Source organism: Sylvia atricapilla, chromosome 3 (assembly GCF_009819655.1).
Source record: "Sylvia atricapilla isolate bSylAtr1 chromosome 3, bSylAtr1.pri, whole genome shotgun sequence".
Classification (NCBI taxonomy): domain Eukaryota; kingdom Metazoa; phylum Chordata; class Aves; order Passeriformes; family Sylviidae; genus Sylvia; species Sylvia atricapilla.
In genome coordinates, this window is record NC_089142.1 from 91,436,910 (window position 1) to 91,508,834 (window position 71,925).

The window sequence follows — 71,925 nt, forward strand, 5'->3', positions numbered from 1 at the left end:
TCTTCTGCATGGTACCTATACACCCATGGCAGAGGTCTATCCTACACAGAGAGGCTGTGCTATTCCATCACATTGCCCACTCACCTGTTTTATAAGTTGGGGGATTTTTTCCCAGGAAGGAAAATGGAATTATTTTTTCAGGTTTTCTTTCTGTTTTGTTTCAGCTTGGTTTGGTTTTAAATTATCTTAATATTACTTGCAGAAAAAGGACTTGCGCTTTGGAATTATATAAGTGGCCATGGGTGAAAGGATACTCCCATTCAAATATTGTACTGAGGTCACACAGTGCAAGGAAGTCAATTAAAATATTTCTATCACTGTTATGGGAAAGACTCCTGAAAAAAACCTCAGTATTTTGCAACTTTGCATTTTCTGACACATGAAGATGAATCCAAGTCTCAGCACTGGGAGTGAAGACCTTTGTTTATTTGCTCATATGGAAAAAGTAGGAAAGCACTTCAAAAGTGCAATACTGCTTGTTTTGTTGCCCTCTGGTAAGATGGTGGGAAGATGCTCCAACAAAAACAATTGAGCAAAGGCCTGCGGTGGACTTCAGAGCCATAACAAAGTTAGGAAACCCACCAATTTCGGTCAGAAAGAAAGGAAAAGCCTTTGGTTGCAGCTGAAGAAGTGCTCTTGATGTTTAATGAAATTGACCCTCATAGTTCCCAAAAAAATCTGAGGTGGACTCTGGCTGTTTCTCTAGAGAAAATAATGCCAGAGCTATACTGAAAACTGGAAAATGAAGGTTAGATACAGGGTGGTTCCCTAATGATAAATCACATGACAGTCTTCTTTGCAGAGAAACCAAGAAGTTTCTCTGCTCAGGTGTACCAAGGTCTTCAGGAGGAAATGATTGCGTACACAGCTGCTGAGTCTGTTACTGATAATTATAAACTGTTTTTCCCTGAAGTGAACTCCCTCATTCTTTTGCAGTTCAACTCAGGTGATAGTTTTCAACACTTACATCATTGTCATAAAAAAGGAGTGTCCAAAGTCCTGCAGGGATTGGGAGGGGCAAGCAGCGGACATTGGCTCTGCTCCCTGCCCAGAAGCATCAACAGCACCTGGCAGGTGATAAGCAGCATTCAGCCATTCAGCATTGGGGCAATATCCAAGCAGGCAATATCAATAGTTCCTAAAGGAAACTAAATCTGCTGAGTCTTGAATAGATTTCTACTTGAAAGAGAAAAGCTAGCATGGAGGAGAAGCTGGGAGAATCAAAAGGGCTGCCAATGTGGGCTGCCCTTGTAGAGTGAAGAGGGAAACATTATCCCATCCCAAGCTATCCCATCGTTGCTGCCGTTTGGGGGAACCCAGGGACACTTATCCCTGGAGCAGATCCAAAGGAGGGGAGTGACTGGCCCAGGCACCACAAGGATTGAGGGATCCCCAGCGAGGAAGCGTGGGGAGCTCACCCTGTTCCCTGCACCCTCACACACAGCCCTCTGGGTCAGATCAGTACAAGCATTTAGCTGCCTACAAATGCAAATCAGGCACAACGTGGTGTTTCCCAAAGCATTTGCATCGCAGACACCCACATATTCCTAAAACTCTCCCCTTCCGCCTATGCACTCTGCGTTCGTTTCTCCATTTCTAAAATGGATATGGTAATTACCCGCCTCTCCCGCAGCAGCAGCAGAAGAGGAGATACCTGCTCTGCTGCCGTTACCTCGCTGGTGGCAGTACCACATCCCCTTCCCATTCCCCCTCTGCACCATGTGCCAGGCAGTGCTGGCTACTCCATAGCACCTGCAATTGCATCTGGAGACTTTGGGAGAGGAGAGAAACACCAGCTCTGCGTCTAGCCCTGTTTAAGATGGCTTTTGGGGATGATGGTTCCTAACCATTACCTCAGTATCTTCAAGCTTCTGCCTCAGGAAACCTTCAGGCTCCCCAGACTGGCAGCACATCTGATCGTTGTGTTTCACACACGCAGCTGCTGGCAGGCACGTGATGGGCACTTGCCAGAAATACCACGGGGTCATGAGCATGCACTGCAGGGAAACGAAATCTGTGTGGGTGCCTTTTAAGGAAACCACAAATCTTTGGGTGCCTCAGCAGTCACACAACTGAGGAGAATCTGTCCTCTGTGTGAATTTTTTGCAGCATGTTTTTCCTGGATTTCCAGCCTTTTGTACTTCCCCTTCATAGCTAAGCCATGTCTCCATCTCCTCTTGGCAGTGCTAATTTCTCACAGTAAGAGAATATCATCAAAACCTAAGAATAACAAACAGAAGTGTATCCTTGTCAATCAGCATAAAGCAATCTCACATTAAATTGACCTTCTGGATAGCGCTTTATGTTCTACCTACTCAAACACAAAATCCTATTTTCTTTTCTATAGGAAAGAGAGAGGTGTACAGACAAAGGGGTTTCGCTTCAGGAACAGAGAATACCAAAGACAGTTCACCAATTCAGTTTGCAGGCTGAACTCAGCAATTAAAATATCACAACACAAGTAGGAACCTATATGCTCAAACAAACACCTCAGCTGATCATCCACCTACTTCAGGCAGGCAATCCATCAGGTCTGGCCACTCTGACACTTTTGAAAACTTGTGCAAATAAAAAGCAGTAGGCAGTGCTGTGATTTAGACCTTGAGGCAGGTGCACCAGCCATGGGCAGAGCAACATACCTGATCTAAAAGCTTCCAGGCCAAAGAGGGAGCCATCAAGACTGAACTCACAGAGTAACACATATGGTGGGATCACAGCGCTAAATTCCAGGTGCTCAGGTGCTTCTGAACCTCTCAGACACAAAAGGTGCCATGAAGCAAGAGGATGCAGCTCCCCTTGGCTGCAGTAGACACAGTTCATTCTATACAGGCTCTCAGGGAGGTGCTGAGTGTAGTACACTAAATTAGCAGGAATGCTGCAGCATGCTTATTAACACATCCTATGAGCTGCTAGATTCACAGAAACTCTACAGAGTGTGGTGGAAACAGATTTTCCTCAGCTGCAGACATGTTTGCTCAGCCATTTCAGCTCTTTTTTTTCATCCATGTCAGGCTAATCCTGAAATAGGGAGCACCATATGGTGACGGTGCAGTGGTCCTGAGTTTGTTACAAGTGTAACAAAGAACAGCCCTGGAGTTCTAACTCAGCCCAGGGTGCTGCCTCCTGGGTGTCTGCTACCAGTGGTTTTTTCTCATCTGAGAAATTCTGAGCACTCAAAAAATTGTTTGGTTATCTAACCATGCCAAGATACACAAAACCATGGGAAGATACTAACAGAGGAGAGCTGAGCTGTAGTGATTAATAAAGACACCAGATCCTTCAGACTTTCATTAGGAAATACAGCACAGACCTGAGTCACTGTCTGCTCATAGTGTTTGCTGCAGCAGTGGCACTCAGCAGCACCTTGCAACACCTCTGCTGGCTCAGCCACCTTAGTCTGCCTGGGCGTTTCACTACAGCCCATGAGAATTATGCTCCAAATTGTGCTGGAGGATTGAAAAATTGCCCAAACCACTGTTTCTTGACTAGACTGGCTTGTGGAGTATGTGCTTCAAATCTCAGGCCATGTGGAGGAATGTCAGGGTATCCAGACCCAGGAGTCACAAGAAGAAATCCACAGGAGCCCTGGCCATTAAAAGGTCTCAGGGCTTGGCTGCTAGGCAGGATCTTTTTTCTACTTGCACAGTGTCTGAAGCATTCCATGTTCATAAGCTCTTAAATCACTTAAATGTAGTTTTGTCATAGGGACTGCCATCCTGGGTCTGATAGGTCTTTCCTTCTGTAGCCTGCCCCCAAAAGGACTCAGCAGTGGGTGCTGATGCAAAGAGAGTGAGAAGCAAGGTATGCACTGCCCAGCCACTCTCTTGGCACGTCCTCCTTTTCAGAAATACTTCTTTATCCTATCAGGTGTGCAAGGCTAGACAGGCATTTATGTTCACAGATAGCTTATCTCTCCAGCTCAGTCCTCAGTCCTGGGCCCCCAGCTGCATGCGCTGCCTGGTCAGCAGCAAACCCACAGGCTCCCTTGGGCAAAACACAAGGGGAAAGAAAAAAAAAAAAAAAAAAAAAAAAAAAAAAAAAAAAAAAAAAAAAAAAAAAAAAAAAGCACGTCAGCCCTTAGGACTTCAGGGAGACTCAGAACAAAGGGTCTCCCAGCAGGCAGCTGCCCACTACCAGCCAACTCCCATGGCAAAAATACCCTTCCAGCAGAACCCGTTCTTCCTTAGCCAGCCACAAGAACAGAGTTGGGCCAGAGAAGCAAGTGACAAATTCCTGCTGATTTCAATGAGAAGCAGCAGGCCAAGCTCCAGTGCTCCAGATATTCCCACCAGACTCCAGTGCATATTTTTTTCAGAGCTGCTTCCTGTTGCAGCAGAAGACACAAAGCATTTATCTGGCTTCTTCTGGCATCCAGAGAACTCTCCTTAGAGAGCAAGGATAAGTAAAGACTTAGGTAGTTATTTGTGCAGCTTGGTCTTATGCTGCTCTCTCCTCCCACAAATGACAACCACAAGCATGGTGGAGGTGGGCTAGGACAGAGGCAGAGCCCTGAGATGGGTCTGTCTCAGCAAATGCTGCCTAAGACTTACCGTGGACCAGGGCTCAAACTTCTTCAACACTCACCCCTCCACAGTGTTAGCTCCTGGTTTGCTGACAGTTGCAGCTGTGGAGATCCTTTTGCTGATTCACAGGCTTTGCAAGGGTTATTATTAGCTTATTGAGATGAAATGGCTGTTGATTTGAAGAGATTTGGTACAAAACCAGTGCAGGGTGACCTGAAAATGGGAAGATTTCATTTTCTTGATGGGAAATGTCAAGCCCATCATGCTTTGCCTGTACGCGCATACAAGCTGATGAGGATTAATGCACAAGTAACAAAGTATTTCCACTGTTAAAACAGCAGCACCCTCCCCCTGAAGAAAAAAGGAGGAAAGAGAGAAATCCTTTTACATGGATCCCCATCCCCCTAATAAACAGGGAGCTAGGACCTGGGGTGACATTTCTGGGGCATAAGGATGTAGGACTGATGGTCACAGACATGAGGTGTCCACCTGCTCTGGCTGGCTGTGTTGTATTATGCAATACTGTCTCCTAGCAAAAATGCTCAGTGCCTTTGCCCTCCATCTTCCACAGTCATCTTAATCCTTCAGAGGAAGAGCTCTTGTAGAAGTAGGTGGGAAATGGAGTCAGATGTTTCCTGAACTGTCCTATAAAGTTTCTCTGCTGAAGGGTTCAAGCAGCTCTGATGCCATGGGAGAAGCACAGCAGGAGTGGTTATGCAATCCCTCTGCCACCTCAGCAAAACAGTATAGGAAACCAAAGAGAATATGTCCTGTAACAATTTATTTGCACGAATCATCCAACTCCACTTCAGAAGCAAATCAGATCACTTCCTTGGTCCCTAATTACGCTGATTTGCTCTCCCTCAGACTCATGGGAATGGGGTTGATTTCTGTCACAGCCTTGATTGACTTTTCAGGGCTCCAAATATGTTCCCACCTGGCTCCCTGTGTGGGTATCAGAAGGGAAGGATGGCTTTTAGTACCAGGTCCTTGAGGAACACTCCTTGACCAGCCACTTCACCAAGAGGTCAGAGCTGAAGTCCCTGCTGGTGTGGCACCCCACCATCAGCATTTGGGCCGGTGCTGTTCAGCTTGGGCTGTGCTTGACACACCAATCCAGCTCTGCAGCCTCCTGCCGAGGGAAACAAGGACGCTGCAGTGCTCCAGGCAGGCTCATGCTCAGCTGCATGCATCTGCCTGATGGATTCAGCCTGCAGAGCTACTCACACAGCTCTCCTGGATTTCTGCTCATCTCAGTGAAAGAAGAGAGATCAGCAACAGAGCTGACAGCTGAAGCCAGACCGGTTCAGATCTGCTGCCACCAGTGAGCCTGGTTCAGGAATCTCTTTCTGAATTTCCATTTGGACCCACAGAATTAGTTTGAGTACAAGAGGGCAGCAATAACGCACCTAATTTGTTTCACCCCGGAATACATCATCATTTAAGAGCCTGGAATATTTATCGTTGGCAAAGGGATATTGATTGCTTAGCCACAGGCAGAGTAAAAATCATTGAGGGGAAAAAAAAAGAACAAGCAACAAAACAAACCAGAAAAATTGCTCCGGTGGCTTCCTGCCACGCTAGCCTGTGATGCGCTGCCTCAGTTTTCACTGCCTTCCAGCATCCCTCAGCCCTCACAAGCTTCCAAGGCACAAAAAATGGCCTTTCCCTTTGAATTTATTGGAGAACGGCTTCCAGCAGCTCCCGGGCACTTTATCACCTTCCTGCAGGGGAACATAAAACAGGGCCCTTGTCTCTGCCTGTGCCGTAGGAACAAATAAATAAGGGCAGCTCCCTGCAGCTCCGCCACCGGCTCATCCACGCGCAGGAGCTGCTGCATTGTAGCAGCGAGCTCAAGCTGCGGAGTTCAGAGCGAGCCCGGCTCTGAACTCCCCGCCGCCCCTGGATGTTTGGAGCCAGTTATTTCCTTCTTAGGGTTTGCCCAACAGGAAGGCTGCTCCCCACCCCTAAAACCTGGTTAAAAGCTAATGGTCCATTGTGGCTCTTGTAAAAGATGAATTTCCCTGCTAATGGGGGCTGCCTGCTTTCTCGTGGCGGCGGCGATTCCAGCGCTGCTTGGACGCTGCAGTTGGGTCCATGCGGCCGGAGTGGTTTCCTTTCAGCAAATTGCTTTTTAATAGCGTGAGGGCAGTCGCTCTCCTCACTGGGGTGCTGCAGTGGCCCTGTGGCAAGCCTCGCTGTCGCCCCATTTACCACAAAACCCTTCGCACTGGCTTCCTCTGTGGCCTGCGCTCGGGCACGGCGACACCGGCACCCTCTGGGGCAGCGCCAGGCAGGGGCTCACCGGCAGGAGAACGTGAGGCTGATTCCACGGGCGGTGGCCTGGCCATTCCCTGCCATGGGGCTGGGATGAAGCCTCCCGGGTAGTGAGCAGTGGTGGAGGGCTCGGGGAACCGCAGGCAGTGCTGCTGGCCAGGGCCTGCCGCAGCCCCGGCCCAGGGCTGGCCGTGCTGCCTCGGGCCCCGGGAGGGGCAGGGTGGTGCCGGGCCGCGGCCTGAGATAAGCGTGGGGCTGTCCCCCTGCACCGGCCGCCAGGCCTCTGTAATCTGGCCCCTGGCCCCTGTGCGGGGCACAAGGACTGCAGCCATGCACAAAGATCGGGGCCAAGCAGGGGGATTGCATCGGCGCAGCCCCTCCAGAGGCAGCGGCTCCCACAGGCGCAGGCATGGCGGAGCAGGAGACTGAAGTGTCAACGAGGCCGTGTGGTGGCAAAGGCAGAGCGACATCCCGGCACCGCCACGCTCCCCGACACGCGGCCGCCCTCCGCTCCTCCCAGCGCCGTCTTTGCTGGCTGAGAGGGACAGGAATTAGCGCCTCCGCGGGTTTCTGCCACCCGCCTCTGGAGATGGGGTAGGCTTTCCTCAAGGTTTTGATTATTCTGATTTTTGCCCGGTTTTAAAGGGGAAAAAACCCCCATAAGGTGCCACCCATATTTCAAAAACAAGAAATGTGGACTAACCTGTCAGCTCATTCACAGGGAACAATTTGTTGTGTTCTCATCAAGCCATACGACTGTTTAAAAAAAAAAAAAAAAAAAAAGTAATTTCTCAGCCTAACCTTATTGATTATTTCTTCCCAAAAGCTTCAGATAATTATTTGGTTCAACATTTATCACTTTAAGAGTAATTCATGTGCTAATATGCATAACCCAACAGCACAGTTTAATTGCGAGACCTTAGCACTACAGTTGAACTGCATTGTTGGGTTTAATTTCTCTTATTCTTTTACGGCCTCTAATTAGCCCCATGCAAATAACAGACTTTCTAGATGTTAGCAGCTCTGAAAGACTTAAGCAAAAGCTACTGGGGTCCAAATGTTTTGTTCTATTAAAAACACTGAGAGAACTTGAACATGTAATTACTTACACAAGTATTTCAAAATGCGAAGTGGTTTGGAGTCAGGTTTTTTTAAACAACTATTTCAGGAAGTTAAAGCGTTTTGCAAAACAAAAAGTCATCATCCCTCAAGTCTGTCATTGCAGTGAAACCACCACCAGCTACTGAAATGTTTGTGCTGGTATTTTCAAAATTTGGGGGGAAGGGTATGGATTTCTCTTCTTGCCTTACCATCACTAAAAGGAATAGAAATGGAAAGTACACAACTGCTGTTGTGTAAAGCATCTCCTTATTAAAACCTGAGCAAGGGCTTTGGGTGCCCGAGTGCCCACATCATGTCTGAGCTTTCCAGTGAGATGGCATCTCTGCTGTAGATATAAGATTTTTTTCCCCAAACAGAATAGTAGCATTGTCAAGACAATCTCAGTCCTGTCTAAAGCAAACAAACCTGCTTTAAGGATCCTATTGAATTCTATGCAAGATCACTTATCTAAAGTACAGGCTTGGAAGCACTTGGGAGTGCTACTGATGCCTCTGGGCTTTTTAGAAGCATGTAAGCAGCGTGAGAACGTGGTGGTTTGTCCTGTGAGACAATGAGATCCACAATACTTTTGTGATACTTCTGTAGACTGACAGCAATCCTGGAGGTGGCTGTGACTTGGATGTGGTGCTTTCTTGCCTTGAGAGAGAACAATGAGGGAGGACAACTGAGCGTCTGGGACAAGATGGATTTACTCCCCTCTGAACTCCACAGCTCCTCATAAGCACCAAGACAACTTCTCTCTTTCAGCCCCTCTGCTTCTGCCTGCGTGAGAAGCTGTTTACCAGGGAAGCACTGGCTGCATGCAGATAGTGGAGGGCTCTCATTTCACCACCTGACACATAAAAGCAAAAAATAAAGAAGTCAGAAACATTATCACAATGGAACGGTTCTGGATGAACTTTGTCTGAGATTAAAACCAAACTAGGAGCATTTTCAGCATGGCAGACATTTTCTTTAGCTTCCAGAAAAGAAAAACATGAGTCAACAGGCTAAAGAAATCTCAGAAACAGGTGGTGAGAGACGCTGTGTGGAGTTCAGTATTTGTGCAGTTGCTCTGATTCTTACATAGGCCTGTTTTAAATGAACCAAAATATCACTCTGTGTTTGTGGTCGACTTACATATACAAGCAATGGGCATCTACCACAGCTTTGCTGCGGTGATGTTTATTCATTTAATAAGACAGTATTTTAAATCTCCTCTCTATAACCATAAAGAAAATCAAGGTGTGATCAAATTAATCTCCTCTCTACGACTTTTAAGAAAATCAAAGTGGGACCAAATTAAGAAAAAAACACAAAAAACCCACCACATTCTTTTGGGCTTGGTTGGGGTTTTCTTGCTGGTTCTTCTGGACATCAAAGAGAACAAAATTAGGAAAATCTTGAGTCCAACTGCTTCTGTATCCCTCCTAATTGACCTGCACAGGAGTCTGTCTCTATATCACTTTCAAGCTGCTTTAGCTAAATTGCTTCAGGATACAAGAGGTTAAAGCACCCTGCCGGGCAGAAATCTTTTACTTTAAAGGTCTAACAGCCTTTCCCTTAATCTGCAGAGTGGAGCTGTGATCATACAACAAAGTCATGAGCTTGTTAATGCTAAAATGACAGATGTTATAACAACAGGATATTTATTAAGTTTCCCATTACCCTGCTGGGTTGTCAGACCTCTATTTGTTTCTAAGACTGCTTTTTGGGTTTTAATAACCAAAAGTTATCGAAGTCTGTTTCCAGCCTTCTAACAAGAAGTCACACCAAAGGAAAAAAAAAACAAAAAGAAGACATTTATAAACTTTCTATCTCTGGCTGGGCTTGACTCCTGTTAAAGTAGGAAGCAGTACTACTAATTCTGTCTGTCTTACTGCCTCCAAGTTACAGTATAGATTTGGTTTAGAGTAGGTATTGTTTTAACCTTTTACTTAAACACTATATAGCATTGCATGAAAAGTCAGAGTCCATGTGATTCTGAAGTTCTGTAGACTTCAATATCTATTAATTATTTAGTGAAGCTCCGCAAACTTCTCATGGTGGGTGTTTTTCCTCATTGCCAGATTAGAAAGTATCCAGAAGCCCTGCCTGGAGGATACCTACCTCTATGATCAGTGCTATGCTGGGAGGCAACAACCCCTGCCCAAGCAGGGCTTAGAAGTTACTATGGAAAAAGCAGACAGCCTAGAAAAGCCACATGCACAAGGAAACAAGAAATAACCAGGTTTAAGCAGATTTATTTCTGCATAAATTGAGTTTCAAGATTCATTCATCAGTTCTAAACCCAGTAACAGTGTTAACCCCAGAACAACTGGAGTGGCAGCCCAGTATCAGGGTTGTTATACCACTGGTGGTGCCATTTCCATCAGCCCATTGCTCCCTTTATACCCATGCCACACACGCTCTGGATGTAGAGGCCTTTCCTATAGGGACAGGGGAAATTCAAGCATTAAGGGGCAGTGTTGTGCATGCATTTGTTGGTAGATGGCTGTTCTGAGCCAAGAGCTGCTCAGAGCAAGGATTATCTGGCCTGCACATCCCACCTCATGGCAGTCATGCCCTCACTTCTCCCATGTGCTGTGGCCCTAAAATTGGTGCAACACAGCTGGGATTAGCCAGGAGCAATTCAGACCTCTCCGAGAAAGACTGTTGGTTTTCCATCCCTCAGGTTGGCTCAGCTTTCAGTCCAGTCCAAGAGAGGGTGGCTTTTTTCCTTGGCACAGCTGTAGTCCTGCTGGGTGCTTCTTGAGATTTCTACAAGCCCATCCCCCACCTCTATTTCCAAGGTCATCCTTAAACTAAAATTTCAGCTTTTGGGGGAAACTGAAGTCCATATGGAGATAAATGAGACCCCTCAGAGAACCACAGCTTCTACCGTGGTTACATTTTCAAGTCTTAGCAAGTACTTTGTATTTCTTTAAGCACTATCTAGCAGAGTTCAAGGGGTGAAGAGCATGACAGAGGTCAGAGCCCTGCATGTGCTATGAACAGAAAGCACTTTTCACCTGTCAGTCAGAGTTCCCAATCCAAGGCAAGCTCTTATATTCATAATCTACTTATCAGAGATGAAAAGTAAGATGGAAAACATGCTCTAAGGGGTCCTGTAATAATCATTACCATCCTATTCAATTTACTTAGTAAACACTTTGGACTTAGCAAAAAGCACCTCAGTGAAATTTCAATTAATATTAACTTTTCCTCCTCTACACATGAGTGGCTCTGTTTGGGGTTAGTCACAGATGCAGAAGGTTTAAAAAAAAAATAATCTAACCAACCAAAAAATCACCAAAACCCAAGAGTCCAACTTTTCTTAACAAAGACTTAAAGTGTTGTAGCCTTATCTTCAGCACATTCTTCTATCTTTTCAGGTCTTTAATATCCTCCATCCAGCTCAACTCGGTTCAGAGTCTTGCACTCCTACTGAGCACAGGAAAAGACAGTGTCACTGGCTCAGCCGTCAGCACGTGGCCCCTGGAGGTACTGTCACAGGAAGGTGACCTGTGACAGATGTCACCCTGAAGCCAATTCAGTTAAGACATCCCCCTTCAAAAAGAATCCATCAGAACAAAGTTCCTGTCAGAACCAAGTTGTCTGAAAAGTAGGGTGGTCATATTTGGGTAAAACCCCCAACAAGCACTCACATTATTTAAAAAAAGGATCACATGTACTGGAAGGAGTAGCTGAATGATGTATAGTCCTGAATTGCATATCATGCTCTCCACTCCTTCCCTACCATACTTTAACTGGCTGAGTAAATCAGTGCATAGGACAGGATCTAATCTGGTTTTTATGGAATAAAGTCAGCATCACATCACCAGAATCTTGAAGGATTAATTTTCCAGAATGCTACGGATAGTACAAGTCAAGATGCAACTTAGGAACAGATACATTTTCTTATGTATCACTAAAGCAGTTTTTCCTTCGTGAAGTTCAACCAAACATATTTCCACCCTAATTTATTGCTGTGGTCCCCGTTTCCACAGTACCTTCTACAGCAACTCAGAGCTCTGCAAAGTGCTGAAGTACTTGTTAGTGGCAAGTGACCTCCTACCAAAATTGTGTGGTTAGCTCCACTTTTTATGAACTGACACTTCCTCTCTTTTTAGCTGATATTAAAGAAAAACAATATGTTAGCAAAAATTGGACAGATTTTGAAAATAAAATTTATTTCCCTGTTCTGTGGATTAGAAACAAAGGCACAGAATAAGTAAATAATTAATTAACTGCTTTATCAGGAGAAATAATTACTTAATTTGAAAATATTCTCAGTAGTATTAAAAAATACTTGCATTTGAACTTAAAACCATAGAAATATTTCCATTACCTAGAGGAACTTTCAAACCTTCATCATCATCGAAATAAGTAAGATCTATTAAAACATAGCTGGTTTCAGCAGTTGCAGACACCCTGCACTGCAGTAACCTCAGATTTGCAGTTTAAGGTTAAGGTTTAGAGATAAAGGGGAAGGGGAAGATGGCAGCAGTCCATCCTTGTTTATCTTGTTTAATTTTTGTCCTAGCCCAGACCAATGACATTTTCTCTCCAAACCACTGTTTCGAAAGGGGAACTCTCATGTTGCATAAGAACCCTCCATATCTGACTTTACCTTAAGTCATTTGGAGAAATACTGCTCTATCAGGATTTTCCCACTGCCAGCAACAAATCCCCATGCAAAGACATTATTTTTGCCAAGCTGCAGTCTCTTGCAGAGAGAGGCTACTCCTCATATGCTCGGGTGTGAAACTACACTGCTGTTACCTGATTTTCTACACCATTTCTCTAGCAGTGAGTTAAGCTTGGCACTTCACACTAACCTTTCCTGATGGAACAGCTGAGGCTGTGCTGGCTACCTTCTGTCTCCGAAAGATTAAGGTCTCAGCTTCAGCTGTGATCTGTTTAAACATGTTTTTCCATATCTTTCACTAACTTGGATTTCCATGGGCTCCAAGTGTAGGTCCCTCAGTAACAACCTGTTAAGCACTGCAGTCCTATAGATGAAAACCAAAGAAAACCATTACCGTCATCAAAGCAGCTGCAGGAGGGGCAAAATCTAACCACTCCAAAATCAAAGCCCAAACACACTCCATTGCTCATCTTTCTCCACTGATGCCATAATTTCATTTGCTTCCTACTAACCAGAGTGACCACCACGGGGGAAGTGACCTGCCCTTTTGATATTATCAGAGATGAAAGAGGTTTTGGCAAAAATCTTTTAGATCAGATTTTCTATTCTTAAAGAATAAATCTAAAGAACCCCAGTGGCTGCCCTACTGTTTTTCCATGCACATTAATTATTGCGTGCAGATGCGGTGATAGTAACTCAGGTAACTCTCTGGGAAGAGGACAGCAAATAAGAGCATCACAGAAAGCTACTGCAGAAGCTGTAAACCTGAGTTTCTCACCAGCTTTCAGTAGAGAAACACTGTTTTGACATTACCTTGCTTTTGTAGATACTTTCAGAAAGGGCACACCAAGTGCAGTGGCCTTCAAACTCTGGGTTCAAAGGCAACTTTTTTTTTTCAGGGCAGCACAGAGTGTTGCAAGGCAGTTGAGATACTCTCCCTTTAGCTGTGTGGCTAAACTTCTCAGCATTAAGGGAACAGGGAAAGGGGAAAAAAGACCTCATGTAAGTTTCCAATATATGTTACTGAGGTTTTCAATAACACAGAGAGCTTGGGTGATGCTCTGGGCTTTTCACATACTGCCCCTGATGTCACACTGTGGCTGTGACGTCAGCGCAGCTCTGACACAGGAGCTCTGCCCACGCAGCTTGACTCAATATTTAGTTCTGCAGTTTTCCTACTCCTTCAGAAAAAGATAACTGGGACATTGTGGTGCCAAGTGTCATTCCTCTTCCAAGCTCAAGCATATGTACCAAACACCTCCTTTTTAGCAATAACTTGCCGACTAACTCATCAGTGTCTCTACTGTGCTGCTGCTGCATGCAGGGAGGTTTTCAACAAACTGGAAACACACCTACCAAGGCTGGGTAATGATTCTTGTGATAATTAAACACAGGTCTTTCCTTTTTTTCTCTTTGAACAGCAATGTGAAGAGAAAATCACCTCAAACTAGCATGACACAGAAGTCTAAGACCTCTGCCAGTATGGATATTTAGGATGAACTACTTGAGCCTAGATTTTACCCAGTACTTAAGCCCAACCCCTCCTAACACTCAGCTGGAAGCATGCAGAATCAAGCCATCCATTTGGATCAGAACCTTCCAAAATGCCCACAAAAATACAAGTTAAAATCATCACCAACATTTTGCTAATTTGCATAATCCCTTTCTCAAGGAAAAACGTGCTTGTCTGCAACTGACTGGAAGAAGACCCAAGGCAGCACAGGATAAAACAATGGATTGAGTCTCCTAATGAAAAATTAGTGCTGCCTAATGAAAAATCTTGAGGGTATAGCAATATGTGCAGTATTTATCTGTGGGAGTGTTATTCATTCCTGAACTAGGGTATGAGCACCCAGCTCAGGTAAGCAGCAGTGACCCAGTTACCTGCAGACTCCCTGTGCTGTACTCGCTGCACCCTCAGCTACAGGGATCACATGGTAACATCAAACCAGGCAGCGAAGCTTGAATCCAGGTCTGCAGCAGGCCAGCAGCATCCACTTACACTCAGCACTGTGAAGCACAGAAGACTGGCAGCAAATAAATATCTCCCTCAGCTGAGGTCTTGCCTATACTGCAGAATGCAGTTGCCTATAGCACAGATTGCAACTGGAGCAAGTGTGGGCCAACTCACAGCAACCTAATCCAAGAAATTAAATTTAACAAATTCACCCCAGTGAGTCCAGGGGAAGATGAGGACAGGCTTCATCCCAGGCCAGCAACACAAGCACAAATGCAGGAAGCCCAGCAGGTTGCACATCCTGTTCCACAGCATCACCAGGGCTATTCTTAGCTGCAGGAGCTGGTGCAGGAGGGAAACACTGGGAAGCCGACCAATGCTGTAACTAGAAACAGAGCTTGGGTGATGGGGGCTGGGGATTGCCATTTGGTCTCAGCAATACTTTAAGGTTTGTGTTGGTTGTCAAAAACCAAACCAAATGAACAAACACACAAACAAAACAAACAAGTGATAAACCAAACCACCAATATATATAAATGCTAAGTTTCAGTGGCAAGGCTTTCATGCCAGATTTGGGATGCTAGCACAGACCAGCCTGAGAAGGTGCCTTCTGGAAGTGCTTGTCTGCCTGAAGTCAGACACTCATCCCACCCTTCTTCTCCAGTGGAAAAGCAGCAAAGAGTTAAACTGGGAGTTGGATCTGGTCATTGTGGTCAGGCAGATATCTGGGGTAGGAGGTCTAGGAATGACGTGGAGGAAGGTACATGTAGAAAAAGTAAGCTACATAGACCTGAAGCTTCCCTTCCTGCTAATTTAAAATTCCCACACCAGCATGTCTCAAATATGATGTTGATAGTAAGCTCAAATCCCATCTTTTCATGAAGAGGTAGAAGCAGCTTTGGAAAATGGCAGAACTCAAGCACATGCAGTGCAAACATAGCCACCTGCACATATAACTAATAATGTGGAATCACTTTTCCCTCTTGAAGCAGAAAAAGGACTGCTGAAGGGCTCCAAAATGAACTCATCACTGCAAGCTTATTAACAGCTCGAGGCAGGCATTGGTCACCATCCTGCCCTCCTCAGTGCTAGTGCTGGCAGCTGCAGTCAATCCTTTTCTCCCAAAAAATTGTGCAAATTGCAGTGTTTCTGAATTGAAACAAATGAAGCTGAAAAACACCAAAGCATCTTCTGCTCTAAAGCAGCTTTCTTCCAAAGACATTGAAAGAACAGTATAGAGTCCTATTAGGAAGCCTACCATATTGACCTTATGTCAGATTTAACCACGGCAAATTGACAGGTCAAGATGATTTTATTCTTTTCAAAAGCTGTTTTCCTTTGAGATAAAAAAACATCTTTTGCATAATTAACTCTTCATGATACTAGAACTGAGCAACTGTTCTTTTAATTGCACCTGGAACCGAGACAGTTGGAGATCAGGACTTTAAAACCCATTTACTAACCTCCACCTCCTCTATTTGTGCTCTTTTCATTTCTTTTTGATGTTCTGGGAGATGGTGAATGTGCATTTCTACTAGTTAGATTCCTTCCTGGGAGTCGATCTGAGAAAGAAATTCCAACTATTTAGTATTTGATAGTCAAGAGCTCCATTTATTTTCTCAGCACTTTAATACTTCAAAACAAAAACAAAAAACCACCAAAAAAAAAAAAAAAAAAACAAAAACAAAAAAACCCCCACATTATTCTTTATTTTAGGAGAAGGCCAAAAGAAATATCATCAATGAACAAGCTATGCCAATTATATTTTAACATTGTTCAGAAACAGGATCCAGGACATGAATAAAAAAGAAACCAAATTAATCCCATGTGCTTTCTGGAGACATACAGATGAAAGATCGTTTTCAGCTTTGTGGTTTTGCTTTTCAAGTAGTTAGACAACATGGTGAGTGCAAAATATAAACGTGAGCCTGCTAAAACATGGTGCTGTACCTCACAGGCAGCTAACCACACAAAGCAAAGGTCACAAGGAATGATCAGACCTTCTGTTATCAGCAAAGCTACGTTTGATTTGGAAAATTGTCAACTCTGGCTTTAGCTCAGGCAAATGGGAGCATCCACCTTGTTCTGTCTAGCAGAGAAAGGAAAAGCCAAAGATACTGTGGACCTGAACCACTTAAACGCATACCTAAAAAGGGTGTAACTGATGCTATGCTATGGAACTAAAATAGTCAGAGCATATTTATATGCTTTTAAATATAGTTAGCAGTATTTCCCATTCCCTCTATGTGGAACTTGGAACATCTAGTTACAAAATTCACCCTCTCCATCCCCCCTGGTCTCTCCATAGCTGAAGAGATTAGAAAGTACAGTCAAAGCAGGGGGCAGGGGAAGGAAAATGGCAAGAATCTTCATTCCTCCTCCCCAAACTCCATCAGGCAGTGTTTAATAAATTCAGATGGCCTGATTTCAGAAGCTAACAGCAATGTCAGTTTAGCTAAACTTGTTAACAAATCTTAGGACACTCAGTGGGCTTTTTTCTCTTTCGTTTTAGAGAATGGAGAAAAGGAATAAATTCTGGAATTATACCAAACTGACAGTATTTTTGCAGCAAATTTAGATACACCATAGCAGTCCTGATTTTAATACATCCATAAAATCCAGGTACTTTTTTCTTTAAAAGCCAGGCTAACACTGGCAGAAGCTTTGGACTCACTCCCACAAGTAATTCCTGGCGTACAAGTAAGTACTCGTCAGCCTGATGAAACTATTTAAGAATACAGAAATTTTCAGGACTGAGCCCTTGCCATGACTTTTGGGGAGTCACAAGTTGGGGCTGGTTCTTTTACATAACTCTGTATATGTCCATACTGCACCACTGCAATGTGGCAACTACAGATATTACCAAAGCCCAATACCGGGTGTTGAAAGCAATTGAGCTACAATTATTAGGGGTCCCACAGAAACAATTTACTCTGCTAAAAAGGAAGACTGATTGTACTGTGGCTAGCTCACTGAATTAGTTCTGCACTGCAACTTAGGTGCAGATATAATCTAGGAAGTGATTCTGAAATAGCATGTTCCTGGATGAGACATGTAGCAAGGGTAAAATTTTTCATCCACTGATGTTTGGTACATTTCTGACACATTTAATCAGAAGCCTAAACAATCTAGACACTGAAGCACAAACTTATTTTTCCTTAAAATCAGTGTTCCATAATTGTTTTTATTTTAAAAATTCAGGAATGTGATACACAATACAATTAGCTCCCCACCATTGCAGTGTTCACTTACATGAGAATCACTAGTTTCATGCTTTGTGGAAAAATAAAAATACAGACTGTGCAGTGCTTTTGAAAGCTCTCAGTATTCTTAAACTGTGATCTTCAGAACAAATCCAGTCTGTATAACTCCAGACAGAACAAGTTAAAAAAATTTGTGCTATTTCACAAGCTAGCCGGCTACAGTCAGGTCTCCTACAGTCAGAACGGAGAAATTGTGTTCCTGCTGCTGCACAGCCACCACCTTGACCTCACTCTGCTTGCAGGGGGTTACCATCAAGAGCTGAGGAGAGGAGAGGGCCCTGGTAACACCAGCTCGTGCTGCACGTGCAACAGGGCACGTGACAGAGAGGTCACACAACTCCCCCTCCTGCCCTCATCATCATCACCATCATCACTGTCACCTCTGCATCCTGTCCTGATACTTAAAATAACGAGGAGGAGAGCTTTTTGTCATTTTAGCTAGCCATTGCCTGCAATGGACACAGAAATAGAAAAATATGACTTCTGGCACAGGGGAAAAAATTAAATCGTTTAGAATGTAATTAGTGACTACAACTCCCTCTATTCAGATGCATTTACTGAGACTATTAACCAATGATAGTAAGTGTTATGACTTACTAGTTGCCCTCTTTTTATAAGAGCAACAGGAGAAAAGGGAATCAGACTTCTCAGTGCTACCATGGTTTGATTTGTTGGTATTTTTTTAAATAAACTAAAGAACAGTAGTTATATGCTGCATTAGTGATATAGGGCAGAACCTCAACAATTCATACTAATGACTGAGATGAATTTTAAACTAGTGATGAAAATAATTAGTGAAAGTTTACCACAGAAAGCAAGGATACACATTTAAAAAAAAATATTACTTTGTTCATTTCAAAATTTACTTGGTTAATACTCTGCAGTATAGTAGCAGGGGTAGCATACTCGGCAAACGTAGTCTCATACAAGATCTCATTTAACAGTCAACTCTAGATCATATACAGGTAACAGAAAAAAGAGTTAAGATAATTCAGAAAAAACAAAAACATATATAAATACTATATTAACACATTTAAGTTAGTTTGTGAGACTATACAACAAGCATAAACACAGAAAAAAGTGAGCAGTGCTGGTGGCTGCGAAGCACCAACATCCCAAGCCAGCACAAAGCCAAGCCCACCCATCCACAGCCCAGAGCTTCCTGCGGGTGCAGCCAAGGGAGAAACCCGCTGGCAGTGCTGTGCTGCAGCCCAGCAATGCAGCCTGCGATGGGGCTCCCTGGAGGCAGAGCCAGCACCTCCACCTTCCCCGTGCTCTGGCACACGGCGCTTGGCCGGAGCATGGTGGGAGCCGGGGGCTGGTCTCGGCTCCGCAGAGCGCGCGGTTAATGCACAGCGCTGGTAATCCACCCATGGATAATCGAGAGTTGACTGCAATGCTCTGCTGAGAGCTTGGGTAAGACCACTGATGTGACTTGGGCCAATCCAGGCCCAATGAGCAGCAGGACTATTTTCTGTACTATTTAGGAGCAATTATGATGCAAGACACAAATTAGAAATGCAAACTAGGGAGGTGTTCTGTATCTGGAGGCACAGCTACATTCCCTTCACTAACAAAACATTCTTTTCAAAAACAAAATCTATATTTAAATACTGTTAAAACCCTGAAAACCACAGCATCAAAGAACTTTGTAAGGCCAAAACTATCCTCAGTTCCCTCTGGTTGTGCCTAGGTATTGCAATACATTTGTAGAAGTAGTAAATGCTAGGTAATCTAGTATTTTATCCTCTTCCCAGTGCCTTGCAGTAACAGATCTCAGAGCTCTTCACACAATAGTTAAGCCTCACAACACCCCTGTGAGGTAGGTATTATCCCCATTTGAAGACAGGGAAACTGAGGCAAAGTGTTTATCATGTCCAGAGTCATAGAGCAAAGAATGGAAGATCTGAGTTGTTTTCCAGTTTTGCACACAGGAGCAATCCATTAATCACAAGACATTAGTTCCCATACATAATGTGAGAGTGGATCAAAAGGGCCAGGGTTTTAGATTAGATTTCTTGTATGTTTTATCTTTCAACTCTCATCTCGTCTCTGCCAAATTCACAGAGTCCACAGAGCAGTTTCCTTTCCTAAGGTGTAAGTTGGCAGCGCACTGTAACAGCTACTTCAGAGCCAGTTTTCAACTAACTGAATCAAGATTTTAAACCATCAATTCAGATACTGAGTAAGTGAAATTAAGTGATACATAAACATCTCAAAGTGTGAAACACAGTGAATGAAATCTTACTCCTTGTACCACTTCCTCAAAAGTCAGTGGAGGGCTCCTGAGGACACGGTGGGGGACCAGGACTGAAGTCACTGCAAGTGTTTACAGACACACTCAGCTAGAAGCAAAATGCACCATTATGTTACTTGTTGGGGAGCTGCTGTCTGTGCCTGGAAGAAGGAGTTACACTGTTGGTGCTTGGTAGACCTTCCCCAACAGACCACTTATAGACAGAACTAATTATTTTGTCTTAATAAACTCAGCATCACCTAAATATTTATTCATAGCACTGTTGAGTGAAGGGTTCTTTGAACTTCGAAGACTTTCATGACCAGACACAATTTGGAAGTAACAGAAAACAGCAGAAAATCTGTAAAATGTAAAAGTCTGTGTTACTTTATCGACCACCCTCATGTCTTGACCACAGAGTAGTATACGGTAGGTTGAACTGACATTCTGACAGAAAAAAAAACTCTTTCACATCTGTTGTTTTCAATTACGTTGCTACCTTACCAGAAGAGGGAAAAATTTCTGACAATCACATGATGTTGTCTTTAAATTATGCTGGGTGATAAATTCCTTAGAAAAATCTTACATTTTTAATTATTATTACATAGCTTTAAGAAAAATACTTTACTGCAAAGTGGTTTCCAGTTTTTAGTAGTTATATCTTTTAAAATGTTCTATGAACTTTGGTTTTCTTAGGGCTTCTAAATAAACAATATATTAAGATATCTACAAATCAAATATTAAAGGAAAAAGTAGGTCCAAGAAATCTGTAACACAAATTGAGTTCCTACATGCTTATTTCTCAAATACCTTTTCACTGGAAAAAAGGTATCTTAATTTGAAGCACAGCAAAAAGTGTCTGCTGAAATGTTGAAACTGGTTTTCTGAAGTGTTACAGCATGGGTACACTTTCTGTCTGTCTCAGTCAAACAAAGTCAACACAAACACATTGTATCATGACAGTGACATTATATTCTTTAAAACAAGCATTCTATATTTAGCAATATGACAAGAACAAGGACTTCAGCAATTACACTATTTGGCAAAATTGCATCTCAAACGTCTGTCTCTTCCTCTTGCAACACAGCTGTTGACAAAGTCTCCACAACTCAGGTAGCACCCTTCAGGGAGTTACAAAGACGACTCAAACTGCTCGTTTTGATCGGTGTTTGCCTCCAGCTTCACTGAAGGGATGCTCTCTGACTTAGTCCTCCTCGTTTTTGGAAATTCAATGACAACTTCTGAACAAGAAATACTAAGTGACGAGGATTTTTCTGTCTTCTTTGTGGTACAATCTTCTCTTGTTCCACAACACTGCTTCAAAGCACACTGAGTCCTGCAAGGCAACTCGCATTTCCCTCTCCCTGACTCAGAGCCAACGCTGGCAAACTCGGGCTGAATGGTAGTTGCATGAATCCCTTCGTCGTGAAAGATCTCTTTGATGCGCTTGGCCACCATCATGTACGTGGAAGGGTCAGGACACTTGATGTGAGCAGTGCCAATGATCCTACTGCCTGCTAGCTGCCAAATGTGTAATTCATGGATCGCTTCGACTCCTTCCAGGGTACGTAACTTTGAGTTCAAAGAATGGACATCTATTTGTTTAGGAACAGTCTGCAGAAGGATGAGGGCTGACTCCCTAAGTAACGGGTAAGTTGTGTAAAGGAGTATACAGACCATAATCAAACAGAGGACAGGATCTAAATACAACAACCAGCAAGGACCAGCCACCGTAATGCTCCCTTGCTCGGACTTGTTAGCTCTGCCAAGTGCTTGGGATAAAGTAGCGTTTTCCATGCAGTGATTATTGACACATGGATTAATGCAAGGCCCATCTTCAGGGCATGGATTCCACAAGCCATAAAAGAGCAAGGCATTCACTACCACAATTACTGAACCTAAGGCATCTCCAAAAACATGCAGAAAAACTCCACGCATGTTAAGTTGTGCACTAGAGTCTTCTTCAACTTCCTCTTCGTCCAGAGGATAATGGCCAGCATTCCCATTCACTTGTACATCACTCATGTCATCTTTCGCATCACCTGAGAAGAAAACAATGAAACAATTAGGCATGAGCTATAATATGACATGTTACTGTAATGCCTTATAAAATTATGTCCTATGGTAAGCATGGCACACTGAGTATGAAACCAAAAAGCAACTCAACCCACACACTTAGCAACATCTTCTCTGGCTGAGGAAAATTCACTTTTCCCAATAAGTGATCTAAATAATCTAGAAGGCAACTGTTTCTACATGGAGATTAAAGATAAAATGTGGCAAAGAATGAAGATGACTACATTTTAACTTACTCTGCTGAAAAACTACTTTCACCTTTTCCAGCTGTTTAACTATTTGCTTAATTCATGGCTTGTTTCTTAAACAAAATGCAGAACCAGAGAAGATATGTAAAAAAGCTGGTTTAAGTAGCTCAGTTACAATTTGGTCCTTCTTTTGAAACATGGATAGATGGATCACATTGTTAAAATCTCTCTTTAACCATAGAACTGCATTGCTATTTAGTATTAAAATTTGAAGCTAGAAGCTCAAAAGCTGTTATACAGCTGTCTAGTAGCTTCTTTTCAGGTTTACCAATGCCTTTCCAAGAGGCTTCTGAATTCAAGGAAAAGGAAGTTCTTCCAAGATGGTACATGGAGTTAGCAGGACAGTGAATTACAATCAGCTGAAATTTTAGGTCTAAAAAGCAGAATTTACCAGCCGAATTGACTATACGGCAGTGTAACTGTGTAACTTATCATTGAAACTCTCTGAGGATATGAACTACTGTTATTTATATTTCAGAATAAATAAATAATAGTAAAATTACATTTTTTATGCAAGTGGCATATAGCTGTTGAGTGACATACAGCTTCTGATGTCCAAAGTTATATGTCATGGACTGTGCATAAGTTAACATTTTAGTGCTCTCCTTTGTCAACACTGTCTGCAATATTTACCACTCCAACACAGCTAACCAGCTACATGGGAATAAATACACACATCATTACAAATAAGAATCCTTTCTGAAAGAAAATCATCTTCCAGTGTTCAAACTGTAGAGAACTGTACATGGTAAACCTCCTGCTTTTCATAAGAAGTTCTTCTTCGGATACTTCCAGTGCGAAAGAAATGCAACAGGCACTGGCCCCTGGCCTGACAAAATGAAACAAGGAGCTCTTACTGCTTCTGAGGTTATTGAGTTCAGACCTTTGTAAACATTAACACGTTAATAAGACGTGCAGCTTCTGCTGTTCTGCCCTCATGGCTGCAATTCTGCAATTGCAGAGTGTGCACAAGTCCTCTCCTCTCTGAAGAAGGAGTGGGCTCCTACCAAGGCTGAGTTCCAAGCCCCAGTTCATTACCTCATCCAGTACACTTCTGCCCTGAAGCTCCAGCTACATTTTCCACACTACCTCTAGGAGTTATGGAACATGGGACCTGTAACTTTCCAGAGAAGTACAAACATTAGAGGAAATATGTCAGGTTACAGAGTTCAGACCTCAAGGTCCATGATGACAGATAGGAAAGAAGAATGCTCGCTCTACTTTGCACCAAATACAAAGAATAATGGAGAATCTGGAATAATGGAATAATGGAGATCTGAAAAGTCAGTACAGCTATCTATAAGGGTGAGTAACAGGAAACAAAGTTTCCAGAAAGCTCTTAAACTTTTTTTTTTAATGGCAAATGGTTAAAACATGTCCATTTGAAATATATTCATTGAAATACCAAAAAACAAAATAACAGTACCAAAAAACTGATTATTTTACTTAAAGTGCATGCACAGAAATGCCTGTGAAGGACTGGCCCTTAAGGCTATGCCTACTTTTCACTTCCACCTTAGGAAATCAGGACTAACCCTACTCTGCCATTTCTAATGAAGGCACAGGACCAGCTTTGTCTTCATCTCTACATCTTACATCTTCTCCCAAGCCTCCAATCACCTTTACTTGTAACTTTTCCATAGGCAAACTATGAATAGCTCCATCCATTATATAATCATGACAGGGCACAGAAGGAAATACAAACTTATTTCAGAGTTTCACTGTGACCAAAATTATGCCCTATTACCACCTAAATACCCACAACAAATTATTTGTTGTTGCCAGAAGGACATCCATGAGACATTCCAGACAAGTTAGCTCACAACAATATACATTTTAATCCATGCTATAACCTTTTGGTCTAACTAGTCCAAAACTTGGCTAAAAGCCCAACTTTTCACCATTAAAGAATAATTCTCAAGACAAGGTATGTATGAGATCAAGGATTCAGAGAATTTGACATTGCTTGAAACTAATTATTAGGATACCTTTGTTGGAATTGAACCAGCATTAGGAGCTTATTACATGGTCTTATTACAAGAAAATGCTCATTATGTAGAAAATAGCTTAAATGGTGTAGTGTATTCAGAGGAACTTTCCTATCCTCCTGAAAAACCTATCAAAGCCAACATGGAGTATGAGAAGCAGAAACCAAGCTTCTCAAAGGTGTATTGGAACCTCTGACCACAGAAAACCTGAAACTGTAGCAAAGTTCACTCCTATCAATTAAAGTTCCCTTTAAACTGCAACAATGGTCTGATGATGTCACCCTGAAACTGAAGGAGAGAAATTGGTTCCAAAGCCTGAAGTCCATTCCTTCTGGTGACAAGGATGTCCTAGGAACAGAGAAGTGGCAATCACAAACACCTTTCCCTCCAATATTTGCACACAATACTCGGCTTGGACCAAGCAGCTTTGAAATGAACTGTGCCGGCTTCTGGATCCATTAAAAAATAACCCAAAAATTCCTACCCATGAAACTGTTTAACCACAACTGGGAAGGGAAGATTTTAACGTATGTCTGTGTGCAGATGAGTGGGAAAGCACATGCTTTGGAAAGCTAAAGAAAAAATATTCCAAGACACCACATATGTGCCCTGACACCAGCATGGTGCCACATTCTGGCTTCCACAGTTCCGACTGGCGATTTCCAAGACTTCTTCCTATAAACACCGATGCTATGAAGAAGCACAAGGTTATTGCAGTGGAGTAGACTTCAGTATGTTTGGTTTAGTTTAGATGAAGAGTAGCTTCCCAGGTAGCTGATAACTGACCCAATGGAGCAATCCAGCTGCCGGGACCGAGGCACTGAGCCGCGCTCCATTTGATGTGCAGCCAGTTCGGATGGCATTAGGAGAGCGTCTTGTGACAGCTCGTGTCGCTAGGCAAGAAACGCTTGTCATGTGCCTTCCCTTGCAGAACCAACTTTTTTTCCCAGGGCAAACTGCTTTATCCTAAGACTCTTTTACACTCTGACTTGTCTGCAAGACAAACATGCAGCTTAGAGCATCCGAAGGAAAGGCGTGAAGAAAAGGTGCGACAGCCATGTGCCCAAAGAGCCGCTAAGAAAGTTTCTCGCCTCTTTCCCAGGAGTGGGGACAGATGGTCCTCACAGAGCCCTGACAGACCCCGCCGACCAGGTGGGGCCAGCACGGCCACGGTCCTACTCGGGGAAAGGATCCCTCCCGCTTTTCTACGCGTGGATGGGGCAGCGGCGCTTGCCCGCGGGGCTTACCCAGCTTCTCCTGGCCGACTCCGTTGGAGCTGCTGCAGTTCTCCACCAAGGTGCTGGTCTCCTCGCGGTGCAGCGCAGCCTCCCCGTCCCCGGGCGGCTGCTCGGCCTTGGGGCCGCCGCGGGGGTGCTGCTGCCGGCCGCCGTGCGAGTGCCCGTGGCCGTGGGCGTGCCCGTGGCCCCCGACGCCGTGGTGGTTGAAGAGGCAGAGGCCCAGCAGGTTGATGATGAGCCCCGCCACCCCCACAGCGATGACCACCAGAGGCTGCTGGATCTCGTGGGGCTCCGTGAAGCGCTCGATGGCCTCCAGCAGGATGGTGAAGCAGAGGGCGGTGAGGAACACGGCGTTGACGAGGGCGCCCATCACCTCGGCCCGCACCCACCCGAACGTGTTCTTTTTGGTGGCGCGGGTGCGCTGGGCGAAGCGCACGGCCACCAGCGCCACGACCAGGGCCATCACGTCGGAGAGCATGTGGAAGGAGTCGGAGAGCATGGCCAGCGACGACGTGACGCGGCTCACCGCCACCTCCACCACGAAGAACAGGAAGGTGAGCGCCAGCATGCACAGCAGCCGCGCCCGCCGGTTCTGCCAGCACCGCGGCCCGCCCGGACCCTGCGCCGCCATCCCCCCGCACATCACGGCTGCCCCGGCGGGGGCGCGAGGAGCGCGGCGGCGGTCGGAGCCCCGAGGCTTAGGGCGGCCGCTCCGCTCCGCTCCCCCCGCGCCGCCGCCGCTCCCTCCGCAGGCGCCGGGCGAGCAAACTTTGCACCCGAGCCCCCTCACTCTTTTCACACGGAACCCGAGCGCCGCCTCGGCCACGCCCCCGCCGTCGCCCCATTGGCCGGCCCGCCCCGCCCGCCCGGCCGTGCCCTCCCGCCCCCGCGCCCGGCTCCGCTCGCCATTGGCTCGCGCGCCCTCGCGACAGCGGGGCCCCGCCCCCGCCCGGTAACGCCCCGCGAGCCGCGGCCGCCCCGTTCCGCCCGCCCGCGCCTGAAACTGGGAATGGGCGGGGCCACGCGTGACGCGCCGAGGAACGACGGGCTCCCATTGGCTCACCCCGCCGGCTTTCCCCTCCCTCCCCGCCCCCGCAGGCCCCGCCCGCAGCGAGCGGGACTCGTGCAAAAGGTGCGCTTCACACGGCCCCGGCCCGGCGCGCGCCCGGGGGCGGGGCTCCCCCTGCGGGCCGCGGGGGCGGGGCCCCGCGTGAGGGGCGCTGTGACGTCACGCGTCCTGAGCGGGGTTTTCGGGTGGGGTTTGCGCTTTTTCTGACTTTTGAAGGCGGGGGAGAGTTTCTGTTTAGTTCTTTTCCTGTTCGTGATAATGAGGGCGGTAAGATAAGTGCGGGCGCGATCAATAGTAACTGATGAGCGGCTAAAAAATATTGGAAGAGAAGAAGGAACAAGTTTTGCTTGGCGTTTTGAAAGGCTGTATAATACAATAAAATATATAATTGCTATAATATTAAATACTAGTTATTTAAAATTATAATAATTGTTTTATAATAGTAAAGCGGAAAATATGTAAATACTTAAAGATCAGTCCCTGGACACTGGTTTGTTATGCTTGTAGATAGGAAAGGGAAACAAGTGTTTTGAGACATCCAGAAAAATCACAGAAGCATAACCACAACATTTTAGAAAAAAAGAAAAATCGCCAAAGTTACAAAAAGGCAGAGCTGGCCTCTTACTTTGCCCACTGTGTTCCAGGGCACCAACAGACACGGCAGCAAGAGAAAGAGTGTGAAAGAATATTCCACGAGCAGGACATGGAGAGGAGAGAGCGGCCCTGGCTCTTTGCAGCCGTAGAGGTGTTGCTCTGTGTGTGGGCCCTTAGAGGCAGGAACGGAACTGGTGCCCTGAGAAGGAAGACCTAGCCAGAATGCTAAATGTTGTTCATATACTTGAAGATTTCAAAGGGGTTGTGATTCAGGGTCCATGCAAAGGCTCCTGACTTCATTTCGGCAGCGTGCCCATGAGCCCACACCTGGATATCACACTGTTATTCATGTGTGCCATCCCCTCACCTTCGCTTCACCTTCCTCACGTGGCAGAGCTGGCTTGGGCACCACAGGCACTGCTGTGCTGACCCGTGACCCTGAACCCTGTTTTCTGAGTGTCCTTGTGTCAAAATCTAGGTGTGCTATGCGCTGGATGTAGCGGTAGCAGCCCACACAGAATTCTTTAATGACCATTGTAAAAAGAATCAGCAATTAGATTGCTATAACGTTCTCCTCACCTGCCTGGCTTCCCATATGCCTAGCGTCACTTACTAAGAAGTAAATAACCAGGAAGCTGAACGGCAATTAACATGGAAACTGAACATGCCCATTTTGTGCCATCCTCACTCCCACACAAGGCCATTAGTTAACAAGGAAGGATTGCCCAAATTTAGGATATATGGGTCAAAGAAACTGGTACAGCTCAAACCTCTTTTAATTCCTGTAGATGAAGTGGGTCATCATTTTACAGGGATTGCTATTAATGCAGTGGAATTTAGCTAGGAAGGGAGGACAACAGGTTTGGCGTCTCTCATTGGCTCGGCTTCAGGAATTAGTGAAACATTAGTTTTAGTTGATTGCCACTGGGGTGTCATCATAGTTTTCTTGATTAAAAGTACTCAATCCTCTCCTGGGAGAAATAAACAGGATATCAATATCAGTGGAACCTTGATGAATAAAACTTCATTATAAACTGTGTCAAGAGCTTTGTCTGATTTAAGGAGGGAAATTTGGGCTTTTTGGGCTTCTTTCTTGGCATGCAAACTATGTCCAGATCAATTTGTGATCCTTCTAAGATCTCTTCACTGTGAGACTTCCTGATCTGCTCAAGGATACCCGCACCACTGATCAGTGTGCTGCAGCCTTCCCCTTACAGGATGGCATCTTGTTGATCTTTAGCCATGTTTAGGGACAGGTTTTTGTCCTGCTATACCAGGCTGGATGCTGAATTCCACTTGGGGCCAAAAGCCACAAGGCATGGACCCCAGAAGAATGGGAGGGAGTGGTTTCTTCCCAGGCAGGGAGGAAAAATGGTTCCTGAGGCCTTCCACTGCTCCCTGACGAATAGGGCTGGGTATGTAGTTTTGACCCAGCCACTGTTGTCTCCGTGGGCTTCAAACACAGGGACTTTGATGAATGATCCCCTGTGGCAGCCCAGTTCCACTGCTGGATGTGCCAGGCACGGACCAGCAGCCAGACCACACAGGAGTTCACATTGCTACCTCTTCCCCACATTCTTTCTTGTAAACCAGTGGGCTGTATGTTACTGTTTCCAGGCTTTCTTATTGTATTACAATACACCAGCAGCCAAGAGGAACAGGGATAGTTCCTAAACTTAGGGCTGTCCATCTGGCAACACCATCAATTTTAAGATTAATGGGAAAGTGACTGATACAGGTACCTAATGAAACCATAAATGGTGTTTTAGAGGAGACACAATGTTCCTGCTTATGCCTTTAGGGAGAATACTTTATCTTCAGAGGAGGGAGGACTCTGAATTTTTTGTTGGGTTTTTTTTTGTGGGTTTTTTTTTGGGCTTCCAGGCATTGTTCATGGTTCAAAGAATTCTTTCTCAGCTCAGCTTCCGGCCCACAGATGTGGAAAGACCCATCTAAAATCTGTTTACTTACCATAAATTCTCAATGTTCTGAGGGGAGAAGTAAGTAGCTGTGGATGTCTGGCACACAGCTCCCTCCCCCTCAGAGCCAGGTGGCAGGTCTGAACAGAGAGCTGCTGCTTGTCACCTGTCCTGCAGCGAAACGTTTTGTACCGGCTCCTGCTGGGCTCTCCTGAGCCAGCCCAGCGCTGACTGAAGAGCAGGACTTTGGCTGGGACTTTTGCTATTACTCAGCATATTTGCTTGAGTAAATAAAGTCACGGCGTTTCGCCTTTGAATTTCTGCTCAGGGTTGCAAGTGGAGAGATCTCCACCACGGAGGGCTCTTCATCACTCTGTGCCTTTCCACTCGGAAAAGGTGAAACCCTGCCTATAAACTCCCTGTGCAGTCACATATTACAGAGCACCCTGCCTCTTTTTGAACACCTAAGTCTTCCCCTTTCTGTGCAGTCATCAGACCTGTCAGCTTTTAATGAGGGCTCGTGGGACTGTGGCAAACATGACTCCATCTGTCTGTTCCACTTCAAGGCTGTCAGTGTTCATTTTAGGCTGCGTTTCTCGCAGGCAGTGTCTCTCTCTCTCTGGTAGCTGTCCTTACAAGGTTTCTTTAAATTAGATGCAGTCGGCAACACCAAAGCCAACAGAAGCACTCACTGTCCAGTTACCTGCATAAAAAAGGTTGTTCCTTGTAATGAAAAACAGCACAAATGAAAAGTGAGTATTGCTGTTCATGTAGCTCTAGGTTGGATTCACTGTTACGCACTGATTCCGGAAAACAGCTTTATCAAGGAAAGGACTTGGACATGAGTTTGCAGTTAATTAAAAGGCCTTCTTTGAACAGAGGCAAGTTCAGCATGTGCTTACATGCTTTTGTTTGTGACATGTTAAGAAAGACTACAGCAGTATTTGGCACTGAGATAGGAAATGAAGGACACCTTGCTCTATAGATTTCTTCTTTTACCTCGTTACTGTGTGAAATCTGGGCTCTTTGGAAGTCGGTGGCAGAACTCCAGGCAAGTTGAGGGGATCAGTAGATCATCCACTCTACTTCTGAACCTTGCAAAGCAGATTAAAAACCCTTTTTTTTCCGTTCTGAAACATTTTCTTCCTAGTGAAGAAACAGATGATTTTAAAAATATGCCTCTCTTATGTCCGGTTTTGATCTTTCATTTATTTTGTATTTTTACTTTTAAGCTGCTCACTTGATTCAATGGCATTCGGTATCCTGTAACTGCTCCAGAGCTTTGGGCACAATTAACTGTATGGCCAATCTGTAATTGTTTCTAATGAACAGGCATGCCCTTTTTGGTGGACTAAAGAGCATTTCCTGGTTGCTTTGATTACAAATTTATCTGCTTATGATATAAATAATATTTTTTCCTAAAATCCACAAGTAGCCAGGCAAAATAGTTGCTCTAATCAGCTGTAAAATTAATACTGATAAGGTATTAGTTAGAGCTAATGCCTTATTCAGACAATGCTTGAGTAGATCCAACTGGAAAAATCACTACCATATTAATCATTAAAGGAAAAAAGGAAGGAAAACTTCTGCTGTTACTCACTTTTGCACACAGTGTGGCTCTCTGGTGGAAAGAGTAACAATGATTCAATGGGAATGGGAAAATTCTGTAAATATGGAATTCTGGAATGAAAAAAAGTCTTTCCATCTGATTGGTTTGTAACATTTTTAATTATTACCGAAATTGATTATTATCCTTCATATGACATTTTTAATAATCATACTGTTAAGCTCTGTCTTTTATTATCTTTAGAAAGAACATGATAACAAGACAATTATCTTGGAGCCATGGTAATGAGTATCAACAAATCAGTGAGTAATTGCTGGGGACAGACACTGATATGTGCTAATCACTGTGGTGTCTGCTACACCTGATATTTATAGTATCAGCTTCTTTCAGAGAGCTCACAGTACTTTCTGGTGCCCGAGCTGGTTAATTTGGGGCAGAGATTTCCTCTGTCACAGTAGGATACTGGATTTCATTGGGGAAGGATCTCTAGATGGTCTCTTGTTGGAAGAAGATCATTCAAGTCCTTTGAGGTAAGTCCCTGCAGGAACAGTTAATACTGTAGGAACTCATAAACATGCATGCACTGGTATTGGAAAAGGCAGTTCAAAACTAGTTCAACAAGTGCAGCTCTGAGTTGTGAGAGGCTGCAGAGCACCTCCACGTAGTGCTGCTCAGAAGCAATGCCCTTTGGTGGCACATTTTGCCCTGAGGAATGGAGCCATGCTGGTTTATCTCCATGTCTCCTGGGAGCTCAGGGACATCAAGGACACACTGTGCAGAGACCTCAGTCCCAGTGACTGAGCTAGGCTATGTAAGAGCATGGTACCAGAGGAGGAAGATCCCCAGGCAGATTGGAAAGGAAGCCTTCCCCTTGGCTGTGTGTATGCAGAGTTTACAGGCTGCTTCCTGGAACAGCCATGAGCACAGGATACGGCACATCCTATCATTCCAGCCATGAGGGCAGGCCTGCCTGCAGCATGGAAAAGAGCCTGGTGGCACAGGATGTGCAGGGCATGCCCAGGCTCTGTGCAGCACACCTCAACAGGCTCCTGCTCTGACCTGGCGCCAGCAGGTCTGATCCAGAGGGCAGCCCCAGGCTCACCTTCCCTGGCAACCCAGGTACTCCTGGTGTTTCCAGCCAGCTCACCTACCCACACTCTGCTCCTGCTGCCACAACACACACCAGGCAAGAGCTGTAGCCTTCTGTCCTGGCACAAAGTATGTGAAGTCATTCAAGTGGCTGAAAAATAGCATACTCTTCATTTTACCATTTACGTATTAGATATTTACTGTGTCAGCTTGAGGTGGATGGATTTGCCTTTATTACACAATAAACACTGATGCTTTGACTTGAAATGTACTGCAGTCCCAACTCTGAGACCTGCTGGACACTGCTGCTTTTCCCAGACACCACATGTGGCCTTCACAAAAGGATGGAGACATGAACACCTCTTTTTAAGAATCAATTATATTTGATGTTTGTCAAATCATATCCCAAAGCAGTACAGATAGATAAACATAAACATGTTATATTCTGTAGCTGCATCTATTAATTTTCAGAACTGCCTTCTACAGAGGCCATTTTATTCTCAGCTTAAGCTGGTCTGGCTAAAAGCTGGTGCCAAAAGGGGCCACTGCAAGTCCCTTTCAGAAATTATATTCCTGCTCCCAACCAGGCCTCAGATCTAGCAATTATGGCATGTGATGCCATGAGGGGCATCAGATTTGCCTACCAGTGTGACCAAAACCCAACTCTTTTTGATCTTCATTGCTTTTCAGCCAGTTCAGCAAGCTAATCCTATTTACCTAGGGCAACAGCATTGCTAGAACTGACACACAGGACCATGTGATCATGGCAGGGGAAAGTGTGTGACCATACACTGGCACCCACTGATGCTGGTCATGAAACCACAGCCCCAACTGGACAATAAGGGAGGGATTCATGTTTGGGAATTGGTAGCTGATACACAAACATCTTGTGACCACGAGTCTCCCTTTAGAGTCAGCAGAGATCTAATCAGCTTTGTCATTGGAGTCTGCAACATGGTTTATCTCCTCCTACAGTGCTATGTACTTGATTAGATGAATTCCATCTTTAGAGTGCGCATTTCTGTCCCGGATTATAAAGAAAGCCTGATGTAAATTGCTTGGAGATTAGGTCAATGAATGGGTAATGAAGTGAGTCCTGCCCCCACTGTTGGTTTTGCCCACTATAAGACAGGGATTTGCCTTATTCTTACATTAAAGAGCATGAGGTAAGTGATTTCTTTAACATCACAAACTGAGTAATGCCAACAGGAAGAGCAGAATCCAGTGGCCTGTCCTGACAAGACCAGTGGTTATACAGATATGCTAGAAAAGTGATGTTCAAGGCTGTGTATCCAAACTAAAATTCACAGGCACAGAGGAGGTGTTGTGATTTAATCAGCCCTGGGCAGTTGACAGTTCCCTCAGAAGCAGACATAAAGGGTGGCTGCTTTTGGAAATCAGGTCATTTATGTAGGTGATTAAGCATAGAGGAGCCTCACCTGGGGCATGAGTTTTCAAAACACCTTCATTCAAATCTTACAAGCTAATTCTATACAATTTATTATCAGTGGTTATTTGCATAGCAAAATAGTGACTGTGGACATTGCTTCTTTAAGCTTTATTTGTGTTAACCTGCTTTATATCTAGCCAGATGTTTCTGCCTTAATGTTTGGGGAAACAAGAGTTCAGATCATGGTGGATCATGGCATGGGTGGATTAAATGATGTTCTACAGTAACTGCAGAGCCAATGGAGGGAATCCATTTCTATCTCCACTAAGATGACAAAGCAGTTATTAAATCCAGTGGCTGTCCTAGGAAGGACTTGTCAGTCAAGTTTCCAAGTAATCTGTTTGTGAAATATGTGTTCCATCTCCCTTATTGACTAACAATGTATATTATCTGGTTAGTTAACTGTGGGGATAAAGGTCGTTTTTCCTGTCATTTGTCAAGCTCTTGTACAAAAAGCTGCAGTTAAACTGTTTATAACCTTAGGATCCTGAACAGTGCCAACTACAGTTCTAGGAATATGCTTAATCAGCTTTTTATTAGCCATATAAAATAGACAAACTTTGTGCCTTTGCCAATTAAGTAAACCAGGACTTATCTCTTTCTTGGAAATTCCGTTATGGAAAGATATTGTCCTTGTAAAAAGGGAAATATATAAATAAGCAAAATATGTATTTGAGGACCAGTAGCATAGCATGCCAGTGTTTTTGAAGTTCCAGTATATACATTTTATAGCATTGTAGGGATATAAAATCACCATAGACATTATCAAAACAGTTACAGACACTAATTGTGAAAAATCAATGAATTAGGAGATATTTTTCAAACTGGTCTTCAAAGCTTCTGTGTTGTTGATAATTATATCCAACACCTTTTATCTAATCCTAAGTAGGAAAAATGTTTCATGGAGAATGATTCATAGAGACTTGGTTACAGCCTATCAGCTCACAGAAAATCAGCCAATAGTGTTTGTGTTCTCACATATCCCCAAAGAGTTGTAACAGGCTGGGCTGACACAGTCCTACATGGAGACAATCATTCCAGCGGATTGCCCTCTAGGACACTGAGTGGGTGAGCAACGATTTGGGTGTGCATCTGTGGCCATTACTGAGATCTTCTGTATGGCAACATGCAGGCACTGTGTGGGCTGGAAGGTGTTACAGGAGGGAGAGGAGGAGCTGCTTGTTCCCTGTCATTATAATTCATCATACATGATGGATTCCTGGCATTGACTCTGGCCTGATCCAGCAGTCAGGGCAGCAAGAACCCAGCACATCCTACCAGGTAGCATGAGTGAGCCTGCTGAGGTGATTCATCCTAGCCCCACATACCACAGCGTCCTCCTGACCTTCTCAGTCCTCCTGGCCTCCTTAGTCTCTCTCTGACCTGCTGTAACTGTGTCACAGAGCCTGCTTGTGCTGGTCGGGATGGTGACACAGATCCCAGCCTGTGGATGTGCTCAGCCTGCCCACGGCAGGGAACAAGCAGTTGCAGGAGCCCAGTGCTGTACCCTCTGAGTGACAGGCCCCAGTGGAACCCCAAACTTGGAGGCAGCCCAGTTTCTTATTTCTGTCTTATCTGCTTCAGCCAGCGAGGGAACGCTCTGGGCCAGCAGGATAGCACATGTGCCTGGGGACCCTCCCACCTGCAGCACTGCCACCAGCTCCCCTTCCTCACTCCTGCACAGCTGTTTATCTGGGACAGCTGGAGCCTTTCAAGGGCAATGGTCACCTCCAGCTCTTCCTTTCAAGACTGCCTGCACAGCCCCTGGGTGTGCCTGAGTGCCATGATCTGCGAGGTCTCCACACAGCCTTTTGAAGCCGCCAAGGTGCAAACCAGCTAATGATTAAACCTGCTTTCTCAGTTTTACTGCTGGGGAAGTGCATCTGTGGCAAGGCACCGAGGAGAGTACAATACTCCTTTCACATCAAAAGAATATGCAGACACTCAAGGTAAACACTGGCCTGCATTGAGCACGCTTATTTCTTGTGCTGCTATCTATTGATCCTGATGGTTTCAGTGAACTCAGCTCCTCAGCCCTCTAAAGAGTTCTCAGCACAGTGGTCAAACAAACAATGTAATTTTCTGGGTTTTGTTTGTTTCAGTAAAAAAACTAACAGTGTGACTGAAAAATACAAAGGAAATGGAGCAGACAGTCAAGAAGGAACAAAGACAGCAAGAGGGAAAAGAAAATAAAAAGCAAGTAATTGGCAGAGTTAGAATTAGTTATTTCAATTAATTCCAAAGTTCTTGCTTCCTTCTGCTAGCCTCATTTGATTGCTGGGCAACAGGGGCATTTTCTATGGGTTTCTCTTTAGTAAAAATGATTTGTATATAACACATATTATTTGTAATAAACATAAGGGTATCACTTCGTAAAAACATTCTTCTTCAGGAAGTAATAAAACATTTGCTCAGTTTAAAGTGTGTCCTCAAGTGTTTTTGCTGGATGGGTGTTATACTCATGTGGCTTTACTCCTCTGATTCATCCCCAGAGAGAGTAGAAATGAGGGATGGTGGGGAAAGAGATTTGGAAACAAATAAACACTCTAAATCAAAAGGACAGGACTTTGTGCACAACCCAGGCCACAATAGCATCAATGGCTCCCACAGGGCCAGAATGCCTCCTGCATTTACCATCCAAGGACAAAACCTAATAATCTTGCCCTCGCATTTCCTGCTGCAGCAACTTTCCTTGGTTTGCAAACCTCAGTTCATCAGTGTCTGACGCATGGCAGATGTCTCCCAGAGCTCTGGAGCCACCACAGTCATTCTTCTGATGTCACTCATGCTTCAAACTTAAAGGACTTACCAGCAGGGAATGGGGAAATGCATTTGTCAACAGCTTTTACTACAATAGTTCTTAGTGGGATTTATATTTTGTGAAAGAGGGCAGGTTTTCTTAGGAGTTCCCCATCCCTTGCAGATGCTCTAAGGGAGATGAAAGAAAATTTACAGAAAATCTCGAGGGCAGGTTCTGAAATTATTGTTCAAAGGCTGATCATTATGAGCTGTGGCTTTGATATAACTTTAAACCCTGACTCAGAGATTCTCACATCAGGAACTCCTGCCTAAATTGTGTGCTGTTTTCTTGAAATCTCTCCTGGTTTCAGGTTGTGGGGAAGCCATCTCACTCCTCAGTATCTCAGGCCAGCAGTCTGGCTATCCACTGGCTGCCAGCGTCTTCTGGCAGGAGCAGCCCCAATCACTCAGATCCACACACTGGAAATGCTTAAGAAGTAGATAAATAAAACATTAATGAGGACCAATATAAGAGAAAATCCAGAAATAATATACTGGAAAGAGATGATCGTAATTAACATCTGAAGATCAACGGACTTTTCATTATGATGTTAAGCCCAAATTTTTACAAAAAAGTTTCTCCATAACTCACAGAGCAAAATGTGATCATGAAATGGGTACTAAATTAGAACTCCAAATTATAACGCATGCCTTGAAAAGGCAGTTACATGGAAATCCTTTGCTTTCAATGATGCTGAATTAGGGTTAATATTCCTACCACTGCAGGGAAATTACAGTGAAACTTTAGGCACCTGTAAATAAACTACTGTTGTTTTAACAACCATTCTCTCTCCCATACCAAGGGAAAATTAGCTTAAGCAAAATTTTAAAAATGGAAAGCATATAAAATATAGTCTTTTGATACCTCCTCAGTAATCTATGTTAAATTACCTAAAATTATCATTCCTCTTTCTTGAAGAAGTAACCACTTCATAAAACACATAGGCAAGAGTGACACTACTTTGAACAACCTACATGAGGAAGTAGAGCACTGAGTGCACACACAGACAGGGTCACCCTGTCAATTCAGAGTGAACTTCCTCTTATCAGTCACTGGGCTTAATTTAAGTAATAAAATTAGAAGGTTGGATGTTGCCACAGAGATATTTCAGTTTACCTTGTGGCCTATGTTGCTGTATTGAGAGGGACCCGATAGCTGTGCAAGGACAACATATCAGCATGGGGTTGTTTCATCTAGGTACATGCTTAAAACTGACCAAAAACTCACTGCCAGGTAATGCAAATCCTAAACAGGAATTTCCTTGGAATAACACTCAGGCTGAGAAAAGTCTAGTACATGCATTTATTTAATTCTTTATTATATTATATATTTACATTACATACAATTACCTATTTGTACCTATTAAATATTATATTTTGTATTTTAATATTTGCATGCATTTGTTATAGATTTATACAGAAAATATAACATTATGTATTATATATTATGTTCATGCTTGTTTCATTCATTTATTATTACTTATTACTTGCCAAGGACAGGAAGGGACCTCACTGCTAATCGTGGGTCTTAATGCGGTTGGGGACATGTGTGAGGTTGGGTTGATGTCCCGTTCCCCAGCACTGCTGGGGCTGGAGGAGGATTTGTAGCATGGTAAGGAGTCCTCTTGGCATTAAAGAAGTGAGCAACTACTATTCTTCCAGGCTGAGTCACTAGGGAGAATGAGGGGAGGACGATCTGTAAATGGGGGAAGACGATCATTGTTCTGTGTTAGGTTGCTAACAAGGACAGTAGGAGACAATTCTGTGTTTGCATATACTGAAAGCTGTCCTCGCCACTGCAAAGACTCCATTTTATTCAGTGCTTTCCTTGTCGATGCTTCTGATTTTCTGGAAGAGAACAATTGGTGATTCTACTGTAAGATCTCTTAAAAATATTCATTCACAGCCTGATATTGTGGGATACCGGATTAGAGCTGCAGTTGGCAGCATATTTGGTAGTACACGTTTTTATAATAATAACAATAATAAATCCATGCAAAACATGCACAGTTTTTCTCCAGCTTTGTACCAATTGTTTTGCATACAGTGTATCTTATCTACTCCTAACTAGGAACAGTTACATAGCATTATTCAATATGTACAGATCTCAAAGTACTTCACTACAGCATAGTAATTTCTTCAATCCCACTTTCTAAAGGTGAGCGGTTTGAGGGGGGAAGGGAAGTGGCTCTTTTTTGGTTGGTTGGGGTTTTTGTTTTGGGTTTGGGTAGGTTTTATTTGGTCGGTTGGTTTTGAGGTTTTTGGTTGGGAGGTTTTGGGGTTTCTTTGAGAAAGTTGTGAGTTTTCCCAAGCTGAAGATGTGGAGGAACAGCTTGGTAAGGGATGCAGGGGCAGGACGTGCAGAAAGGCTTTAGAATCAACTTGCATTTCTGACAGCGAGCCTTGCACGCAGCTGAGGCAATGCAAATATGGCAGGCCACATGCAAACGCTGCAAATCTCAGCAGTGATGCAGAGCTTAGAACTGACCTCGGCAGCAAGTGCTACTTCACTTCCAGGGAAGTGACTTTGAAGCTGGAATATAAACTGAAAAGAAAAAAAAAAATTAAAAAAGCAAGTGACCAGTCCGGACCCCGGGGCAGCATCAGCCCCGCTGACATCGCGGTCCCCCCTCCCCGGCACTGGAGCTGCTCCTCTCCTCACGGTGTCCTCCTGCAGATTCCGCTGCCGTCGTGAGGCTCCTGGGATGGCTGGAACTGCCCGACGGCTTTGTGCTTGTGATGGAGCATCCAGAGCGAACTCAAGAGTTCTGGGTTGTCCTGGGGCAGCGGGGATTCCGTTTTTGTTTTCAGTCGCAGGATTTGGGCTGTTCTACTCCCCTTTTCAGCTTTGGCCTATGATATTTTTCTTGGCCAATACAGGTGTAGGGGGTAAGGGGATAAAGGCAGGGTTTTCCCTACTCAGTTGTCCTCTTCCAGCACCAGAGGTTTTCTATCACAACCCAAAGTTTGTAAACAGGAGTCCGGTGCTGGTGAGAAGGCAGTGGGTGTGCTTTGTGCCACCAGTGCAGCTCTCACATCCCCAGGGATGCCTGAATAAATGAGGGTCTGAGCGGGAGCAGCATCCACCTGATGAGCTCTGCCTGTGTCCTGCAGGAATGCCAAAGTACAACCCTCCAGAGAGGATCTGCTTCTGCTGCTACTGTGGCCATTTGGGGATGATCCAGTCCCTTCATATCCTGCTCTACAACACGGTCTGTGGGGACCTTCCTGTGGACAGCAATGAGGACATCGTCCAGGGCTGGCTGATCTTCTCCCACAGGAGTCTCAGGGTGGGTACCTGGCTTCATGGCACAGAGCAAATAACTGTGTTGGGAGGGTGCAAGGTGACACACAAGCATCCCATTCTTCCACCTCTGGAGAAAGTGGCACATATGCCTCCCCTGATCTTCTCCAAAATATAGAATCCATTAGGATGCTTGGGTGCAGCTCTGAGCTGCCCCAGTGTGGCCTGAGCACTGGGGGCACTGGGGACACTGGGAGAGGGTGGACAGGAGTTTTCTCTCACCAAGAGTTTCTGTCTTCTCTCCCCGGAGTGCCAGCACCTCACCATATCAAAACATTCTCAGTCAGACTATGAGTTTGAAGAAAGGGAGTTAGGAGAAAACGCTTTTTATGAGGACAAAACACTTTATTCACGGATAAAAATAAACTTTATGCTTTTGGTCCCCTTCCTCCAAGGGGACAATCTTTTTGTGTCCTTTCTCAGCAGCTTTATTGCAGTTAGGGGGGTTAGGCAACCCAAAGAATGAAACAACAGCCCCTCTTTCAGACTGCAGCAGCCGCTTCAGTGACCCTGAACTGCCACGCAGGCACACGTGTGAATGTGAAAAGCACATGGGTTGCAGGGACAGAGGTCTCACCCCCCGCGAAACCTGGGAGGAAATAAGATGTAGCAAAATGCCATTTCAGCTCAACCCCTGCCCAAATTGTTCATCTTCCACCTGTAGAACCCTGCAAAATGGTCAGGCAGCACTGGACTCTAGCAGCTTTGGAATGCTTTGTGCCCCCTGGCATGAAAGTGATCAAAAAACTAGAGTGTATTGATCAGAGAATGGATACTGAAGGAAGAAGGGGATTGTGGAACATAGGGAAGTATCTTATTGCCTCTCATTTCTATCCCCAGGAGCTCCTTATGAAGAGATATTCCTACCCTGGGTTTACACCTGACACCTCCCCTCCATCCACCCCTTCCCTCACTCGTGTCTGATCCATTCTCTGGACTTCATTTGCTAAACTAAGAGGATCCCAGCATCAATCAACACAGACCACAGAGAGATGAACCCTGTACAGTGAAGAAAGAAGATTACAAATCTTACTTCAAGGGTAGAAATTGAGAATTGTATCTCTCAGGAGTTTATAATTTACTCTAGCAAACCACAAAGCACTAAACATCAGCTATGAATTTTAAACGAAGAAAGCAGGAGGTGTGAGTGCACAGGGATCAATAAACTGTAGGCCCTGGACCACAGGGATACCCTGTAAGCCATACACTCTTGGCAATCTATGGCAAACACTGAAGGCTAAACCATCAACCCTAAGCAATAACCACTAAAGCTGGGTGAAAACCTGGAAATGTTGCTGCTGGTGTTTTACAACTTTTCTTGGAGGTGGAGAACATGACAGAGAACCATGGGTTCTGGCTGTCAGATGGTGGTTTTGACAAGTTCTTTGTACTATTACACCTAGACTCTATTAACACCCCATGTGGGGGTACTGGATCTCCAGCACAGCATCAGCTCCACTGATGGCATCGTGCCCCTCCCATATATTTTCCACATCCCTTTGTTGGAATGAGTGATCAGCATCAGCCAAAGGTCTGGCACAGGTGGAGGAATGCAGATTTACCTTCTGGGGTGTAGGGCCCACATTTGCATAGGGACCCAGGGAGATGGAAACTCAGAAGTGACATCTCCCACTTTTGTGAAGAAACTTGATGGTCCTCTATATTTATCTCTGATTTTCATTAAGTTTTTTATTTGTCCAGCCTTCACACTGTATAAGTGCTGTTCAGCTGGCTGCAGAGGGGACAGAGCATGACTGCTGAAAATCAGGAGACTGGTCAGTATTTTTCAAAGATGATGCAACTTGCCCAGGCTATCCTTCATGTTCTTATGCATATAAAACTTCTGCAATTTCAGAGGTGCTCACAATGAATAATATTATTAAAATTCCTGACATCAGTATTAAACATTAATTAATTTTTCTCACAACATTCCACAGTGTACACCATTATTATCATCCTGTAAGGCTTAAGCTGTACCATATCCATATGTACACACTTCTCTTCTAAGACATCAGAATATCCATCAGCATGATGGCAATGTTTTGGAAGCACTCCATAAGCAGTCACCATTCCCATAAATGTTCTATTTGTGAATGCTCTATTTCCTGAATATGTTTGAAAATTGCATCCTGAGTGTGATTCCAATGCTACACACGTTCTATCGGGAAAACAATTACGCCCTTGTAGGAAAATGTGAATTTCAGGTTTTCAAAGCAAAAATCCTGAGAAAGAATGAAGACCATCTCTAGGATGCCTTTCACTATGTGACATGTACTGGTAGGAAGTTCTTATTTCCAAAACCTCAAGAAATACTGCATTTATCATATTAGAGTCATAGTTCAAGAAGACGCTGTAAGTAATGCAGTTAAACAGCTTAATGCTACAGTTGTAACCTAAGCTGTTCTCATTTATTACTGCCATTGTGATTGATACAGTTTGCACTCTCTGTAGCATTTCAGATTCATAACAGCATAGTTGTTAACCAGGACTTTGATTCAGCTATTTTTATAATGCATGCATAAAAGATGCAAAATGGCAAATCAGAGATAATTATAATTAATTGCACCAGCAAGTACTAAAGCATCCGTAGCCAAAGAAAGTTAGCATCTTGCAGCAACGTGCTTAGAACAAAACAGGTAAAAATAAATGTAAATAAGATATTAGTTTCTGGATGAATGTATAAGAGAGGAAGTTGTTATAAATGACAAGGCAACAGTGCCATCTTGAGGTTACTAGAGAATTAAAGGAAGAGGAAAGCCAGACTCTGCCCTCTCAAGGCATGTTACCTTTAAATGCAGAAATGTGTGTTCCAAGAGAAAAAAAAAAAATAACAACTCTCAAGTAATTTCCTTACCTTGGTTGTGTTAAAATTTGTAAACATCAGCCCTTTCAAAAGATGAATGGAGAGATGGAGCACCTTCCCTATGAGGAAAGGTTAAGATAATTGGGATTGCTCAGCCTGGAGAAGAGAAAGCTTTGAGGTGACCCAGCTGTGGCCTTCCCATACCTGGACAGAGCCTACAAGAAAGATGACAGTCTGTTTACAAGAGCATGTTGTGACAAGACATGGGGGAATGGCTCTTAACAGAAAGAGAGTAGGTTTAGATTAGATTCTAAGGAAGAACTTTGCTGCGAGGGTGGTGAGGCACTGGAACAGCTTGCCCAGAGAAGTTATGGATTTCCTGGATGGCCCCTGACAGCACTCAAGGCCAGGCTGGATGGAGGAGCTCTGAGCAACCTGGTTTAGTGAAGTGTCCCTGTCCATGGCAGGTGAGGTTGGAACCAGATGATCTATAAGGTCCCATCCAACCCAAACCATTCTGTGACTATGAGTATGATCTTTCATGAATCAGTATTAATTTATTTCTTGGCTGCTTGTTTTCCTCCTTTCACTGATACCTCCATTTTACAGACAAAACATTCTTGAATCCTTTGTATTTTCTCTGCCTTTTCTAACACCACTGTTTACCTTACCCTTTAACGTTTTATGGGTTAAGCCATAAAGACCCCATGAAGGCCAGAACTGCATTGCACTGTAATGCAGGAATTGAGGCACAGAACAGAAAAACCTACATGTGCAAACATGGTGACAAAGCAGGGATTTGCCCTCCACATAGTGAGAAGCTTCAAAAATATGAAAGAATGCAAAAGAAAGCTGCATTGATCCACATGGCACATTCTCACCACATCCACTGCTGAGGAATGACCACCAAAATGTTGGTAGTTTTAGATTAGCAAACAAAATAGTCATCTCTAATTCTTTTAAGGAAAGGTTGTGGTGAAAACAGCAACCACTCTGCAAGCAAATGTTAAGAAGGAGTTAAGAATCTGCTAGAGCAGATCTGTAGTTGGGTTACACAAGTACTTCTTTATCTGCAAATCATAGAATGATTTGGGTTGGAAGAGACCCATAAGATTATCTAGTATGTCAAATTAAATTGATGTTTCAAAGATTCTCTCTTAGGAAGTAAAAACTATCTAGAATATTTCCTCAGATTACATTTATAGCTCGATAAGGAAACAGATGTCTTGAAAACAAGCTGTTTTCTAAGAATGTGTTTTATGGCATTTCAATCCAGAGGAAAAAAAAATCTTTATATAAAACATATACCAGACACAACAGTTTCAAAGGACATTTTAAAATTCATGACTTTGAGTGCATGATACTTACACTGCCCTAAGTGAGCAACTCCTACACCAGCAGAGAATTGTTAAGGGTCAGATGGAGATACCTCCTAAGCTTCAAGAAAATACGGATTTACTATTTAAAGGCCAACTGCCCCACCCCAAAACACACACGCTAATACACTGGATGGTGTCCCATCATGGACAGCAGTCTCAGGGGATCAGTTTATAACACAGTTTCAAGGCCAGGCAAGAAAGTGTTATTTCAAATGCCATGCCGTGACAAAGGGCATGTAGGAGGTATGAACAAGGCATTCAGCTGCTCAGGCAGAAAAGGAGTATAAGCTCAGAAATTATCTTATTCTGACCCATCCAACTCAATGATCAAAACATAACATTAAAAGTAACTTGCTTTGATAAGGCACTTACTAGTAGGAAGAGATGCATAAAATCTTTGTGCTCTTTTGTCAAAAAATATTTACAACTGCAGAAAAGAAGGCACTGTTTTCCCACATATACAGAATATCAACACTTTCTTTATCAACAACTGTGCATTACATACAGCATCATGTGAATCTCTGAACATTTTTCACCTGAAAAATTTTTCACATCAGATTTTAAACAAATGATTTTAAACAAATCATTTTTATATATTCATTCTTTATATTTTTAGAAGAGTATAGTGTGGTAAACAGGAGGACCAAAATATTTTTCTTTAATAATACAATTAATTGAGTTTGTTTTATTTGGTATCAAAAGTACCTATTTTCATCATATAGCATCTTATGCATTTATCATAAACTACCTGTCATAAACTAAGAGTTTGTACAACTGTTAAATAATTTTTCAGTAGGTTCTAGCTTAAGAGAGGGAGGCACAAGTATCTGCCTATACATTTAATCTTCTTTTCAAGGATAAATATATGTTACAGTTTCAACGCATGCCCAAGATTTGTCTGCTTTTTGATTGATAGTTTTTTTCCAGTTCAGCCAGTGCTTGAGCCCGTAGATTTGCAGCATATAGACGCCTTTTGAGATCAGAGCTTTTCCCTTTGGAAAGGAGATAGTTTTCCATATTATGAGGAGGCACAGCTTTCTCTTCACTTCCATGTAAGAGTGAGTTCTTCTTGGTTGTAGAAAGGGGAAGCGGGAGTGCGTTATCTTAAGAGATCAAAAAGTACTGCATTAGTGTATCTTTCAGCATTTATTGATTTTAACCCTGGTGCCCATTTTGTCATCTACCTATGGCTTTAAGTGATCTAATTAAATGTATCTCAGTTAATAGCAACAAGTCTTTTCTATTGCTTGAGAAAAAATTGAAAACAATTTTTAAATGATGGTAAAAGGACATATGCCACAGTCATTTTATACCTAAGGAAAGATTAGTTGATTAAGAAGAAAAGACAATGTTTCTCCTAAAGGCCAGGAATTAAATAAACAGTAACATAAACCAGTTCCAAAAGAAAATGAAAAATGAATTTTCAGCTTTTTAATTTTTTTCAGCTACTGAAAAAAATCTTGTCTTTCCTTCACAGCAGGGGAAGATTGAACCTGTCCAGTACTTTGTACTTTACCCACATTGTTCCAACTCTGTCCTTGCATTAAGTCACTGGGGTACAAATTAGGCTCTGACTTGATGAGTAACAAGTTTAGGTGAATTAAAAATTAACAAGCTACTGTCACTGCAGCCTCCATAACAGGAATTTTCATAGTGTATACTATAGCATGCCACTATCAAAAGGCAGTTAATGAGTCCAGAGTAGAAAAACTGCCATCAAAAGCTATATAACAGCTGAGTTACCTCATATAAGAGTCAACTTCACAAGGCCAAACTTAAATAAAAATCGCTCCTTAATCAAAGGTCTAACTATTCTAATCTTAACACTGAAGCCTTATTGTCAATTTATGAGGCTACAGCAAAAATGCAATAAGCACAAAAGAGCTAGAAGGAACTTTAAAAGCCAGCAAATCTTTCAGCATTTGTTAGCTTCATTAGTGTAAGTCAGATCTGTTTTAATATTTAACAGTTCACTAAAAAACAGAAAATCCCTGCAAAAATAGGGTAGTGTTAGGACGCTGCCTTAAAAAACAGGATTTTTTTGAGATTCCATTTTATTGTCAAGTGAACCACCCAATGAACTTCTAGGAGAAATTAGGGCTCTAAGAGATGTGTGAGATGCAATCTAGTTGTGAAAAATACAGCAATATTTGAGCAACTGAAAATACAAGCAAGCAATCTTGGTACCACTACTGAAAAAGCTCTTGATGCATTTGTATGAGAATAGGCATCATTTTAGAAATCGTGGTACAAGAGCACCATGGACTGAAAGGGAAAAGCAGCAAATCACATGCTCTACAGCTATTGAAAGATTGTAATAACTATGTTCACTTAGCTGCATTATCTAGCTTGAGGTATTAACCACCCAAACTCGCTTTGCCTATCCTCAAAAACTAATATGACTGGTAAGGTCAAAATATCATGTAAAGGGGTAGGAAATGCAGAAGAGAACAGAAGGAAGAGCTCAAGCTCATTTGCCTTCAGTCATCCAGTTTTAGATGCAACATCAGAAAGCCAAAAGCAAGTTCGTTCTCAAATTCTTTAATGTGTCGATGCCAGACAAGATGTTGAGAGACGGGTGGAATTCTCAAAGTTGACAGAAATGTTAGAAACAGCTCAAGGAGCATTTTCTAGGGGCATTTTTACTTTGTCGTTTTCTGCTCTGATAGGCATTTCTTGGGAAAAAGAAAAAAAAGCTACTTCAGTTTTATTTGCTTTGGAGGCATTGACATGCTTATTTTGCTTTATCAGACCAAAATTTAATGAAGAGAGTGTTATTGCACGCTAAAGAGTGTTCACTTGTCTTTTTTCTAGGCTACTACTTCTGACCCAGCCCTTCACTATTCCTACCACTACCTAAAAAGGCATTTAGCTACCTGAATATTATTTTCAATAACAAAAGATGGGAGCATTTAACAGCCTTATGATAGCAAAGACTGAACAACCAAGGGCAAAGTGAGTATAAAATATTACTGTAAAACAGACTGGACTTGAGGTACTCAGGAAGCATTTTAGTACATTTTCAAATATGAGTTTCTTTCATTCTATAATAGCAGTGTGTATTCTTCATAGTTTATATGATGCACCCACCAGTCACAGCAGGCCCCCTTGCAACAAATATTTCCCATGTTGAAGCTTTTGGAAGTTTAATGAAAGCTGAATTTATTAGACATGTGCAATTTTATTAAAATTAACTAAATCAAAGTTCTGTAAAAAAGACATCCATACATAAAATAAGTGCAGCTCTGAGAAAGGTTTGGGTTACAAGAAGGCACATCCCTAAGTTCACCACAAGAACCTAATTTCCCAGGCAGCACAAGACTGCAGTGCAAACAGTGCTAACTCAGACTTATGTCTGAGCATCACTCATTAAGTCCTTTTGCAAAGCAGAAAATCAAAAGTCTCTTCTCAACCATGCAGCCATAAATGGGCTTTGCCTTGCCCTAAGGGGACTGTGCCAAGCACGCTGAGCACAAGGGGATTTCTTCTGGTCACACCTGCATACATTGACCTGTGCAAACGCCTTCTTGCATATTTGCATACCTGGACCTTCCACGCACGTTACTTCCTGCGGCTGCTGCTTTTGGAAACTGCACCTCTTCATCAGGTTTTCAGCTCTGGTTTGGAAAGAGAAGTTTAAGCTTTTTGTTGTAAGGCTGTAGAGTTTCTAATATAGACTATTATAGGTTAGTAAGATACCTAGCAAGTTTGTCCTCTGCCAGTCTCTCCCGAACACAGAGTTCCCGTTCTCTCTCTGGAAGCAGAAATATGGTAGTATGCAGTGTGAACATGTAAATGTTAGAATGACTGTGCATGGTGGGCTTCTCTCAAAGGGAAAGACAGCAGTAACAGCCAGTCAGATGCATCCACACTTCTGATTCTATGGCTCTAAACAGAGGTAACTGCTGTGTAGATACACTTTTATCAGTGCACTAGTAAAGTGCTGGCAAGTACTCTGAACTGCCAGGCACACTTCTGTCCCAAACTCTGACATGTCTGCAACAACAAAGAGATAGCAACTTTCTGATTAAATACCCTGCTTAAAACAGTAGCAGCTGTTATTCAGGCTCAGATAAAAAATACATATGGTTAAAAACTGTATTGCAGAGCCTACTGCATGCACAGAGATTTTATGTGGGCAGGAAATGCCAACACCTGAGGACCAGGCACCTATAGACTCACAGGTAAGCTACCTGTGGGGTGCAGCTTTTATAAGAGCAGTTGACAGTTTACTCAAAGATTTATTTTTTTTTCTCTCCAGCATCAGGCTCACCTTAGTTTACATGTTAGTACAGGCAGTGTTTACTTACACAGTAGCTGAAAAGCAACCTACGCTGCACAGTGCAAACCCTACGTTTCTGTATACTTTCCTAACTGCTGCTCATGTTTAATAATCTTCACAAACCATACTTCCACATCTAAACTGCCAATTCCACCTTAGCAACTTAAAACAGAAGCTAGTATAGTGGAGTAAGCCCTGAGCATTCTTGGTTTGGTCTTTAGACACAATTCCAGTGGTGAATGCAGGACTACAGTATCCTAGTGCATTAGAATGAGGGTTGTGAAAACTGTCTACTTTTCTTCCTCCAACTGAGTCAGAAGCCCATTGCCCCCCGCTTCCCAAAACGGAATAGCATACGCTCCAGACGTTGTTCTCTCTCTTTAATGGCTTGCTCTCGCTCCTGTAACTGTTGCTCCTTCCGTTTCAGCTCAGTCACGGCAACATCTGAGAATTGCAACCTTTCTGGAACCCATGGTCTCAAGCCTCTTCTATCAAAGTTTTGTTTTTGTTCTTCTGTCACCACATCTTCTATCAAGGGGTGCTGCAGAATATCCTCAACAGACGGCCGGCAGTAATCCTAAAGGAAAGACATTATCAAGAGGTTCCATCTGTAAGAAGAAACATTAAGGCCAGAGATTCCCAAGCAGGACCAGCTGAGGTGCTACACAGTGAAGGAGAGACTGGAGAAAACTGGAGTTAGGAAGCAGTACCACAACCAGAGGGAGGTAAAAAGCTCCCAAAGCTAAGGGATGAGGCTGTTACAAGCCTTCAGATCCAGATCTGCAAGCCTGTGTCTCCCAGCCCAGGGACCCTCTCTCTTTGCAGAGTCAGAAGGGAGTGGGTGAGCCTGCAGAGGCAGTGGCCAGCAGATTCCTCAGCTAACACTCTGCTGAGCAATCCACACCTGCTGGAGGCTTGGGTGCTTGTTACAGCTTTGTTGTACCATGCCATGTTCTTCTCAATACCCCCACGTCAGCCCTGGGGGAACAAGCTACACATTAGCCATAAAAAGCAAACCCTAAAATGAAGGCAAAACAGCCCCTTCCAGATTCCAAACACACTGGAACCATTTTAACCCTGAAATTATAAAACCTCAATAAGCATGTAGTCAGGAAATCCCATGTAAGCCAATATGGAGGCAGCCTTTTGGCATCCTGTGACCCTGGCATGACACGTGAGCTGCTGCCTTTGTTTGATGGACTCAGCACAACTCCTCCCTCCTTCCTCTACAAGTGACACTGCCAGTGATAAAGTTATAACAACCACGACTCCAGGTTGGTTTGTTTCATAATTGAGGGGAAAAAAAAAAAAAAAAAAAAAAAAAAGTATTTCAGTACTAGCTCAAATTAGAGGTGGAAAAATTAGTAACTAGTTCTTACCTTTACATTCAGCATCTCCTTGAGAAGGTCATTCAGCTCATCTGAGTAACGATATGGTATTCGCCTGAACCTCCCTTCCCTTATCTTCTCTGCCAGCTCCTTTTGGTTGTAAGCTGTAAATGGAGGCCTGAAGAAAAAAAAAATTCTTGGATTTTTTCACTAGTTTTACAGGACTTATCAGACTATGAAAAAAACCTGCACTCAAGATTTTTTTTGACTACCTAATGTCAAGACCAATAGAAAAATAAAAATCTAGGACTAGTCACTGAAACCTTTAAACTTTCATCTATACAAAATATAATCACACCTACATTAGCAGTTATGTTCCACATTTGTTATCACATTACCATACTTACGAAAGAGCACATAATTCATACACAAGACAGCCTAGCGACCAGATGTCAGATTTTTCATTGTATGACATGTAGTTCATTTGTTCCTAAAGAAAGAGAACAATCTCAGGTTTATTAAAAAAAGACATGGTTCCACTATTACAGGATAATCAGCTACTATTCAATCCTGAAATAAATAATTAAATACTGGAGCAACTTTTAATATTCCATCCTAAATAATATCCATAGCTACTCTTACTAGAAGGATTTTAACTATTTGTGGCAGTACTACACTGCAAGACCAAAACGTTGCACCAATCTTTAGCTGATGCAACTCCATTTCAGTCAATAATAATCCTTCTCAAACAAAGTACTCTGTATCAGGAAAATAAGTCGTTCCTGCTCATTTCCACTACAAATTAAAATCCTACTGTTAGGAGGTAATTTAATATGCTATTTACCTCAACAATATGGGCCATAAAAGCTCTCTAACTTCCTTGTTCCTTTTGAGGAACAATATACTCCAACATCGCCAATGTCCCAAGAATATAAGTAAACTTATACAGTTTACGGAACAGCAACTGTAGAAGGGCATTGATTGTGTGGGGAAGACAGGAGATTAAAATAACTGCAAAATAACCTTGTCTCCAGAACATACATACTCTATGAAAAAAGCCACCTGCATTTAAAACCAATTCTTGATTAAAATCTCCCAAACATACATGGACTCTGAGCCCAGCACTGCACACCTTGGAGGGGCAAAAGAGAAGACAATGTATGGAAGGAAGGTCTTACTGGAGACATGTAATATGGAGTGCCAACAAACGTTGTGGCAAAGCTGGTGTCATGGTGCAATATCCTAGCCAGTCCAAAATCTCCAAGTTTCACATTCTGTTTGCTGTCTAGAAAGACATTTGCTGGTTTCAGGTCACGGTGTACAGTGACTCCACCATCGCTCCGCCTGTGACACTCCTTCAAGGCCAATGTCAACTGAGTCAACACTCGGAGAACAAAGCTCTCATCCAAAAAATGCCTGAAAAATGAACACAATTGGACATAAATGGACTTTCTGAGCATACATCAGTCTGATTAACCACTGCCTGCTTTAGTTCCATAACATTTTAACACTACTGTCATAAAACACCACTGAAATAACCACTATCAGTAATAAGCATCCATGTAGTTTACGTCTAAATCCTGCAGTATTTCCTTCCTTCTTCCTCCAAACTGTCAAACATGTAGCATTTTCACTTCTCACAACACAAATACCAACTTGATGCTTTTATGATGTGTCCCTTTGATCACTTAAGATAATAATATGTTGTCACCTGTTAATAATGAGCAACGTACAATAACAGCCAATACAGGGTTGATTAAAAATCAGACTTCCTTAAATGAAAACAGTGATGCTGGTGGGCAGCTGCAGAACTGTTTTAGACTGTCTTCACAAAGTAAAAGAGGTGATGCCACGTACCTGCTTGACCTAAGAGCAAGAAAATTGACACAATACTTAAATAGGACACGAAGTCTAAGATTATACCAAGGTGAAGCCTTATCAGCTTGATAACTCCCCAAGCTCTATGTACAGGCAGACGAAATAATTTTTCACATTGCGTTCAAAATCACTCCTCTCCTCCACACGTTTTAGTGTTCTCATAAAACACAGGGTCCCAGGAGTTTTACCAGTAGGGAAGGTCAAAACCCACAGACCAAGTTGCCTGTCAAAAAGAGCTGTGGCCTCCTGGCTTACGTTCTCGACCCCATTCATAGCCAGAAACACCTCAACAGCTTCTGCCTCACAGGGGAGCGCTGGGCTTTTTAATGCTTCAGCACCAACATCCAATCCGGTGACACATTCAATAGCACAAGCTCCCGTCGCTGTTATAGCTTTGTTCAAAACCTCTCACATATGAGAAGAGTTGTTTGGTCCAAAAGGTTAAATCCGAAACTACTCAGAAACTACAAAATAAGCTTCCCTTCTCCCTGGGCTGCCCAATGCTCGCGCAAGACATTCCAAAGGTGCCACAAGAACCTTTCACGTGCCTTTCTTTCGCGCACTTGGCGATCAGGCTGGCCAGGTCTCCCCCATCGCAGTACTCCATGACGATGTACAGGGTGGTGCTGCTCCTGTCGATGATGCGATCGTAGTAGCGCACGATGTTTGGGTGCCGCAGCTCCCTCAGCAAGTTTACCTCGGACACGAGCATCTGCTTCTCCGACTCCGTCATCGTGCCATAGTCCAGCTCCTTCCATACCAAGATCTGCAGGGGCACAGACACGCTGAGGAGTGACAGGGACAGCAGCCGGTGCCGCGCGGGGGGGAGAGGGGCTGCCACAGCCGCTCGCTCGCGTGTCGCGGAGAGCCGCCAGTACCGGGCAGGGACGCACGGCAGCAGCAAAGCTGCGCCACCCCGCCACCGCCGCCTCCTCCTCACCTTGCCGTCGGCCTTGCGGCGCACCTTGCGGCACTTCCCGTAGGAGCCGGCGCCGATGGTGAGCAGCACCTCGTAGTCGTCGGGGCGGCCGGGCATGGCGGGCAGCGCACGGACCCCGCCGGGGCACGCAGGCCCCTGCGCTCGCGCCGCGACGTTCAAACGCACCGCACCGCCCGCCCATTGGCCGCGCCGCCCGCGCGCTCCGCCCGCCCATTGGCTGCGCCGCCGTAAACAGCGCCCGCGAAGGCCGGCGGGTACGGCCGTTACCGCCGGGGGCGGGGCCCGCGGCCCGCGCACGCCGCGAGACCGGGGCGGGGCCGCCCCTCGCCCCGCCCGGGGCCGCCCCTCGCCCCGCCCGGGGGCTGAGGGACGCCCTCCGCAGCTGGTCCGCGTTTCGCTTTCTCTTCGCCGACTGTTCGCTTTTTGTTTCCTTTGCTTCCCTTCTTCCTGATTAGACAAATCACCGGGCCTGCAGGTATCCATAAGGCACATACTCATAGCTCCTCAGGAAGGGGCGGGTTCTTTTGCATTAAAAAAAATAGTAAATCATAGCCTTTCCTGAAATGCTTACATCTGTTGGATGGATAGTGACACAAAGTTGGAACGTCATAGCAGAGTTTTTTATCCTTCAGAAATGCTGAAAAAAACTTGAGCTGTTTAAAATAATGTAATCCTAGTCAGAATTTACTGCAGTCTACAGCTTCTTCGTGAGGGGAAGAGGAGGGGCCGGCACTGATCTTTTCTCTGCGGTGCCCCTCAGGGAGCCTTTGGACAATGTTCTCAGGCACATGGTGTGACTCTTGGGGTGTCCTGTGCAGGGCCGGGGGTTGGACTCGGTGGTCATTGCGGATCCCTTCCAGCTCAGCATGTTCTGTGAAAATCGTCCTTTAAAACAGTGTGGAAAATTTCTCATTCAAAAAATTGTTTACGAAAAACTACCAAAGTCATGGCTGCTCTCCACCAGCCATATGAACACCCATGCTACATCATACACAAACCACCTGCTGAAAACAAACCAAAGAATGTAATGGCTTAAAACATGAAACTTGGAAACAGCAAACTGTAGGTCCACATCCAAACTTGGAAGCAGCAAATACGGTGTTTACATTAAATGCCACTGAGTATCATCACAATATACTAATGGCACTATATAAATTTTAAGAAGAATGTAGTGTATTTTCTAGCATCATTTATGATAAGGAATGATGCCAAGGTGCAGTTACGGATTTGGTTTAATCTCTATCTGTGTGGCAGTAGCTGTCACTGGAACAGGAATTCCTTCAGCAAAGCATTGTAACATTCTTGTAATAATATAGAATCATCATGGCCTGGGCTGGAAGGGACCCTGAATATCATCTTGTTCCAACCCCCTGCCATGGGCAGGGACACCTTTCCTGAATCAGGTGTGAAAGGGAACAGTTGTATGTCCTGACCTAGAAATTCAGCGACAGGACAGAGTAGTTCCTCATTTTGCATCTCCACATGCTCTCAATTATTCCCCAATTTTGTTTCAGCTTTGAAATAAGTTTGAGTAGGTGTCATGCTATGACTGAATATTTATGAAATATGCTTCTATTAGTCTTTAGAAAAATCAAAACCTTTACTTCTATTGTCATGAGGCATAAAAACTCCTGCTATCCATTATGAAAATTGTATGGACTTCTATCTGTAGAGAATGTATGGTCATTACAGGAAAAAATGAGCAAATGAATTCTAAAGTGTAAAGACATTTTAGTTTTGTAACTAATGAGTAACCAGGTGATCTAAAGGATTCATGTTTATTACTGATTTCAATTACCTTGAAAGAAAATCCTCACATGTACCATTAGCACAGTGAATAAATTATGGCATTACACAATAAAAATGACAAGCAGTAGAGTATGTATTATTCAGGCTGTAAGCTTCATTACTGGTTTCAAATATCTCCATTTCAAACTTCTGTACTTTCAAATTAGCAGAAGGTCATTGTGCATTCCCACTGTTATCAATAGGAGCCTTCCTATTTATATTTCAAAAGAAATAGAGTAGGATTTCAATACTGTGTTTTGTCTGGGCTCTATCTTAGAAGTTTCTTTAGAAATGTTGGTTTGAATCAGAGAAATGTCAAAATGTCATGCTTCAAAAGCCAGCAGCAGAGTCATTCTACTTTTTATTATACTTATTAAGGGCTGCCTAATTTTGAGTAAAATGCATTTCTAAGGGTGGTTATTAAAATTTTTAACAGGCGCTCCATTTTCTTTCTTTCTCATTTTCACACTTATGAGAATTGTAAGAATTTTTTTCCTTTTATATATGGACAAGTGAACCCAGACATGAATAATTCCAAAAATATGTATCAAGTTTGAAATGGGGGCCTCTTTTGTCATGTATTATATTTTCAGTTCTGATCTCTAGTTCAGGAGCAACTTTCAGATTTCTAGTCCTGAAATATGTGTGCTGACTTCAGGCCCTCAAAAGCCAACAAATAGTTCTTAATAACATACTTATAATGTTGCTTCTAATATTATATTGTGCTTTTTCTTCTTTTTAACATCAAATTTCACAAATGATTTCTCAAACCTCAAACAAAATAAAAGTACTCCGTGGTAGTTGCCCACCAAAGTTTTTCAGTTTTGATGACATCTGGCTTTTGTGCTCTAAGGAGTACATTTTCTCTTATTCCAGGACCTAGTTATCTGACAAAATATTAAGTGCTGAAGATAAATAGTATGGTAGGTAATTTGATGTTTTTTTAAAGATGCTTTTTTTGCATGTGGAAATGAGTAAAAATAAATGTGTAACTCTTTGCTGTGAAAGTCCAACACAATATAATTGTTGAGACTGATAGCAAAATGAGTGTGGTAAAGTATAAAGGAAATTAAGTTATGTTTCTGGCAGCTTTTGTTTGTTTGTTTGTTTTCCAATCAGAGAAGATTGCATAGGTTCAGAAAGTGAAATTAAGCTCAATAGAAAAGTACTGAAAATAAAACCATAAAAATGCTTAATAATGAAAAATAAATGCACTTTATAAAAATAATTAGAAAAAGAGCTGGGAAAAATGTTAGGTTTTTTCTTCTCAAAGAGGTGAAGGACTTGTAAAGTCATAGTCCAGGATCTCAGAATTGTGCCAAAGTCTTCTAGCAAAAAAAAGGAGGAGTTGAGTATTCAATGTCAGACAGGTAAGAGATCTTAAAAATATTTTTACATGACAACAAGAGGACTTACAAATACTGGAGTGACTGAGACAATGAATGTTTTATTTGAATTAATTTTCACCACAGAAGTAGTTTGAGGTTTTAAATATTCAATTGCATTTGTCCTTACATGTCTTTATGCACATTGGGTTTTCCCTCTCACTTTCTCTCATTTGGTCCGTGCCCATACATTTTACATTTACCCAGGACTGTTGTGCACAGATGACATATTTTTTGGGAAATGTTATTTTTGCTGATTTTAATGGCAAAAATCATGCGCAGGATCAACAAAAACATATAAAATACTGGGAAATTAGAGAGAAACCCTCTAAAAAGTACCAGAGGATAAGATTTCCCTCTGTTGCTTTGTGAGGGAAACAAAGAACATGTTCATTGAAGAAATTCTGCACAGCACAGCCGTGGACAGGAGAGCAAAGGAACAAAATTTAGCAGCATTAATTATAGTACTTGAGACCATGCTGGTTTTCATCTTCTCTAATGCCTGGATTGAAAGGCCAGTGAGACTCCAGGAGCAATGTGTGCAGCAAGGCAAGCTCCAGTGAGGCTGTTTGTTGCAGCAGCTGTACCTTGAAGGTTTTGCATTACAAATCATTCAGGTGAGGAAAACATAAACCCACATAAAATAAATTCAGCATCTGGTCAAGTCTTTACACAAAGGACTGTAAAATCGACAAGCTAAGAGGATGGGAATCAATAAGAACGAAAATGAGGAGAAAAGACAGATTTTTGCATTCAGAGAGGGGAGCAAATGAATTCTACTAACTCCAGGGTTTTTTATTCTCCATTTCTTATGTTCTGTGGAGTAATATTTAAATACAGTGCATAACTGGCCATTTTGAAAGTATGTAATTACTTCACTCTCTTGTAATGAAACTAACAGCCCTGTATGTAATATATGTCTTCATATATATGATAATTTTCAAAATAGTATTCATTAACCTTAAGAACAGAAAGTTCTTGAATTGATCTTTAAGACCACTATTTAAACTGATTAAAAAGACTGTCTATTTGATGTGTATAGAACTTCCAAAATGAAATTACGGAGTGTCCTTAAATCCTTAATAAGTCAAAATTTAAAGAATTGGGATTGTCTCTAAGGAAGGGTTCTAGTATAATTATCCATGATTTCTGTTGGCTTGCTCACTAAGTCATTCCTAGGAAAGCTGACAAGTTTAGGATCTGTGCCTCAGTTTATCCTCTTTTGAAAGGGAAACCTTCCCGATTAAAATTCATTTCTAGGAGCTCTCAAAATGCTCCATAAATGCTTTAAGTGATACAGTAAGTAAATATTTTGCTGACTTGAGCTACTTAATTTTTAAAAAGCAACAATTTTAAAGCTTCTTATTGTGGAACAGCCAGTGTCAAATGTTTTTCCATTAATTTATTTGTACTTACAGTCCCTTCAGATATATTGGGAGAAAGTTTTTCAAGTATGGCCCTCACCAGATTTCCGTGCACCATTATTGTCACAGATATTTTCCTTGCAAGGTCAGTCATTACTTCTCTAACTCCCAATGTCTACAAGCCCATGATCTAATCCCAAAAATAAGATTCCTGCCTGCCATGTTTCTCCTGTGGGAGAAAAATGCACAGAATTCACATTGAAGTCGCATCATGAGCAGTGATCACAGAATCTCTTCCAGGCTCTCCCCCAGGTCTTCTGTCTAGGTTTAAATAGACAGGTATCTGCCAGGGAAGATTGGAGTCTCCCTTGGAATGTAAGCCCCTCCCCCCCTTTCCAAATTATTATAAATTTGCAATTAAAAGGCTGTCAGGCAAAGATTTTTGGGAAAAGGTATAGCAGTTCTTCACTAGGGATATGAAAAAAAATACAAGTGTTGTAGTACAGAAGAATAAGCAAACAAACAAACAAGAAATCCTAGAAAACCCTGACAGAATCAGAGATACAACCTGACGCCCAGCTGGACAGGGTGTTGGAAGCTGTCCAAAGTAAGCCCTCCTGGAGAGGGAGATGTGGTTCTGTTGGAGTGGAGGTGGTTCTGTAGAAAAATGGACCAGTAATGGTGAGATGGGTCCGGTCTTTCTCCAGGAATCTGGTGGAAAACTGAAACTCTGGTGGCACTGGTGGCTGTTTTATCTGAGCAAAGATGGTTTGGCTCCTCCTCCCTGGCTAGAGCATCTTACAATAGTATGATGTAATGTGTCGTGTCATTGGTGAGCTTTAATGATCCATTAACAGAAGATATCTCCATGGGGGTAGTGGAAGAATGAACAGAGATAAGCAACATTGCACCATCTGATAAGCAACATGGCACCATCTGAACATTGCACCACTTGATCAGCACCATTGCACCATCTGATAATCAACATTCCACCATCTGATAAGGAATACTGCTCCACCCGGTTTTTAACAGCTGGCTTCTTATCAGAGAAGGCAGTTAACCTCTCCCCAGCCACGTTTCAGCCATCTCTTTAAGTATCCAACACGTGGTCTCTGTGGTAACTTATGGGGAAAAAATTCTTTAGAACAACAACAAAAAAAGAGACAAACGTAACCCCCAACATCATCACACCTGCAAAATGTTGTGCAGCTCCAGCTTTGCCTGAATGCAGCATCTTCCAGTATCCTTGGAGGGGGTGGTCCTAAGGCAGTGTGGTTGTGTGCAGTGCCCCTGGGAACAGGTGGCACACACAGGAGCTGATGGCAAATGTAGTCACCTGCATTTGCTGGAAGCTCTAACAAGCATCCTGAGGGCAAGAGGCCTCCGTTTTCAATCACATGATGATAAAGTTGAAAATACTGACATAAAAAATGACCGGAAAAAAAGAAGTGGCTTGAGACTGTGAGATATTTTTGAAGGTTTGAAATGTTGTGTTGATTAGCCTGTCACCAAAATTCTGAGATGAATTGTAGCCAGGGAAATGTTAGAAATTTGACAGTTTGGGAAATTTACGGACGTTTTATGCACTATGCACAGTATTTTGCCTTTTATATTTTTAACAAAAATGTGTACTTAGCTAAGGACTATTCTCCTTGCTTCCACAAGTGGCAGAGCAGTGTCAGGGAGACTGTCACCAGGGTTTTATTTGTTTCCAGGAAACAAAGACTGATACTCATCTTTCTCTTACTCTCTTCTGTCTCTCAGATTCCTCTAGTTAAAGAGTCTTTTCCACTATGCTGTCTCTGTTATTAAGCTTCCAAATAAATTGTTGTATGCATCAGTGGAAGGCTTTATAAATAAAAGAGAGAATTACAAGAGTAGGAGGAACAAAAAAGTCTAGCATTTTTATGGGACAACCTATGTTCTTAGGAAAGTACCTAGTAAATGAAACACTTACACTGCATAAAATCCACAAAAACGCTGTGGGTTTCCTAAATCAAAATGTTGCTATATCAAAAGTTGTCATGTGCCTCAGTAGTGTGTACAGAAAGGTGCTGTGAAAAGCCAGTATCCACAAAGGAGATAGAAGAGCCCTGCGGGAATCTGCCTTGCCTTGCCTTGCACTGGGGAAAGGGTGAGCCACAGTCATAACAATCAGACCTGAGGTCACTTCAGATGGCAAAGATTTGTATCCATGGACTCAAAGTCAAAGGGGAGTCTGGGCTACTTATTTCTTAAATCTGAGGTTCTGCTTTGCAGTCAGTGAGTTTTAAGGTGGGAGAAGAAAGCAGGAATTCTTACAGATTTTTTTTTGAGTGTATAAATAACAACATTTTAATGTATCTGAATATAGTAATTCCTTTTTCAGTTGTGTTGAGGACCTTGAGATCCATGACACAAGGGATTCTCTCTTTAACTCAGGGGCTAACAAAATATAGGGACAGGACAAGGGGAAGTGGCTTTAAACTGCAAGAGGGCAGGTTTAGATTAGCTATTGGGAAGAAATGCTTTCCTGTGGCAATGGTGAGGCACTGGCACAGGTCACCCAGAGAAGCTGTGGATGCCTCATCCCTGGAAGTGTTCAAGGCCAAGATGGATGGAGCTCTGAGCAACCTGGTCTAGTGAAAAGTGCCCCTGCTCATGTCAGGCAGGTTGGAACTGGATGACCTTTAAGCCCCCTTCCAACTCTAACCATTCTGTGATTCTGCCAGGGTTGTTTGGGTGAGTCACACTGAGCTCATGAGCCAAACGTTAAGCACCATCAGTACAAGGATGTTTGGCCAGTGCTGTGGGTTACATCCCCTGCTCTCTCAGGTGAAATCCCAAAAGGGGCCTTGGTGCGTCTGTGATGAACAGAGCAAAAAGTACATCCTCTGTACGATGGCAGTGGCACCAAGTGTGCATCCCTGTGTCTGCTGGCAAGAGAAACTGAACTGTTTTAGCAGTGCTGATACTCACAAGGCTTCTACTCACCTGCAAGAGGAATGGGGCAGCTTGCCCCTCTCTGAGCCACCTTCAGTCTGTGAACTCAGGAAACCTTCCTACCACAGTGACACCATAGTTCAAATTCTATTTTGCTGGCCTCCTTGTCAAAACATATTTGGCTTGATTTTTTTGTGCTTTCTGTGGGGATTGTTTGACAGTGACAGCTGGCTAGGAAGTCTTAGAGTGGTGCATAGGATCTTAGAGAGCAAAGTTGGAGACTATGGCAAATGAGCCACGTCAGTACATCCGCCACTTCAGAGCCTTCACGGAAGAGCTGTGGCTTCTCAGTCAAGGAGAACTCCATGTTGTCCCAAAGTTCAAATTAAAAGAAACTGGGTGCCTGATTTTCAACAGGGAATATTTGAATTTTGGAGCTGCTGTACAAGTGTAACACCCATACCCTCAGTGAGGATCTTGATATGTGGGTTTCTTGATGACAATACCAAAAAATGGTTTTGAAAACAAGACAGTTCAAATGGAAGCATCTGGAGTGGTATTTTCTACTGCAAAGGTTTAAAAGCTGGTGTTTTTCTTTGCATAAACTGTTTTGTTTTTTTTTTTTTTTCTTAGGTTCCCTATAGAAATAGACCTTTACTGATCATATAACCTATATACTTCTCTCAGTCTCTATGTCTCTTGCCCTCCTACAAATTCCAAGAAAATAACTCAGCAGAGAGGGAAGAAACATCCCAATGTGCTCAACTATGTTATTATACCAGAAACTTCACATGGATGATGATGATTATGATGATTTTGGATGGTTTCACTGCTGGGAAGACCTTTGATTATTGTGTGCTCTTGAGACACCAGAGAATTTACCCATGAGTTAAAGTCCTCAGGAATATGAACTTCATTAGCTCCACCACTTCCTGAACTACATGTTGCATCAATCTGTGGTGTTTTATTCTCGAACGAAACTGAAATCAGTTCTATTGATATTACAGTAAGGTGATTACATTGAATAAGTGCTTTCATGTGGGGAAAATGCCTGGTACATACAAGCTCTTCAGACTAATGGAGAAAGGAGCAACATGAGCTGCTTTTTGGAAGATGAAACCAGATTAGAGGGAAAGACAAAGATTCTTAATTGAGCAAGTAAATTTAGGAGCAGACAAATAATGTGAGTGCACATTCTCTGATTTTATTTTGTTTACTAATCAGGACAGTGTTTCTTTTTGAAAGATAAACTTTAACCAAAGTTGTATCTATATTAGCAGGGTGAAATAGTCTCATCAGAAAGTTAAGACAGATGGCAGCATGTTTCTTTCTGGCTTAAATTTTACGAGCAAGCAAGAGGTGGGCAGTGAGGCTTGTAGGACACTGTCATCAATGGAAATAGCAGAAGGGAAATAACCTGGCTGCATATAACTCTTTAAGGCACTCACTGCCTCATCACATCCCTTTTGTAAGGCAGGGCCCATCTATGCCTCTAGAACATTTACATTTAGCAAATTTTGCTTTTGTGCTCATATATGTTTAGATATTTTCAGCTGTCCTGATTTGAAACAACCAGCAAACACTGTGGTTAGACATATGTATTTAAAGAGCAAGGTGGCCACTCTCTTTCTTCTCACAGCTTTCAAGCTTTATTTCTGTAGGAGGCTTCCAGGAAGACACTTAGTGACATCAATACAACCTCTTGCCTAGGCAGCACCAGCTTCTGAGTGGAACCCATTATGGAAAAGACAGACACAATACATTCAGGTTAATAGGAGAAAGCAGGGAGCCAGCAATTGCAGGACTGGTACAGCCAATATGGTTATGAACATTTGTCCTTTGCTTCACATTTTTTTCATATAGAAATACCTTGAGAAGGGAATTTCAAACCCAAAAGTATATACATATATGTATATGTTTTGGGGGCTTTTTTTGTGCAACCAAAAATTTGTTTGCATTTAGTGGGAGTCATTTAGGCTGTTTCTTAAATGTAGCACAGCCCTTTCCTGAAGGATTCTCTAATCCTCACAGTGTATTTGCCTTTTCTATATTTCACCCATGATCTGGGTGCCATCCTGTAGCAACTGCCTGATTTATCCCCTCAGAGCCCACACTGATGTGCTGACTAGACACACATTACCCTCACTGCAAAGGAGAGGTGTGAGGCTGGGACTGGGAAACCAGACTCAGAATGCTTCAGTGAGCAAGCTAAGGACACCTATGATGAGAGATGGGGGAGCTTTTGCAGTTTCTGTGTAGCCACAGGCAGGCTCAGCACTAAGGTCACAGCACTGTGACTCGTGGTGCCTATCACAGTGTGCCAAACACTGAGACTCAGCTGCTGGTGGCAGCACAGGAAGTTCAGGGCTAATCTTCCAAGTGGAAGAGAAAAAACAGATCGTGATTTTCCAGGTCACTGAAGCTGTTCCTGTCATGTTCAAGGGGGAATTACTCTGGCACTCAGCAAATCCAGCAAAGAAAATGTCAAAAGCTACCTGGAAATATCTGGGACCAGAGGGAGAACCTGCTGCATGGAAGATCTCTACTCTGGATATTCCAGGGGAATTACCTGTCAGTTGGATTATTTGCCCTCAGTCCTGTGACAGCCCATAGGAGGTAAAAAGTCACTGCAATAGAGGGTAGTTTTATATTTTTGTCTGGCTATCTTTTGTCAGGCTTTCCTGGACTACATTATCAGAAATTAGAGGTGCCTCAGAGTGCTTAAGGAACATGCTCACTAGGAACAGAACTCAGTTACAGGTTATGGCTATGCTTCACTTGTCTATGCACAGAGTGGACCCTCAAACAAGGCAGGGACACCTATAAAATGAGCAGGACTGCATAAAGAAGCTAAATGCATCAGGAATGACTCTGGATTTTGAGTGAGGACAAGCTGCTAACACAGCAACCTAAACCAACACCAGTCCTTGTCATTCAGGGCTTAATGTTTGAGAGACAATGATGTCAGAATCATATCTGATTGTTACACCACATTCCAAACCCACTGCTAAGGATGACTAGGAAACATGAAAAGCAGTTCTGGTCTGGCTGACTGTGCCTTGAGCACAGTACTCTGGGGTATGAACAGCCACTTGCTGATGGTTTTGGTCTCATGGTGCTTGCCAATACTTTTCCTAAAGGACAAGACAGATCTCCTTCCTGTGCCAAACAAACTACAAGGACAAGACAGATCTCCTTCCTGTGCCAAACAAACTACACAACAAACAAACTACCCTTTCTGCAGTCTGCAGTGATACATGACTGGCACTCCATCAGATGCTGACTTGATGGGGTCTGTGGTTATTGTCACAACTCAAGCTCTTTCCTACATGGCACTACAGTTTATTCATAGAGTGGGGCACAGCAAAAAGCTTTTGCAAGACACTTAAGACATTTGTATTTACAGGGTAATGATTTCTAAAAGCTTCTGCAAAGCACATGGAAGGAAGGAAGGAAGGAAGGAAGGAAGGAAGGAAGGAAGGAAGGAAGGAAGGAAGGAAGGAAGGAAGGAAGGAAGGAAGGAAGGAAGGAAGGAAGGAAGGAAGGAAGGAAGGAAGGAAGGAAGGAAGGGACGTCCCTGTCCTTGGGGGAATTTCTTCCCATTTAAGTAGTCTTATTGCTGAAAAAAAATGATAAATATTTCTTTTATCAGGATTATTTTATGGCCTGGCAGAGTCCCTTTAAATGCTGGCAGTAACACTGCCCTTGCTGTCTGCCACCTCCAAAATACTCATCAGCAGCTGCAGCCACCTATCAGCTGTTACACAGCCATCTGTGCAGCTTTCGATTATGTGGGGGTTTTTTGGGTTTTTTTCTTCCAGATTGCTACCATCCTTTTGGAAAGAGAGAAAGGGACAAAATGTTACAGTGATGCTACTCAATAGGGTGATATATTGTGAGTAGCTACAGTATACATGAAACAGTTTAGGGTAATGCTGCAGACACCTCCGACAGTCCACAGTCCCCAAGTCTGCAAAATTAGTATGATAAAAATTATTGTGGTATGTGATAAACAAATTCTTAAATCCATGGAGAACTGCTCTTTCTGAATGTGAAATCTAATTTTTGTGATACTCATTCAGTCTTGGAGAGGCTGAAACTCAGAATCTGAGACTATTTTGCTTCCATCTTGGTGATTTCAGTATCATCTTGAATTTACCTTGAAGCCTGGAAATCTGTAATAAAAATCCAGATTGGAATTAATTTTATGGATCACACTGATCTGTAATTGCCCTCTTTTTTCTACTTAAAAACAGAAAGAAAACATTATTTGTATTATTGGGTAAAACTTGTTTCAAACACCCTGATTACTTCTGTCTATCTTTCTGTTAGAAGCTTATCTCATCATTAAAAAGGATGAAGAGACATAACAGGTTCTGAGAATCAAAATCCAAGAGCAGTCACGCAGATCACTGATGAATTAAAGCAGAAGAAATAGGAGAATTTTGTAGAAAATAGATTTTTCTATTGTAGAGTTTCAGCGAGAAAAAGATGCAACCCTGATGTAGGTTTGCAATGCCAGCTAAAAGTAACATAACATTTTTGTGGTCAAATGCATGTTTAGTTAATTGGATCATTTGATTCACAGAATATTAGTTTGAATAAGTACAAGGCTCCAGAGCTCTCTGGAGCCTATTCCCTTTTGTCCTCAGGGAAGTACCCACATGGTATAATCCTAGTGAAGACAGCAGATTTGCCTGGATCCCTGGGGCATGGGACTCATCTCTCAGCACGCATGAGTGCATGAAGTCCCTTACTGGCAACATCCTGAGAATTTGCTAATTCAATTTCTCAGCGACTTCCAGCATTCTCTCTGATCCTCTAAGTCCTGAGAGTTCAGAGAGTTAATGTGTTCTCTGCAAGAGGTGATCATTGTATTAATTAGTCATGCTCCGAAGCTTTATATGGATAGGACTGAACATTTAAAAGTCAAAAGTTACAATGCCACTTCCTAAAATTATGTCGAAGTGACCCCACAAATAAAATGTTCACTGGGATTGCTCAGGAAAAGTAATTCTCCCTCTGGCCACAGGGAGCCACACGGCCACCGCTGTGAGCCCAGAAAGGAAAGCAAGGGAGAGGGAAAAATCTGTCGAGTCTGTAAAGTCCCTGCCAGAGTAGTTTGCAACAGGGGTTGTTGTCTCCTTGAGATTACCTCAACAGTTACACCTGTTTTCTCATCAGCACCTGCCGGGATCTTGCACTGTTGTTAGCCTGGCACACGGAATGCATGGATAGCAAACTACTTGTACACAAACAGAGTAATAAGTGCAGACTGTCGTTGTAATTTCTAAGTTCCTTTTTGACTGCAATTTCAAGATCGCTTTGCAAGATGGAGAGCGACCATTAATCTGTGAAGCCCTAAGTGACAACAACAGTTGCTTGACCCCAGAGAATAATCCCAATTTTGTGGGATCACCCCAAGTATATGATTCTTAAACATTGAATTTTCTCTTTGCCAGTAGTGTTCTCATCAGTAACATTACAGATCAGAAGATCTTGTCATTATCTCACACTATACATTTAAGATAGTTCTGGGATTAATGTACAGGTTTGGTAGCACTCAGCTTTGGTGTGCCTTCTAGACAAGACCGTCATGGTCAACTCCCTCAGAACCCTCAGCTTCTTTCTCAAGATCTCTACTTGGCTCACAGAGACAGACTTGCACTGCACCTTCCCAGCGTCTCCTTCAATGTGTTTCCACAAAATTTCAATTTGGCAAGCCTGGAGATTCAAGAACGGGTTTTGTAGATCTTTTCTTGCAAGGGAAGGAAAAGAATTTAAATGAACCAGATACTTGACAGAAGAGCATCCAGGGAATTATTCAGGCCCACAAGGGATCAGCTTCCCTTGTTTTCAGCCTGTCCTTATCTTTTCCTTTCATAGACACAGTACTGTACTACAAAGGTAGAAACAAACTTTTTTGGGAATTTAAATTCTAACTTGGTATCGAAATAGATAATCTTTCATTTGTTCAGGTCCTTAACACTCATTGTCATGCAATCTCACCAGAGTGTGTAAACATTGAGATATTGCCTAAGAGTTCAAATATTGAGGTTGTTGTTTGGACTGGAAGGTCTGCTGCACTGATCCTCACTGTGCCAGATTAGAAGAGGAGTGATGGTAATGCCATGGACCTGCCTGGTGTCACAGGCAAAGTTAATTGTTGATCCAGAAGCTGAGCCTGCTAATGCTGAATTTCAGTCTGTTGTTCCATCTACTGTTCTTTCCTGCTCACAAGTCAGAAGTTTAGCTGCTTGGAGGTGCAGATTTGGCCTGTAAAATCAAATTACATTCTCTTGATTCAAACATAGCCTCAATTTCAAACATCCCCTGCTTTGTCTGAAAGCTGATACTTCCTAAATTAAGAGCTCCCTCTGTTTCAAATATCTAGTGGAGATAAAGTGTATAGAGCAAGGACTATTCCATGGAGGACTTCAAAAACACTCTCTGACCAAATGATATGTGACATTTCCTTTGCCAGTCTGCAAGGCTCCTCAGAGGGCTGAGCTACTCTCATTTCTGCTATGGAGGCAAAGCCACCATTTCACTTCCCTCAAGCTAAGCAGTGTATGATGGGCAACAATTCAGAATTAATTTGACATTAATGGAGTTGACAACTATTACTGTGAGGTATTTCTGCTATGAACATTGTCATCCTGTCCTCATTTCACACATACCCCACATCTCCCTTGCCAAATTTTGGTGTTACAAGGAATCTCTGAGCAGCAGATAACCCCATACACAATGCACACACATATACCCTGCTGTCCAGGCACAGCAGCAACTTTGGACTTGGCTTCTTTGGATACAGCAGCTGTAGCTTGGAGGTACAAAACAGCCCCATCAGCAAGGGGCTTCAAAGCACATAACACACACAGGTCCGTGGGAAGGGGCAATTACTTCTAAACAAGAGTCGGGCCTAGAATCATAAACTAATTTTGGTTGGAATGAATTTTTGGAGCTTGTGTGGTCCAACACCTTGCTAAAATTGTAGAATATCTTAGGCAAAAATGCTTATTATTATCTTTCCGGCTCTCTTTCTAATTAAAAGGCCCAAAAGAAAATGGTGGTTGAAGGCTGGGTACATGACAAGTAAAAAACCAGTGCAGGTTAAATTTAAAATATGTGCAGTTCCTTTCTTTCTAACACAGGTATCAGAGCAGGATGAATAGCACTGAGGCCAATATACTTCTAAAAACAGACACAACTGGCTACAATCACTACACAATATCAGAGTGCATCCTCTCCCTATCTGCAATGATTTGATGTATTAATACCCACATTGTAATTTGGGTGTTGCAACCCTGAGAATGAGGGCAAAGTCCTGAAATAATGAATGGCATAGGGTGAAGAAAACTGAGCAGTAGTCTCTTTATATTGCACCCAAAACCACTTCACTTCCCTTGGACTTCTCTTCCCATTTCTCAAATCAAATGTGGTTTCAACCTGCCTTGTGGGGCTGCCATGCCGGATATCCCTGCTCAGCAGAGAGCTGCAGCTCCCAGCCTGCAGCACTTACACGCAGGAAGCATGGCACAGAGCTGCTCCAGGCTCACTGCCAGGGACTCGGACATGGCCTCTCCTTGATCCCAACCTGCTGGACATAATGAGTTTGTGCCCTTCCTGTGGAGAGCCAGGCTAAAGACAGATGCTGGAGCTGGGCACTGAAGAAACCCAAACGTGGCAAAAATGCCAAGGTGTGTGAGGACAAGCATTACAAGCAAGGACAGGTTCCTATCTAGCTGATGAAAGAAATTTCCTTAACTTTTAATGTCTCAGCATCTGAATTTATAAAATCAGAACTTAATGTTCTGCTAAGGTATTAACACAAAGTCTCAGCTCCCTTCAAGTCCATAGGAGCCTCATCTCTAACTTCACTCTGAATGGCTGGTGTAGGTTTATTTTAGTAACTAGCCATGTCTCACAGCAACTATCATAAAAAGATATCCTGTATAACAATCTGTTTTATGATTTTTATCAGTATGATACTTGGAAAGCTTCAGGAAACAAGATGATTCCAGGAGAGTTCTGTAAATGTAACTTCTACAAGAATAACAGCACTGCCTACTTGATTTAATCTAATAAACAATATTTGCCAGTTCCAGGTTGTAAATACCTCAGTGCGCTCAAACAGAACACAGTCAAGTAAATCCTTCCTTTGCTTTAAACACAGACAAAAGGAACATCAGTTATCCCACATGCTGCTGATAAAAACTGTGTGGTTTGTTTTTTTTCTGAAACCCTCCCTGCTGGTTTCCTGTGTAGCCATGGGCAAGGCAGGCATAGGGGCTGTGTGTCACTTCTGCTTCTCTGGAATGAAATGAGCTCTGCTATCAAGTTCTCAGGAAACAGGTAATGATCAAGATTTTGATATTTTGATGAGCTGCAGCATAGAAGAGCAAGATGCTTTCATTATTAATATTCTCATACATTTGTCCTGTAGTAAACTATTACACAAGCCAAGAATTATTCCTCAAAGAAATGCAGAAGATAAATCCTCTCAAGCTGTTCTGTGAGTGACAGAGCCAGGGAATGCTGGATTCCTACAGATTTGAGATCTTTGCTTCCTGAACTCTGCTTCCTCCTCCCTTAATGGCAGCTCTGCTGCATGTTCCCTGCAACACCCACTGGGGCATGGAGAGCACACACTGCAGTCACCACAGCTATCACAGACTGGCCAGCTGACCAGGTTAAATAAAATGCCTGTATTCTGCCCACTTTTTTTTTTTTTTTTTTTTTTTTTTTTTTTTTTTTTTTTTTTTTTTTTTTTTTTTTCTTTTCCCTCACATGGGGGTTGTTAAGCTGGGGAATCTGCCCTCTGTGTAGTTATTTTTTTTCCAGTGAAGGGCCCTCTTAGGATCATACTTGCGGGATTTAAATGAAACCAAGGATGGCTATTAGGCCTGAAATCTGCAGAGCAGAGTAACAATGGATGAATTGACCACAAAAATTTTCTCCTTTTAGGAAACTGGGGATGTTTGTCCCACCCCTCATGTATGAGATGGAAATATCAAGACTCCCAGACAACCTTCTGTTTTATGGCAATAAAGAGCAGTACAATTAGCTTAGGGCATTTTCCTGTTTTAAAGATAGTTTCCCTATGTTGTCACAACAGGGTTAAATCTTTTTTCAGGTTCTAGATGAGCATTTAACAATCTTAATATATCTTAATCTTAATAATGTAATCATTATAGATTTTTCAAACCCCTTGGTTTTGGGATAATTCTTCTGGCATATTTTATTGAAAATTGCTAGTATGATGGAGTGAATAGAGACTGTAATTTTGGCTAAAATTTCATAAGGGAAAATGTCACATATGGATAAACTACATTTCTAATGCCTTGAAAATATACAGTATTGAGCCTAATTCTAAAGCTGTCCTTTTTACAATTGAATTGAGTTTTTTGGCCTTATGATCAGTATTCCATTAAATCACAGGCTGATGAAAGACTTGTAGGTAATAGGAGGAGCAGCAGCCTTTTCTTTGGCTTGGCTAACTGCAGACAGTTCAAATAGTTCTTTTAATACATTTTACTCTGTTAGGAGAATTACAGTGTCACACATTTGTGCTTACAGCACTAGCACTAGGAAGTTCGTAGGTAAGCTCAGTTTTTTATTTGAGTGTGGTTTTACCTAAGCTAACAGGAGCACCCAGGAAAGCTGATAGCTGTAAGGACATCAACTATATTCCAACTACATGAATATGACTCAACTTGCATTGGATGAGGAGACTGTATCTTTTCTTATTCAGTCCAGAAAATACAGTTCTTTTCCCAAAAGGCCTTCTCTAATGTCTTGAAACATATTACAGAATTATGTGATTCCTAATTAACAAGACCTGGCTCTGAATTCTTCTATTTATATTCTTCTGGCCTGCACAGCTCCAAACTGACAGCTTTAACTCAGTTATCTCCAGTAAGGGTGTGACCATGTGCTCTGTGCTTCTTAGTGGTTCAGATCACTAACTTTGCACAGTCCCTGTGATATCCATCAATCCTGTCTGCTGGTGGCTCACACAGACAGCTTAGTCAGCTCCATGAAAGGTTTCATTTTTTTAAAATGAAAAATTCAGATGAAGATTGCTGCTGTCTGTGATTCAACTGCCTGTGAAAAATAGCAATGTCATTTAATATTCATTGTTTGAATAGTGCTGGTGTACTAGAGTGATAATCAACGTAAAATCAATTGTAATTTTGACTGCAAATAAGGTCTCTGTGATTAGATGATCTGAGGACACAGTTTTCGATTGCATGGGACATCCAGAAGAAACGAGGAAGCTTAGAAGACATACCACAAGGTGCAGGACCCGAAATTAAACCTAATTTGAAATGGAGTTGTTAGTCCTGTGTTTCTGAGGTGAAAGTCATGTTGGTCACATCCGGATGGAAATGCTGACCCACTGCCGAACCTCTGTAGTTTCACTTTAGACAGAATCATAGAATCTGGTGTCTCTTGGATCCCACCACAAGCAACTCAGCATATTGTGCTAGCAGAAAATAGCTAGCTCTGGTTTGGGTGGGCAGAAGTTTTGTGTCAGTGCTATTCAGTGCAGAACACAAAAGCACAGGGAGGCAAAGTGACTTGGTAGGCCAGAGGGGAATGACTTCCAATGCTTTTCCAACCTCAGTCCAGTGGAGTGACCACAAGGCTTCATGTGTTGCTTAAAATATTGAATTGGCCTTCAACATTCCAGTGTCAAAATCAATAGCATTCTGATGAATTGGGACATTCATTTTCTTCCCCCTCCCCCCTTCCCACATTTCTAATTTCTTTCTCTCTGCTGGTATACTAAATTTGTTTTGAGGCTTCAGACAAATTTGGAACATTTTAGCTTTTCATTTTAATTAGTAGACATGAGAGGACCTGACCTCTTTTATAATAACTGGAAGGGTTGAATAATCAAAGTCTGAGTAATCAAGGTCAAAATATGTTTCTTAATTTACATCTTACAGTTCTCTCATACCAACTCTATACACCACAGATATTAATCTAGAAAATCTTTAGAACCCAAATATTTGGCTTTTCTCTATGAACATATTAAACAAGACAGAGTTTTAAAATTGAAAATTATTAATGTCACAGTTGCCTAACATTGCATGTAGTAGCAGTGCATCTGCTTGTGTTTGGGTCTGTTCACATAGGCAATAATACTTAGGATAAAGCTGCTTCTGTCTTTAATACAGGATCTGTAATGTCACGGGAGGTTCAATGTCTGCACCACCAGCACAATTACATAATGATGCATCACCCACAGCATCTATTGGTGTGCATTTGTCAACAAGGACGGAGAGGCATATGCTTGGAGCAATCAGTGTTCCTGTTAACACATTGCATCAGAGGGATGAGCAGATACCCCCATGGAAATGGATCCCAGGAGCAGGTAGCCTGGGTTTCTTAAGGCATTGTTCTCATTCTTCCTGAGAGTAAGAATGAAATAATCTCTACTTGGTTATGCTAATCTCTTTTCAAAGCTTGACACAATTTGTCAGAACAGGCTATTTCACTGCTATAAAAACTCCGAACTCGGTGTGGTACTCCTGCAGCAATGGATTTAGGAGAGAAAAGGGAGAAATTGGCCTACACACAGAGCTACAGCATCACCAGTTCATGGCAGTGCTTACAACACTACAATTGGTGCACTTGGGGACCTAGGAGGAAGCTAAATAAGTGTGCTTGCACATGCTTGAGCAAATTAACTAAACCATGGCAGGCCTGTATGTAAGTACACAAGATCTTTTCCAGCCTTAATGATTCTATGATAATTACTTCGACAAAGCTGCTTCCTATATTTAACATTCAAAATAACTGCTTCAGCCAAGTAATTCTTCAGCTTTCTGGAAAGAACACCCTAGAAGAAAGGCGCTTATATCAGAAAAGAATAAAAGGCAGGAAGAGACAAATTGTAATAAAAATACTGAGTCCCCTAACAAGGAACAGTTCAAAAGAGGGCAGGGTGGGGCATTTAATTGCTGCTGAATATACCACCAACCCCCACTTCATCTTCAGTGGTGAGCTCACCAGCCCCTTGTGCTAAAGTCTGTTTCTTTCACTGAACTTTCCTTCCCCTCCTCTAGCTCTGTTTGGAAACCTCCTGGAGCAGTGCTCTGAGAACTAAGGAGCGCTATTAGTCAGCTGTGTGCTGCCTTGGTTCTTGGCCTGGTGTGTTCACACAGACTGAAATCAGAGCCTGTCCTAACCAATAAGCCCCACTTTGGATGGAACATCTGAAAGCAGAACTACTGCCTACACTTTTTAATGTAGTGGTCATCAGTGGCAGAGAAACTGAGAGGTGTAGGAGTTAAGCTCTGCACCTGCCACAAATAAGTCAGGAAATGACCATGAATTAAGACCCCCCCCCGCCAGTGCTCCCATCCTTTGGGAAGCCTGGGAGAGCCAGTAGTGCAGATAGGAGAGACACTGCTATGAGCAGGTAGCTCCAGAGGCAGCTTTTCATGGACTGCATGCTGCACTAGCAACTGACTGCAGGTTGTGTTTTAAACAGTCCCCAGCAATGTAGACGTGACT

At 42.9% G+C, this 71,925-nt stretch overlaps 2 protein-coding genes and 1 long non-coding RNA gene across 3 annotated transcripts; 1 reads left to right on the forward strand and 2 right to left on the reverse strand.

Moving 5' to 3' along the window:
• Positions 1-20,936: 20,936 nt before the first annotated feature.
• Positions 20,937-26,384, reverse strand: SLC30A1 (solute carrier family 30 member 1). Its single transcript, XM_066316148.1, has 2 exons — positions 25,547-26,384; positions 20,937-22,029 (listed from the first exon to the last, which is right to left on the reverse strand). The coding sequence occupies exons 1-2, from the start codon at positions 26,178-26,180 to the stop codon at positions 21,119-21,121; spliced, it is 1,545 nt and encodes a 514-aa protein (XP_066172245.1). The 5' UTR covers positions 26,181-26,384; the 3' UTR covers positions 20,937-21,118.
• Positions 26,385-34,743: 8,359 nt separating this feature from the next.
• On the forward strand, positions 34,744-35,646 carry LOC136358478 (uncharacterized). The gene is made up of 2 exons (XR_010743115.1): positions 34,744-35,174; positions 35,328-35,646. It is a non-coding gene; the product is annotated as an uncharacterized lncRNA (long non-coding RNA).
• An 8,515-nt stretch (positions 35,647-44,161) lies between these two features.
• NEK2 (NIMA related kinase 2) lies at positions 44,162-52,057 on the reverse strand. The gene is made up of 9 exons (XM_066316149.1): positions 51,939-52,057; positions 51,547-51,764; positions 50,299-50,536; positions 49,528-49,610; positions 49,172-49,298; positions 48,150-48,369; positions 47,210-47,264; positions 47,054-47,127; positions 44,162-44,613 (listed from the first exon to the last, which is right to left on the reverse strand). The coding sequence occupies exons 1-9, from the start codon at positions 52,032-52,034 to the stop codon at positions 44,387-44,389; spliced, it is 1,338 nt and encodes a 445-aa protein (XP_066172246.1). The 5' UTR covers positions 52,035-52,057; the 3' UTR covers positions 44,162-44,386.
• Positions 52,058-71,925: the final 19,868 nt, after the last annotated feature.

Excerpts from the sequence above, each read along its gene's own strand:
- SLC30A1 (XM_066316148.1), bottom strand. The coding sequence starts at position 26,180 with ATGTGCGGGGGGATGGCGGCGCAGGGTCCGGGCGGGCCGCGGTGCTGG. Across the intron at positions 22,030-25,546 it reads AGTCGGCCAGGAGAAGCTGG|GTGATGCGAAAGATGACATG; the intron begins GTAAGCCCCGCG and ends TTTTCTTCTCAG.
- NEK2 (XM_066316149.1), bottom strand. The coding sequence starts at position 52,034 with ATGCCCGGCCGCCCCGACGACTACGAGGTGCTGCTCACCATCGGCGCC. Across the intron at positions 49,299-49,527 it reads TATGAATTATGTGCTCTTTC|GCCTCCATTTACAGCTTACA; the intron begins GTAAGTATGGTA and ends TTTTTTCTTCAG. Across the intron at positions 48,370-49,171 it reads AGGAGATGCTGAATGTAAAG|GATTACTGCCGGCCGTCTGT; the intron begins GTAAGAACTAGT and ends TCTTTCCTTTAG.